General features: G+C 55.0%; 2 protein-coding genes across 3 annotated transcripts; both read right to left on the bottom strand.

The window, feature by feature from the left end:
• Positions 1-922: 922 nt before the first annotated feature.
• On the bottom strand, positions 923-14,697 carry LRRC32 (leucine rich repeat containing 32). 2 transcript variants are annotated; one of them, XM_043580163.1, is made up of 3 exons: positions 14,434-14,697; positions 9,533-9,623; positions 923-4,947 (listed from the first exon to the last, which is right to left on the bottom strand). In XM_043580163.1, the coding sequence occupies exons 2-3, from the start codon at positions 9,617-9,619 to the stop codon at positions 3,043-3,045; spliced, it is 1,992 nt and encodes a 663-aa protein (XP_043436098.1). In that variant the 5' UTR covers positions 9,620-9,623; positions 14,434-14,697; the 3' UTR covers positions 923-3,042. The 2 variants fall into 2 exon arrangements, with proteins under 2 accessions (XP_043436098.1, XP_043436097.1); XM_043580162.1 differs by lacking the exon at positions 14,434-14,697 and adding an exon at positions 13,722-13,829.
• Positions 14,698-42,014: 27,317 nt separating this feature from the next.
• LOC122484234 (guanylate cyclase D-like) lies at positions 42,015-63,974 on the bottom strand. The gene is made up of 14 exons (XM_043582228.1): positions 62,653-63,974; positions 59,701-59,996; positions 57,737-57,941; positions 54,165-54,249; positions 53,443-53,539; positions 53,231-53,359; positions 51,839-51,919; positions 50,389-50,565; positions 49,975-50,160; positions 49,753-49,810; positions 49,561-49,710; positions 45,933-46,081; positions 42,775-43,004; positions 42,015-42,349 (listed from the first exon to the last, which is right to left on the bottom strand). The coding sequence occupies exons 1-14, from the start codon at positions 63,593-63,595 to the stop codon at positions 42,082-42,084; spliced, it is 3,054 nt and encodes a 1,017-aa protein (XP_043438163.1). The 5' UTR covers positions 63,596-63,974; the 3' UTR covers positions 42,015-42,081.
• Positions 63,975-69,399: the final 5,425 nt, after the last annotated feature.

Here is a 69,399-nt window from a genome sequence, read left to right as displayed (position 1 = left end):
GGGTATCAGGGCCGGATGCTCAGGGCTGACTGGGGCTGGAGCTAGAGATGTGGGCATCAGAGCAACGGAGTGGCTACAATCATGAGGGTGATGGCATTCCTGAGGGAAGAGGGCCTGGAACAGAGTCCTGGCAATCACCACTCAGACAGCTGGATGGAGATGAGCACATAGCAGAGTCTGAAAAGGAGCGGTCTCAAAGGAAGGCAGACACCATGTGCGGGGGGCCTAGATACCAAGGCGAGTGTGCTGAGTGCCGGGCGTGAGGGACGGGGACTATGGGGTGAGGGACCCCCGCAGCTGAGGGGTCGAGGAGGGACAGTCTGGAAAGTGCACGGAGTTTGGCTAAGGATACCCTAGGTGACCTCAGTTCAAGGCAGTGCGGGGGCAGAGGGGCAACGGCACCTGGGGTGGGTGAGAAGGGAGGGGAGCGGGGGGCTACTTCACCAAGCAGTTGCCTATGAGGTAGGAGAAGGAAAGGGAAAGCAGTTTAAGGGTCTTTTCCTATCTTTCAGATAAGCCAGACTTGAACACAGCCGAGGCGTGAGAGGAATGTGCGAAGACAGAGGAGAGGCTGCACAGGGAGGAGGGTGGGCGGGAGAGACAGCAGGGCTCTGCGATGAGGCAGGGCCGTGAGCACAGAGAGAGGGTAAGAACAGGAGCTGCCGAAGGAGGAAGGGTCAGGCCGGGTCAGGGCTTGTTGAGTGCAAGGGTCAGAGGTGTGGCAGGGGAATGAGGGCGGAGGCCCCAAGGTCCCGGGCGGTGAGGACCCAGAGCCTCAGTCTCCCCTCAACAGCCCTCAGCCCATCTCTCCCTGGGTTAGCCATGAGGATCCAAAGCCCGCAGGGGAAGCAGAGGGGGCAGGGCTCAAGCGGATGCCATGAGGCCAATCACCCGCAGTGAGGAGGAGGCTGGCAGGCCACGCTGTTTCTCCCAAATTATTTTTTAATACATTCATGTGGGTTATACAAAGAGCTGGTCCCGAGGCCAGGGCTGTGGCCTGGCTCCTGGGAGGTGAGAGCAGCATTGCGTAGTGTTTTCGAAGATCAGGCACGAAGGGGCCCACGCCCCGCCCTCCAGGCCTGAGGAAGAGTGTTTATGTGCAGTGACCACTTGCGGTTGTGATCCCAACCAGGGCTGGGTCCACCCGGCTGTCCCACATACCACCCGGGCCCCAGGCTGGGGCCAGGATACCAGCTTCTAGCTCCGGCTCTGCCACTGACTCCCTGAGTCCTTGACCCTCTCTGGGCCTCAGTTTTCTTGTCTATAAAATGGGGCCAAGAGAGGGGTGTTTTCATTGTCTCACTCAAGCACCATCGTGAGCCAGACCACGGGCCAAGCATGGGTAAGATGGTGAGGACAGTAACACAGGGTCTTGGGTTGACCCCAGGGCTCCCTGGAAAGCCCGTGATTCCATGGGTGTGAAGAATAGGGAGTTACACCCAGATGAGTATTTCTACTCATTTGTCTAAGAGGAAAAAGTCCCTGCCTGATGAGCACCCGAAAGAGTTTGGAGCCAGCATTCTCTTGTGATATGACAGCTGAGAGAGAAGGGAATCACTCAGGTCCAAGCCCTAAACCCCCCTCACACCCCCGGGGAGGTCTGAACCCACTTTTTTTCACAGGCTTTGCCACCGACTTGTGAAGCTCTCAGCAAATTCCATTCTCTTCCCCAGCCTCAGTTTCCCTATCTGTGCAACGGGGAGGTTGGACTCAATAGTCTCAAACTCAGGACTTCGCTCAGTGGAGGAAGAGGGAACACAAGAGCAAAACAGAAAAAGGTGAATACACACCAGTCTGCAAAGGAGGGAGTAAGGGAAACTGAGGCAGAGGAGGAGGGGAGGGCCTGTGCCTACCTGCCTAGGAGAGAGGCGGGAGAGGAGTGGGTGGGTATATGTGGCACAGGATGCCCCCAGGGCCTGTTCCCTCGATGTGGGTCCATTTCCTGTCCACCTAACGGCCTACAGCCCCCACAGTGGCAAAGGTCAGGCCCTGGAGACAGGAGGATTTGAGTCTGAATCTCAGCTATGTCGTTTCTTAGCTGGAGGACCCTGAAGGGAGAGTTTTGGAGTTTTGGTGAAATGGGATAAAAGACCAACCTCAGACGGTTGTCGTAAAGAGGCAGACGTGTCACCGCTGCCGAGCCTGGTGCAAAACAGAACCAGATACCTAAGCTTCTAACTCCTGGCTCACCAGCCGGCGTAGGGCTGGGACTGAACAGCATGCCTGCATATGCCTGCAGAGGAGCTGGGGGGCTGGAGCCGTGTTTGGGCTAGTGTGGGCACCACGAGGGTGCCAGGTGGGGAAAGAGCCTGTTTGGAGTGGGAAACGGGATGGTCTACCACCCGGCCGGAACCCAGGGCAACCGCCTCTTAACCAGGAGCCGCTGCAGCCCGCCTAGTAGCCGGATCCATGTGGCTCCACTTCTCTTCCGGTCACAAGCTCTTCATGTTCCAGAGAGGCTGAAAGTCATTATCAGAAGATGTGACAAACAGTCTGCTTGGAACCGGCTCAGACAAGTCTTCTGGGTCTCGCCCCTCCTTTGCTCTGGCCCTGCTGAGGCAGGGCTCGCCTCGGAGCCCCAGGACTCAGCCAGCTGGGGCTGGAGAGCTTTGGGGCCCTGGATCTCCACACTCCGTGTGGTCACTGCCTGGCTTGGCGACCACCTCCCCACCAGGGCCGGGAGATGCCTGAGGGCAGGGATGTGTCTCAGTCACCGGGCGTCCCCAGTCCCCAGAGCAGGATGTGGTGCAAAACAGATGCCGGGCGAAGATTCGTTGACTGGATAGGTCGACCTTATTTTCTGTCGCTCCTGAAACTGCTTGACTTCCGGCTTCCACAGCTGGACCACATGTGTGGCCTGGGAAGTGGGTCACCTGCCAGTATAGCGGGATCCAGGGAAAGGAGCCCTGGGCTGGGATTTAGAGAGCAGAGTTCTCAGACCCTGTGTGACCTTGGGTCAGTCCCCGCCCTTGTCCGTGCCTCTGGCTCCCCAGCTGACCCGGCGGGGCTCCCGGCCGGGCCATTCTACAGTCTCTGGCCTCCCTAGGCTTTGTACTGCTGGTTGAACTTCTGCCGGCGGACACAGCAACAGGTGGCCAGTGTGGTGAGGAGGACGGCAGAGACCAGTGCGAAGGTCAGGATGATGATGAGGTTGACATTCTTGAGCCCCCCCTTCTCACAGTCCTCAGGACGCACGTGGCTCAGGGATACCTCCTCCCGGGAGCCGAAGCGGCAGGTCAGGTCCTGGGTGGCATCCACGTCCACACGGCCCTGGTGCAGCTGGGCTGCCAGCCAGCCGTTGCCGCAGCAGCTCAGTGGATTCCCCTGCAGGTAGAGGCGCCGGAGGCTGGTCTCGAGGCCGCCCATGGCACTGCCCGGCAAGAGGCTGAAGCTGTTGTTCCTCAGGTCCAGTACCTCCAGTGACACAGCCTGCGTCCAGGCAGGCAGGCGGCTCAGGCGGTTCTCGGCAAGATTGAGTCGCTTCAGGCAGCTGAAGCACGGCAGGTCTACTTGCAGGATGGCCAGCCCGTTGCCCTGCAGGGCCAGGACCTCCAAGGAGGCCTCCAGGCCCGCCAAGGCCCCCGTGGCCACATCCAGCCCTGGGTTCGCGGAGAGGTCCAGCTCAGTAAGCGGCGTGTGGAGGAAGGCACCCGGCCGCAGCACCTCCATCTCGTTGTCCGCCAGGTTCAGGATGCGGAGGGAAGAGATGTCTGAGAAGGCCACACAGCCCGAGGGGCCAGGCTCACCTGGCCCCCCGCAAGGCCTGATCTGGTTCCCCTGCAGGTTAAGCTTCTGCAGGCTGGCCAGGCTGGCAAAAGTGTAGGGGGGCAGGTCCTGCAGGGCATTGTCCTGTAGGAGCAGTGTCCGCAGAGACCCCAGGGCCCTGGGGCCCAGCCCCAGCGTCTCCAGCGCATTGTGGCTGACGTCCAGGTGCACGAGGCAAGGCAGGAAGCCCGGACGCCGCACCTCAAAGGCTCGCAAGCAGTTTCGGCTGAGATTTAGGAAGCGAAGGGAGGTCAGGGGCTCAAGAAAGCCCTCAGGGACCAGCTCAATCTCATTGTAGCTCAAATCCAGATTCAAGAGCTGGGAGAGGGGGTGGGTGCTGGAGTTCCGGCTGGGGTTCGAGAAGGGCAAGGCTGACCAACCCTCGGAAGGTGCATGGATGCCCTCACCGCCCTGGGGTGGCTCTGCGGGGAGCCGGATGAGGTTGTTGGACACGTTCAGGTAGATGAGTCTCGGGAGCGCGGCCAGGTCAGGGAAGTGGAGCAGTCTGTTCTCCCGCAGGTCTAGCCAGGCGAGCTGATACTCAGCCTGGGGCTCTGGGGCCGTCTGGAAGGCCTCAATACTGTTGCAGCTCAGGTCAAGCACCCTCAGCTGCTGGAGGCTGAAGTCAGAGATGCAGGTGAGAGAATTCCTGGAGAGATTGAGGTGGGCCAGGTGCGGCAGGGCCTCGAAAGCGCCGTCCTCAATGTCCATGAGCACGTTGCTGTGGAGGTCCAGCCGCTCAAGCACGGGTGTGCCCCAGAAGGTATGGCGGGCGAGGCGGGTCAGGCTGTTCTCTGCCAGCGAGAGGGTGCGCAGGGCAGGTGCCTCCCCCAGCAGCCGCTCCACCAGGCCACTGTACAGACTGTTCCCAGACAGGTCCAGAGATGTCACGTGCGGCAGGGGGCCCAGGCCAGGGGCGCTCAGCACGGTGCCCACTGCCAGGCGGTTATGGGCCAGGTTGAGGTGCTCCAGGTGGGGCAGGGCCTGGAAGACACCTGTCTGGAGGAAGCTGATCTCATTGGTGCTCAGGTCCAGGTGCCGAAGCTCTGTGTAGAAGCCCAGGGGCGAGGCCAGGATTCTCTGCAGCTGGTTTCCAGATAGGTCGAGGGCCTCGATGTCCAGCGGGAGCATTGAGGGGACCTGGAACAGGCCAAGACCCTGGCACAAGACCTCCTTGTCTACCTGGGGTGGGTCGGGGAGAGCAGGGAGAGCAGTGGGCATTAGTGGGTGCAGTGGGGGGGTGGAACCAGACACAGCATCTGGAAAGGATGACTCAGCCCCCTCTCCTACCCACCCCCACCCCAGCCAGACCTAGCGAGGGCTCCACATTCCTCCACCCCAGCCTAATCCTCCCATGTCTGGATGATCTCCATCTTGCCCCCTGCTCCCATTTCTGGCACTCAGTCCTGTGCTGGGCATCAGGGAGGGACTTAAGGAAGTTTGATGGATGCACACAAATAACAGACAGATATGAGGACAAATGAACTAACAAAACACCCTACATTGATTATTATCCCATTTTACAGGAAACTGAACCATATTTCACCTAGAGTGATCCCAAGCCAGTGGACAACAGGGCCAAGCTGATAGCCGGGACTCCTGGTTCATATCCTGGGTTCCTTCTTTGGGCCCAGAGAGTTAAATTTACCCGGCTGCTATTAGGCTAGAAACCATGTGGGGAGAAATGTTTCCAAAATGCAATTTGTACTCCTCTCACTAGTTCTCATTTTGGCCTCCTACCCTCAGACCTCATTCCAGGGGGCAGAGCTCCGGGTCCTAGTGCCTGCCTTCCTCGCTGCCTATCCCCAGAGGAGACCTCCTTTCTGCTGCTGCTACCTGCCCCACCTCCATCCGTGGCCTTGCTTCCCAAGACCCGATCCAGACTGGCCTCTGGAGATGGGAATAGGGGTAGGACGCAGGGGGAAAGATGGCCGGGGTCCCAACCCACATTCTTTGGTGACAAGAATATGATTTTGCTGTGTGAGCCTTACCAAATCACATCATCGCTCTGGTTTCTTATCTAGAAAGTTAACAGCCTTCCTCAGCACCAACTCAGCATTTTACATTTTATTTAGCACATTCAGGCCCCTCGTCTCACTGGAGCCTCGCAGCAGCAAGCCCGTCAGATATGATCACCCCTATTTACAGAAACCCAAGCTCAGAGAGGGTAGAGAGGCTCCAGGATCGCTCAGCCAATGAGGAGCAGAGCTGGGATTGGAGCCCGGGTCTCCTCACGATCAAAGGCCCAACTTTCGTCTTTCTAGTGCATGTGCCTTCTGGAGCCTGAATACTTTCTGTGCAGATACAGTCTCCCCTTCTCATCCCTTCAAGGACCCCAGGAATGCAGCCTTTCCCAGGAAATGGTCTGACTTCCACAACCACCCAGTTCAGGCCTATTCCCGCCCCGGGGTTCTCTGTATCCATTGACCCCTTCTGACCCCTCCACCAAATGCCTGGCAACTGCTAAACAAACAAACAAACAAACAAACAAACAAACTCTGTGCCACCCTCTGCCTAATCCCCTCCAGGGCAAAGTCCAGGACCCTCAGTGGGGTTCAAAACTGTTTGTAGCCCTTGCCAACCTGTCCCCTCTCCCCCCAACCCACTCCTGCCCAGCCCACATGCAGTAACATCTGAGCAGTGCCCTTCATACCCTCCCACACCTACCTCTGGGCCTTCTCCTTGCTGTTCCCTGCACTGGTTAGCCCCACCCCCACCCAGATCTGCAGAGTGAGCCCAACGTACTGAGCTGGGCAGGTTGGGTCTCCTCTGGGCTCTCCCCGACCCAAAGAGCCCCCGTTGCTCCCTCTCTCAGAGCTTTGGCCCCAGATTGTGACTGTCTGTGTGGGACCTGCTGCGCAGGGAGCTCAGAGCTAACAGGGACTGGTGTGATTGATGGGGATGCCTTGGACCTGGCCCACAAAAGGGGCTCAATCAGTTTTTTTTAATGAATGAGTCACAGACATCTCTGGCTTAGTAAAGGTCTGAGGGATTGAATCAATCACCTTTCTGCAAGGAAAGAAAAAAGAGAGTCGATGTATTCAAACTGGACTCAAAGCCCATTAGAGTAAAAAGACTCTGGCCCACCCACTTCTCAGATGGGGAGACGGAACCTGAAGATGGCAGTGACCTATGCAAGGTCACAGTGAGTTAGTGGCTGAGCCCACACAGCAGGAACAGCAGGCTGGGAGCCCCCTGCCTGGCCCAGCTCTCAGCTTCCTCCCCAGAACCCCAAGGTGAGTGTGGTGGTGGGGGGGGGTCCTCATCAGGCATCTGTGTGACTCTTCCCCGTTCCAGGCAGCCCAGTGACCACTCCTACCACCTCCAGCGAAGCAGCTTCCTGGAGGCCTCAGAGACCCACAGATACACCCGCGGTTGGGCGCCCCCACGAACCAGAAACCCAGCCCTGTCACCTTGCCAGCCCTTCCCGTCTCTTGCCCCTTCCTCCCTCACACCCTCTCTGCCAGCTCGGGCCACTAGGCACGGCCTCACCTCCATCCTCAGCTCCCTGGACCATCCTGACTTAAGGAAGAAACAGCAAAAGGAACACAATGACCGCGGCTGTCACGGAGCGCCAGCTCTGTGGCAGGCCCCATGGCGAAGTGCGCAGACCCCTTGCCTCATTTATTTACCCTGCTGTACCCCCTAAGGAAACTGAGGCTCAGGGCAGGGGGGTGAGCTTCCCCCAGCTCTGACGGTCAGAGGCTCCAGGGTACCAGTGTGAGTTCCTTTTCCTGTCAGTGCCAGCTGAGTTCTGATCACTGGGCCCTCAGCTGGCCCAGCACCCACATTGACTACTCCAGCACAGTAAATGGTACCATTTGCCGAGCATCTGCTGTATGGGGGGCACTGTACTGGGACCCATGTTATCCCACACCCCATCTCGCCTCTGGATACTCAAAGGCTCCCAAGACACCAGCCCCTGAGAGCTGAGCCAAGACACAAAGCTGGCCAAGCCCAGGGCCTAAGACTTGCTTTCCACCCTGGTGCCCACGAAGGCTGGCAGGGCGGCTCTGGGCTGCCAGTCCAGGAGGGAGCGTGAAGGCCAGGGTGGTTCTCAGAACTCTGTTTCTAAGGGTGTCCGCTGCGCCTTCGGCTCTGAGCCTCCAGCATGGCTGACATGGCCAAGTTCAGAGCTGTCCTTGACAATCTGCTACCCGCTGTCTCTGGGATGCCAGCATGCCACTGCCCTGCTTTTTTTTTTTTTTTTTAGGAGGGAAGAGGACTTTCCACCCAACTGCATTTTGCCACTTGCGCATAGAAGGGAAATGAGGTAGAAAGAAGCACCCGGCAGGGGACAGCACCAGCTCGGGAGACCTGGGTTCAAGTCCTAGCTCTGTTGCTTCCTGTCTGTATGACCCTGGTGGGTCACATCTCTTCTCTCAGCCTCGGTGTCCTCAGCTAAAAAGAGTTCTTTGTAGGATAAAATGAGAGAAAGCCCTCAGCATGGTGCAGGCACCTCGCGAGCCCTTAGTATGTGGCAACTTCTTTTCACTATTTTGAAAGTCATCGTCACTCCCATATTGATCTTCCATGGTAGTTCAGAAAGTGCTTTCTGAATGCACTTTTACCCAGAATGCAAAGCTCACTCAGCTTCCCTCTGCCTGTTGGGTGGTCCAGCCCCTTCACTAGGACCCCGCCAACCCAGGGAAGGGCTGCCGGCCCTTCCAGCCCCCGAGGCAGCTGCCCCACCTGTATCATGAGCTTCCGGCCCCAGGTCCAGGTGGGGCTGCTGGAGGGCCTGTGCCTTCTCCAGCCTGACTCTGGCCTTCACCTCGGTGACTTATAAGTGGACCTAGGTGGTCCCTTTTCCCTGTATCCTGCGGGGTCCCAGTGACTTCAGGGCTAGTCTGCCTGGGTCGGGGCAAGAAAAAGGACCCAGAGTGAATCAAACCTTATCTCTGCCCTCAAGAAATTCTTGGTCTGGCAGGGGAACCAGGCTTGGACCCACTCACCCACTACCCCACGTGCTCAGTAGGAGGGTCCAGAAAGAGGAAGCAAACAGAACCAGAGCAGCCTGGGAGTGGTCAGGGGAGACTTTCTGGAGGAGGTAGCATTTGGCCTTGGCAGTACTGAGTGAGAGGCATCCCATCAGGGAAGCAGCAGACAGGCCCAAGTCAAGGGCCCCAGTTAGGAAAGGAGATTTTCTGCATGAGGGACCCAGCTGGCTCACCCCCAATTCCCCACACATACACATACTCTGCATCACCCAGATGGGTCCACTGCCCTGCAGAGGCAGCTTGGGGAAGAAAGTCCAATATCAGCCCCCTGGTCCTAGTTGAATGACCTTAGACAAGTAACCTAACCTCTCTAAACAGCTGTTTCCAATTCTATACAATGGGAATAATGGTACTTACCCAACAGGATTAATAGTGCAGAAGGTATTTAAACATTCTAGTAGGTACTTATTAAATATAAGATTTAAATGCATTAAATGCATTCCCTGGGGCACCTGGCTGGCTTAGTCGGCTAAGCATCCGACTTTGGCTCAGGTCACGATCTCCCTGAGTTCAAGCCCTGCCTGGGGCTCTGTGCTGACAGCTCAGAGCCTGGAGCCTGCTTCGGATTCTGTGTCTCCTTCTCTCTCTGTCCCTCCCCCACTTGTTCTCTCCCTCTCTCTCTCTCTGAAGTAATAAATGAATAAGCTTTATAAAAAAATTTAAAAAATAAATGCATTTCCTTTCCTAACTCCTCTGACTTCTGGCTTGTGGGGCTGGGACGGCAGGACACCCTAGGGGCCCTACCCTGCCTAGGTGGGGCTTCTTACCATCTTACAGGGCACCTTGTCTCGGTGTTGGGAGGTGGCCAGGCCCAGGGTCAGCACGGCCAGGAGCAGCAGGATCTGGTGGCTCATGGCTCTGTGTAGGGTGGGAAGGAAAGGGGAACACTGTTAAGATCACTGGCTCCTTTCCACTGCCCCCATCCTGTCTGTGCCTGCCTTCAGGGAACCCCAGATCACAGTGGAGGTGGGTGAGAACTGGGTCCAAAGGCTACCACAAAGGACCCCTAGTGCCAGGCCATTGCCCCAGGCAGCAAGAGTTTTTAAGGAGTGGGTGACTTGGTCAGATTTGGGTTTCAAAAGGCCCTACTTGCTAGAAGACTGCCTGGAGGAGGTGAGCAGGAGACAGAGGGACTCTAAGGGCTGCCCTGGGCCAAGCTCAGGGCTGGGGTGAGGTGAGGTGGGGAGCTAGGCCTCTGACTGCATTTCCACCCAGGTCATAAGCAGGTCCCCCATCCGAGTTCCTTAGACCCCAAACGGAATTCCTCAATTCCCCCCACCCCCGGACTTTTATTTTGCCCTTTTTCTTTTGATTTTCTGATTCTGGAGTCGCTGCCATTGTTTGAAGGCTGGGCCTGGAGCCCTGACAGGAAACCCCGCCAGGAGGCCTCTGCCCTGCCCCCAGCACTGTCGCTGTGGACTTCCCCAGGAGCGGTCTCCAGGCCCTTTACTTTCACTGAAGCTACTGCCTACTGCCAGTGCAGGGAGACTCTTAGGCCTGCTGGTGTCCTCTCCGTGTAGAGCTGAGGTGGCACTGAGGGGGGCCACAGAGGCCCTGAGCAGGGTTGCATCCCATCGCCGCTAGCAGCTCACCTGCTGAGGAGCTGGGCCAAGTGCTAGAAGTACACAGATCAAGCCACTGATTTCATTCATTCATTCATTCATTCATTCATTCACACCTAAACTGAATGCCTCCTCAAGTCTGGCTCTGTGCTGGGAACTGAGGCCACATATAAATGCACAGAAGTGGTCATAATGCATACAGAGTGTTAACAAGGAAGGGCACGTAAAGCCCTTCAAGAGCACTGGACTCAGTCACCCGTAACTGACTGCTTTCTCTTTCCCCTCCACTTGCCTCTTGTGTGACCTTGCACAAGTCACTTCACCTCTCTGAGCCTCAGTTTCCTCTTTTTTTTTTTTAATGTTTGTGTTTTGTTTTGTTTTTTGAGAGAGAGAGAGAGAGAGAGAGAGAGAGAGAGAGAATGCATGCACATGCACAAACGGGGGAGGGGCAGAGAGAGAGGGGGCAGGAGATCCAAAGCAGGCCCCGTGCTGACAAGAGTAAGCCCAACAGAGACCTCGGACTCATGAGCCGTGAGATCATGACCTGAGCCGAAGTCGGACACTCAACCGACTGAGCCACCCAGACGCCCCTCAGTTTCCTCTTTTGAGGTTAATGCCAACTTTGCCAAGTTTTGTTAACGATCAAATGAGATGCATTCTATGAAAGTGCCCTTACAGAGCCCTTTATCATCAACCAGGAACTCTTCTCGATACTTTACGTGTATTAACTCACTTAATCCTCACAGCAGTTCACGCACTTGGTTCTATGATTACCACTCCCATTTTGCAGGTGGGGAAACTGAGGCTCGGAGAGGTTAAGTAACATGCCCAAGGTCACACAGCTAACCAGTGGCTGGCACAGGCAATCTGTGCCCTAAACGTCTACACTAGAAGGTCACCCACGGGTGCTTAATAAACGAGCACTGAATCGCCACTCTGAAGGGTGCTTTAGAAGAGGAGGCATCTATGGGACCTTTGAGGGCTGGGTTTTTGTTGGAATCCACCAATGTCCTTGTGATAAAGTTTAGATTAAGATGGCTAGTTCTGAGGCCCCTTCTTGCCCAAACATTCAGGGGCATCTTTTAAACGCCATTGCCTGGGTTCCCCTCAGGGCCATCCTCCCCCCCCGCCCCCCACAGCTGCTCTCCTCTCACCTGCTTTCACAGGAAATTTGGTTCTGCTGTCTAAAAAGCAGAACATCACCCCCCCCCCCTTTGAAAGCTAGTATAGTCAGAATTGAGTGGAAACCTCTCAGGGGGGCCTTCAAGGCCCTTGGGGAGTGTGCCTGCACGGTTAGTTCTTCCCTCCAGTTTCATCTAGCACTGTCCCCTTTCCCACTCTGGGTTCTGGAAGCCTCCTATTGCCTTCAGTTCTCTGAGTGCCTTTTCACTGCCCCAAATCTTCACTTCCTCCCCTCTCTTGTGCTGAATGTCTCCTTATCCTTTGGATCTCAGCTTCGATACCACTTCCTCCAGGAAGCCTTCTCTGATTCCCCAAGTCTGGGTGGGCAATGTATAGCCCCTCCTCCAGGTTCCCACAGACCCTGAGCTTCCAGTGAGCACAGCACTGAGCACTCCGTGGCTTGTGCCTCCAACCCCTTTCCCACGGTCAGTGCCCCAGGGCACAGAGGACTCACTCTCCCCTGGGATCCATTTCACACCAGCAGGCAGGCCAGGGAGGCACTGAGAATTGACACAAGGCGACGCTGGCGAGAGCAGCGTTCTCCTAGACTCTCCCTTCATCTCCCTGCCGTACCTTCCCCCCCATCAGCGGGTGCTGTCTGTTCTGCCTGATAAACAGACCCTGGGGCGGTCTGCTGTCTCCCTCCTCCATCACTGCCCCACAATGAGGCACCACCACAACCCTGGGCCTTGAAGCAACACCATACTTCCACCCTGACCCCTTTCAGGCTGCCCTCCGCGCACAGCCAGAGTGCGGTCTCCAAATCATATATGAGATCATGAATCTCACAGCTTGAGAACCTCCAATAACATCCAGGCTTTACACAAGCTCTTCTCTGCCCGCATCTCCCATTCGCCCTGCCCTTACCAAATTCCACCATTCCTCAAACATAGCAAGTGCATTCCTGCCTCAGGGCCTTTGCCCTTGCTGCTCCCTCCACCTGGAATCCTAGTCCCCAGATTCTCACACATTTTATTGTTTCCTTGCATTGATCATTTTCTGCTCCTTTATTTCTGATTCTGTGAGAACAGGGGTCTCTTAAGTGGTGCTCACCAAAGATCTATTGAACGAATGGCAAAGCGAGGGGTAGAGGCTCTACTGCAGGGGCCTCCGAGGTCAGGACAAGGTCAGGACCTCTGGGTCCTGAACCTGAAGGCATTGTTGCCCAAAGGGGCCCTCACCACCCCTCCTCTGCCTGCCAAATTTCACCCTACCCCTGAGGCGGGCATCTGTGCATCCTTCCGCAGTGCCCAGGACTCGATGTGTGGCATTGGAGGGCTATTCACCCTCGAGGGAGCACTGCAGTCACTCAGACCCAGGCTTACTTCCAGACTCTACTGCTTACCGACCCTGCTCCCTGGGCAAGTCCCTTAACCTTTCAGTGCCTAAGCATCCCATCAGTCCAGCAAGCAGCCTGGTTCCTGTTCTGCCACTGGCTTCCCCCAAGCACGGTGATGATCAAGCTGAGAATGGCTGTCAAAATACCCTGGACACGTCTTTCCCAGCTGGGGCAAAGACCCACAAGGCTGAACGACCCAGGTGAGGCATGTTGAGGAGGGAGGCCTCTGGCCTGCAGACCAGTAGCCTAGGCAAGAGAAGGCAGGAGACATTTTAGAACTCTGACTGGGAGGAGAAATGCCAGAGGATAACCGTGTGTGTGTGTGTGTGTGTGTGTGTGTGTGTGTGTGTGTGTGTGTGTGTGTGATAGAGACAGAGAGAGAAAAAGAGAGAGAGAGAGAGATAGCGGGGGCAATGTCTGCTATTATAATAAGCCCATCTCTACTATTTCAGGACGTTAGACACTCTTCTGAGCATTTGACGTATATTATCTCTTTGAAATCACAACCCAATAAGGCGGTTACCATAATTTCCACTTTACAGATGAGAAAACTGAGGCTCAGAAAGGTGAAGCGACTTAGCCCACAGTTACTCAGCTTATTAGCATTTTGGGGGTTAGCCCAGGTCTCCATGACCCAAATGCTGTGTTTTCTCCAGGTGCTGAGCTGCCTGCTGGTCCTCACTTTGCCCAGGAGGAAAACGAGGCTCAAAGAGGTGACTTACCCAAAGTCACACAGTAAATAGCAGAGACTGATTCAGAATCTGGTCTGTCTGCCTTCAGAGCAAATGTTTCCACTACACCAGGCCAAGTGCTCCCTCCCTAACCCCTTCCGACGACCCCCCCCCCCTACCACACACAAACAAACAGGCTCACAGGACTGGGCTCTGGGGTGCTCCTCTCCCTCCTCTCAGCCCCAGTCTCCAGCAGAGTGGGGTCCTGGGAGAGCTGCTGTGGACGTTCATAGCAAGCAGTGAATCACTAAGGGCAAGCCCCATTCTGGAGACATGTGCATCCCACGGGGGAATTAGACCTTAACCCAAAGGAATGTAGCTGTGATGGTGGAATTTCAGGCAGCCCGGGGTGGGGGTGGGGGTCCCTCACATCTTACCACTCATGAAGAAGGCCGGCTTCAGAGCCCCCTGGGAGAGGTGCCCCCCCCCACCCCCCGCCCCTACCAATCCCCACCCAGAGATGGGCAAGGAAGCTCTTTGGTGCGGTGGGATGGGAAGCCCCGGGGCGGCCTGAGTCAGAGGGTGGTGGGAGACTTGGATTCAAATCCCGATCTGCCCTAGCCTAGCTGTGAGTTCCGGGGCAAGTAAGTGCCGGCCTTTCCGCCCCTGTTTTCCCATCTGTCAAATAGGAACGCCGGGCTCTCCCTTCGCGGGAAAGATCAGCTGAGACAGGAGCCGTGGGGCGGAGGGAGGGTCAAGCTTGGCTCCACGCGCGAAGTGGGCGGCGGCGGGAGAGGACTGCTGGGGGGCGCGGGAGGCGTCCCGACGGACTCGCCGCACCCCGCGCTCGCCGGGGGCGCGGGACCGCGGGCTCCCCGAGGGGCCGGCAGCCTCGCCCGCGGGGCGGCTCCTACCTGGCTCAGCGCGGCCGCCGCTCCTCTCCCGCGCAGCCCCGGCACATTTTGCGCAAATCTGCCCCCCACGGCCCCACCCCGCGCCAGACCCCGGGGTCACGGCCCGCGGAGGCCCACGGCTGCTCCACTGCCCCACGGGAACCCGACCCGCGAGGGGGCGGCTCGGGCTCCAATTTAAATACCTCTCCTGCCGACCCGCCCCACCACGCCCCCCCTCGGCCAAGCTGCGGGGTCCTAGCGCCCGGCCGGCGCGCCCCCGCGTGACTCGGTTTCTCCGGAACGCGCGAGAGGGTGAAGCATCTTTCCGCTGGAACCCGGGCTGGGAAGGGGCGGGGTGGCAGGGGGCGGGATGAAAGGGCCGGAGGCGGGGGGGGGGGGGGGGGGGAGGAGGGTCGCTAAGGAAGCGCTGGGCGGGCGAGGCCGCCCCGGACCGCCGCACGTGCAGCTCGTGGCCCCGCGGGGTCCGGAGGGGCGGGAGGGGGCCCTCTAGGAGCCGCAGGTCCGCAGAGGAAATCCGGCCTGGCCCCGATTTCCCCGCTGCCGGCGCCGCCGCACTTAGGGGGGACAAACAGGAGAGGTGACGGCGGGGCTGAACGCGGAAGGAAATGACCCTTCACTGGCCCTGGGGCGGCCGCAGAGGGGGTTCCCCACACCGCGGCCATCCCCTCTGACGAGTCCAGGCAGGTCACTTCCCCTCTCTGATTGTGCTCTCGTATCCAGACTCGCCTTCCTCCATCATCTCCCGGACCCTTAAGCCGTCCTGTGAAATGGTACCATCCGAGCCTCCGGTTTTCAGATGGAGAAAGCGAGGCTAGGGATGGGACAGCGAATATATAAATAGAAAGCAGTTGTCTGGGACTAGTAAGGTCCCCATTTATATTTGGGGAAACTGCGTCTCGTGAAGGTTAAATGGCACATCCAAAGTCACATAGCCTAACAGAGCAGGGATTGGAACGCAATCTGTCCGTAAAGCTAATTCCAGGTGCCTCTGGGTCCCCTTTTCCAGGCACCATCTTGCTCAGGTTGGTTTAAAGTGCTGTGCGCACGAGGAGCATGGTGGAATCGTCGTCTTTTACATTACAGGTTGAGGCACACCTTCCCCAAAGCCAACCCCTCTCCTAGATGCCTCGGCCCTACCTAATCATGGGTACTCTGTCCTGCAGGGTGTGGACCCAAAGATGGGGGAGAAGGGTCATGGCTGTCTCCTGGGCCTCAGTCCCAAGGATAGAATGTTTCTCTTCCCAGCCCTGAAAGTGACATGGGCTGCTCCATTTTACAGATGGTAAGCGACCGCCCAAAGCCTTGTGTTAAATTAGGGCAAAGCTGGGCTTAGAAACTGGGTTCCCTGAAGCCCTAGATGGCTGCCATCTTTACTTCTTCCCATCTGGCTTACTGTGGGGACAGGTGTGGGCAGATGGGGATGGTCCAGAGAGAGGACCAACTGTGATAGCAGGTGGCCCAGGGCCTAACCTAATCTGGGAGGAGATCAGGGAAATCTTCCCTAAGGAGGGGCCTGAGCTGGAGTGAAGGCATGGGTAGGAAAGGGTGCAGGAGCAGGGAAGGGTGTCGAAGCCTCCCCCTTCCCTGTCAGCCGCTGGAGGCCTCTGAGCTATGCTCTTGGAGGTCCCAGCTGGTCATCCCAACCCTCTCTCTTGATTCTAATGCTCTTCTGGTCAAACAGAACCTCAGTTTCCCTGTCCGTAAAGTGAGGCAGATAGTAGCCACTTCTTGGGGTTAGTGCCAGAACGAAGCTTAGCGAACCCCGCCTGGGGCCTGGCCCCAGTGGGTGTTAGGGTAACTCCTTGCTGGCTTTATTGGTGATACCTTTGCTGTACCCTGAGGGCTTCCTTTACCAGATCCTTGTCCAAGGGGCCGAATGTCCAGAAACTGCTTCGCAGCATCCTTGCAGCATGGGCAGAGCATGGCCAGGCAGGATTCAGGCATTTCCCGGGTTCCCCCACGTGACCTGCTCCTGCCACACCCAGGCCCAGGCCGGCTGAGCGCCAGCTCGTCTTTCCCTGGGCTGCTGCCAAGCAGAAACCACTGGGCTGGCACAGAGCTTTGGCCGGGGTTGGGTTAGGGCGGGGCCGGAGCTATGACGGGCTGGGGACAGCGGCCTGCCTCCCACACACCCCCAAAGGCTGTGGTTGTGGTTAGTTAGTTCATGGGGTTCCACCTCACCCAGTGCCCGGATGGGGCTCCCCGAGAGTCGGAGACAGATGGGCAACCAAGTGTGACCACCTGCTGCAGGTGCCTCTTGGGACCAGGGGCTAAAGCCAAGAACCCTACATGCTCAGTGCCCCTCCCTTCATCTCTTCACTTCTGCAGCAGTCATGGTGCTGTGTGACTTTCGGCAGGTTGCTTGATCTTTCTGACCTCGGTCTGTGTATCTGCAAGTGAGACTGATAATATCACCTGACCTCCTGGCTTGCTGTAAAGAGTCAAATGCAACAATGTATGTAAAGTACCTGGTCGGAGGCCTGCGGCCCACGGTACTTTCTCAATAAATATGACCTCCCTTCCCTGGCGGGCCCCAGAAAGCTGATGAATAAAAATGTCCAAGCTCCACTCTCGCATCACCAGATGCGAGGCAGATGAGGACAGGGGATGAATGAGTCCAGAGGCCTCGAAGGCCAAGTCCAGGAGTCTGAGCTTATCTGAAGGAGGGGGAGAGGTTGGAACTGAGCAGGGTCAGAGTTGCCTAGCAGCCATGTGGAGGGTAGCTGTCTTTAAAAGTCCACCAAGGCCGGCTCTCCATCCCGTGTTGGCTAGTTCCAGCCCGCACACCTCCGGGAATAGGGAGTTGTCCTGGTCAGTCCATCAGTGGGCAGCTCAGTCTTGACGGTGTTGGTATTTTTGTGAAAATGCCTCCGTTGCCTCATGCGTCTGTCAGTGAAGATAGGAGACGCATGTTTTCCTGTGTCCTCGGGACCACCATTCTGAGATGAGAAAACCCTTTCGGGCACCAAGTCAGGCTCAAGTCTCCCTGGGAGGGCTCCACCTCAGGCCAAGATGACACTCAGGGTCTCAAGTAGGAGCGAGTGGCCCAGGAAGGCAATGAGGTGCACATCCTGTGTGACCTTGGGCAAGTCGCTAAACCTCTGGGCCTGGCTGTCCTCATCTAACTGTAAAACTGGAGTGGAAAGGACCATGGCACCTTGGGCCCTCAATTTGGTTTCCACTGTTCTTTGCTAAATATCCACTGTGGACCAGTCTTTCATCTCCTGTGCCAAATCAGGATAAAGCCACAGAGAAGACTTTCATTTAGGTGTCTTTATTTTCAATTACTGACTAGGAAAACAGGTTCAGAGGGGTTAAGCAACTGGCCCAAGTCACACAGCTTTGGAGTCAGGAATTGAACCCAGGTCTCTGTCCTCCCAGGCCGGGTCTCAGTGCAAAGATATGGTTTGCCCCTGCCCCTTGCCTTGCACCCCTGTGGGCCCCTGGGAGTCAGGAAGTCCCTTATCAGTCCCTACTGGGGCCCTGCCTTCTGGGGCAGAACCCTGGGTTCCCCAGCTCTTTTGCGGCCCACCCTCTTTTGCTCCCTAGGGAAACTGGGCCCAGACCATACCAGCTAGGGCCACCTCTTGGAGGGACAGTAGGAGAGGAAAGCAAATGTTGCTGGGTATCAGCTGTAAGGAGTTTGTGAGTGAAAGCCAGTGTTGGGTGCTTGGGAGATAAATACATAAAGGACGAGTGGTATGTCCCTTGCTCGGATGTGTTAAATGGAAATAAGGAAGGCTTGCAAGGCCTGGCCCAGTGCCAGGCACTGTATTCAAATTACCTCCTCCTCACGGCCATCTGATGAAGCGGGGAATATTGTTGCCCCCGTTTTGCAAAAGAGAGACCGAGGTTCAGGAGGAGGACGGGACGGGGCACAGCAACCATTTCCATCTGAGCCCTCAGACTCCAAGGCCCTCACGCATGGCCAGAGACTCACCTGGCTAATTCTCTGCTCCCTGTAGGGACACGAGCACTGGGAGTGACCAAGGCAGGGGAGGGTGAGGCCCTGTGTACCCCTCGGCCGCCACCCAGAGTCTGGTCCTCGAGAACTGACTGTGGGGAGTTTGGAGGCTCCGGGAGGCCCCAAGGGAGAGGGGGATGGTAGATGCGAAAATTCGAGACGGGGCCAGGCAGGCAGGCAGGATCAGAAGCGGCTCCACAGTTTGACTGTGCCGTGCTGTGCCACGGACCATGAAACCACAGTTCTCTGCAGTACCCGGGCTGCTGGGAACTGAGGGTTTGTCCCTTCCAGCCACACAACTTTTTCCCCCATTTTAACCACTTGAAGGTTCAACCCAATGTCACTGTCCCTGAGGATCCAGGGTTATCAGTAGGGGCTTTAGACGAGCCAGGGGAGGGGCTTTACTTTACTCCCAAGCACGGGAGTCAAGTAGAGTCCAGGCTGCCTTGGGGACAGCCCGTCGCGGAGAGCTGGACAACCTGGGCCAAGTCTTTTCCCCCTGGTAGTCTCAGTTTCTCATCTGTGTGCGGGGGACTCATTCTGCCAGCTTCAAGGCAGCGTTGAGATGACACTACGAAAAGCTGAGTGGAGCAGGGGTTGGATCGGTATGATTACTGATATTGTCTTCCTCATGTGAAAGGCTGTGACTCTGTGGTTGACCTGAACAGGAAGGGACCTGTTTGTTGGCAGGTGGAGCGCGTAGTGATAGGAGACAGAGACTGGGAGGGGCTGACAGTGACTGGGAGGGTCCCGGTGCTGTAGGCTCAGTGGACCCAGGGCGGAGGGCCAGACTCCTCAGGCAAGGCCAAGGCGCCGGGCCCATGAGGGGAAGGGGCGTGGCCCAGGCAGGGCAACCCATGGTGGGTGTACCCTGCGTCCAGGGGCTCCCCAAGTTGAGGTTCCCCACGGTGCTGAGCTCCTGGCGGGCTCTTGGCTCCTGTCTTCCTCCTGGGTGAGGGCGGAGAGGGTGGGTGGGTCAAAGCCCCAAGGTCTGGCAGAGCTTCTGGAAACCGGCTCACGAGTACCCAGGTGATCCCCACAGACCAAGGCCACCCCCGGAAGTTTCAGAGAATGCTGCTTGCCTCCCCTACTTCCGCTCCAAGAAAGACAGCAGATTCCAGGCCCCGAGAGCGTGCTGAGGGGGTGGCTCTCCTCCCCCCCTACTTTTTTTGACCTGCCCCACGTGAGGTACTCCTGGGTTCACACCACAGAGGCCTCGCCCAGCTCCTCTCAAACTGTGGAGACTATCAGAATCCCTGAGGGTTCGTTAAAACAGACTGCCAGGCCCTACCCCGGAGACTCTGGTTCGGGAGGTCCGAGGTGGGGCCCAGAAGCTGCATCTCATGCAAACCCCCAGTGGCGCCGGTGCGGCCCGGCCACAGGCCACCCTCGGAGAAGCGCCATGCCTGTGGGGGTGAGGGGCAGCCTTCATCCTCCATGAGATGGAGGTGACCACAGCCCCTCCTCACGAGCTGCCCAAATGAGGGAGTGAAATGGGAAGCTCTGGTTAACAGGAGTATGAGTCTTTCTGACCATGAGTAAAATTCTGAGACCAGTGTGAGTCCTCTGTGTACTTAGAGTTGGGAAGGGGACGGGCTGGCCCAGGAGCTTGCTTTCTTTCTTTTTTTTCTTTAAAAAAAAAAAATTTTTTTTAACATTTATTTATTTTTGCGACAGAGACAGAGCATGAACGGGGGAGGGTCAGAGAGAGAGGGAGACATAGAATCTGCAACAGGCTCCAGGCTCTGAACTGTCAGCCCAGAGCCCGATGTGGGGTTCGAACTCACGGACCGCGAGATCATGACCTGAGCCAAAGTTGGCCGCTTAACCAACTTAACTGAGCCACCCAGGCGCCCCTCTTTTTCCTTTTTTTAATTTTAGGGTGGGGAGGGGCAGAGGGCAAGAGAGAGAGAGAGAGAGAGAGCTCATGGGGTGGGGGAAGGGCAGAAGGAGAGAGAGAGAGAGAGAGAAAGAGAAAATCTTAAGCAGGTTCCACACTCAGCACAGAGCCTGATGCGGGGATCGATCCCATGACCCTGGGATCATGACCTGAGCCAAAATTAAGAGTCAGATTCTCAACTGACTGAGCCCCCCAGGTGCCCCCCAGGCGGTTTCTAATGCAGCTTTCCTGTTGTGACCCATTCACTGCTATAACACCCAATGAGATAAATATTTTATTATTATTATTATTGCTATTATTATCTCCACTTTATACAGATGACATACAAGGAAACTCAGAGAGGTTTAAGTGATTAACTCAAGCTTGCACAGCCAGTACAAATCAGTCCAGACAGCAGGGTTCCAGCGCCCGTATTGTCACTTGATGGAACGTTAATTAGCCAAAAGAGTAAACGATCTAAAACTTTAAATTTACATGATGCCCCTTGTGCGTGGCATTGTATTTTCTCCCCTCTTGGGTGGGATGAGGAGTGGCCTGAGGAGGGCAAAGCTGAGGGAGAGAAGCAGCCTAGATTTCAGAGAGGGACCCACCTGGGTTCCCATCCTCACTGTGCTGCCCATTGCTGTGTGACTTTGGGCCGGTGGCCTCACCTCTCTGAACCCATTCTGTCTCTGTAAAGTAGAGCAGTGATGGAAGGCTAGGGCTGTTTGAAGAGCTCCTTTGTGTCAGTGCCTGCCTGCCTTCCTGCCTGTGGCATTCATCCATTCAGTGGTACTGCTTGTGATTTCTGGCTGTTTATTGTTTGCTTTTTTTTTTTTTTTTTTTTTTTGGATAGCACCTCTATCTTCCCATTTGGGGAAGGAATGGAGAGGTCTGTGAAGCTTCCCCTGGCTGTGCTTAGAGAACGTGGGGAGGGGACCTGTCTAAAAGGTAGCTGTGGCTGCCCCAGGGACAATGAGAGTGAACAGCCTTCCCATTCTGCAAAGGGACAGGTGGGGCCTCCAGGGAAGGGCTCGGGGGCAGAGGCCTGGGCACACCCAGCTCCTATTGTAACCATCTTTGGCACAGGCCACTGTGACCCCTTCTTGTCCTACTCCCGTTGTCTTCCTCATGACCAGAGGGCCTTCCTAGAACACTTTAAGTACTGGTCTTTGGGGGAAATCTGAGGCTTGAGGGGGACAGTATTAGCTCACGTCACAGAGTCAGGACATGTGATGTTGGGCTGTCTCACTTCCCCCCATGACATCCCTTCACACACACACGCTCTCCCCCCACAGACACAGTGCACCTGCAAAAGCACACCCCAGGCCCCTTTAACACACACACACACACACACACACACACACTCCCTTCATATATCCCCTCAAAGACCGTACAGGGCACACAGGGCCACGACTCATGAACACAAGCATCAACCTTACACAAACGTGTCGCCCAGGTACACACTGGCTACAAACATTGCAAACGTTCCACAGAGACGCCCTCGCAAGTTGCATAATCACAACTCACAGACACACACATTCAACTCTCCTGTTAACACTATGCACGCAGCATACATCACAAGCATACACGTGAAGCATACGTGATGTGCACGTGATATATATCCCATGCAAGTGCCAGTCACAGACACAACAGACACATTGTCCACAAACACACTTTGTATCCCCTATACACAGCAAAGACTTAAAATAGCCGGGCTCCCGCGCCCAGGGCACATACCCAGACACATGGGCACATGCTTGTAGGCAATGGGCTGTGGTCTCACATTGCTTGTAACTCCGATGTTCTCCAAAGCAGGTCATACAGGAGTCGAGTGGCTGATTTGCTGGGGTGTCAAAGGGAAGAGGGGAAAGGACTGTTTGACAGACTCCTGTGGCCTCCCAGGGAGCCTGTGATTCATCCCGATGGGGTACTGTGAGCTCAGGACGCCAGGAGCTTCGAGGCTGGGCTGGGGCTGCAGGATGCAGAGGGCTGGATCCCATCTCCTAAGGAGTGGATGCTGGCCCTGACCCCAAAGCCAGCCCCTCTCTCTAGGTCTGGAAGCTGGGGAATGGGTATTCAGCCTTCCAGACTGCTGTTCTCTGGCCTCTTCTGGGCTGTGACTTCTGCCTGCTTGCCTTCCCTCTCCTCTGTGTGCTGGGGGCAGCAGACCTGGGTTTGAGGCCTGATCCAGACCCCTGAAACCAACCTCACCTCGGCCTGCATCAGGGCCCGCCTGGCCTCCCGGGGGCCGGGCTGTGCTTCCTGCTGGCAGAGGCCATCTTTCAGGAGAACAACGCAGCCCCTCTCCCTGCAGGCTCTGCCGTCAGCGTGAACACTCTCCTATTTAACAGACTCCTTCCAGGCCAACCCGTGTCCCCTCCAGCTACTGCCCCGTCCTCTTGTCTCCTAGCCGGGCCTGCCAGGGCTGCTGCCTACCCTTGCTGTGTCCATTTCCCACCTCCGCCACAGGCCTCCCTTCTCCCTCCACTTGTCTCCGGCCTCATCGTTCCAACCAGCTCATCCCCAGCTTCCACATCTAGAACTGCTACAGACGGAAACTCTTCTGTCCCCAGCTCCCTCGGTCGCTTGGTCACTTGGCTGCCCACTCCCTCCTTCCTGAATCACCCTCTTCCCTTAGCACCTTGTGACGCCCTCTCCTGGCTCTCCTGCCGCCTCGCCGGTATCTCCTCCTGGATCCTTCTCTGGCCCCTCCTCGTCTTCCTCCTTCTCTACCTGATCTTTAAATGTGGAAGCTCCCGGGTCTCCCTGGCTTGTTTCTCTCCTTGCCTTCCCTCCAGGAGACCTTCCTGCCCCAGGGTCCCCCTTTCCTGTTCATCCATCCAGCCATTCATCTTCCACGTGGCGGCCAGATGGAGTCTCTCCAAAACACAGATTTGACCAGGTCACTCCCCGCTTAAAACCCTTTGATGGCCCTGGGGGGTCCAACCACAAGTCACATTTCCCATTTTCCTGTCTCTTTCACTGCTCACAGGGACCAGATTCCATATCATGCACCGGCACACATCCTCCACCAGCTCCTTTCCTGCTCTCTCCCAACTGTGCTCAGTTATCTCTGCCACACTCCCGCTCTCCCTGCCCCCGCTCTCTCCCACTCTTCCCCACCCCCATCTCTTCCCTCTGTCTCTGTCCCTCTCTCCATTTAGAGTTGCCAGACGACCACCCTCCCTTGGGCTGCCTGCCTTGAAGACATCCTTCCCAGTGTCTGGAAGGTTCTTCGAAGGCTTCTGGATGGCCACAGTTCAGGGGCATCCTTGCTATTTCGTTCTCCCACTGCCCCACTTACACTGCAGACACAGACCTTGACCCCTGTCTATAGCACACTCTGATGTCTGCCCATTCAGCTCCTCCATCCGCCGTCCGGACACATGGCTGTTGGCCTTGGCCTCACCCGGGGCCCAGCCTCACCTGCCTGTTCCTCTGGACCTCGCCCCAGAACTCACCCCATTTCCTTTGGCTGCTCCCACCCTGCAGCTGGGGACTGAGGCCGTCACCGTATCCACGTCAGCTCTTTCTGTGTAGTATGGAGCTCTGGGGGGACAAGGCAGGCAGGATGGCACACGTGGTGGGGGCTTTGGAGTCAAGGTCTAGGAGTCTCAGTAGCTTCATCGAAAGATATGGGGAGAGTAACATCTACCTTGCATGATCATAGTGAGGGTTAAAGGGCAGGTATCCTACCCATATCAGTTCCTTCTTTTCAGTGGAGTAAAGACCCTCCTATGGGCTGCCCACAGCCCAGTACATGTACATACTGCCCAGTGCCCGGGAAGGCCTGATTCAGCCTGATTCAGCCTTTAAAAGGCTCCTGGGCCTTTGATCAGTCTTATAAATTGCTCTTTGGGTAGCTACCAATGAAGCAGGAAGCAGAGGCCGGGTGCTGGTTGGCTCGGGACGACAGTGGGTTCTGGAAGCAAGGCGGAAATGTCTGTCAGCGAGCAGACTGGCAGGAGAACCAAGAGGCTGGTGTGGGGGGGTTCACGAAGCCCTGCTGTATGATGTGCAGTGATGTTGCTTGCTTCTTGACTCCCAGGAATTCTCCAGCAAACTCCCCATTTCTTATGATGCACGGGGAATTTGCACTGGTTTTAGGGCTATATCATATTAGTGCAGGCTCAAGGTGGACACGCAGGGAGAACAAAGACTGCCCCCCGCCCCAGCCTAGCTTTCCCCAGGCCATGCACTCAGTGACAATCCCGGAAGTGGGCCAAGTGGATATTGTGATCTTCCTCAAGCAAGGATTTAGGACTTGGGCACAATGGTCGCACAGTCTCCAGGCCACTGAGTCCAGGTCTTGGGTGATTAAAAGTACTAATAAGAATGCCTCACAATAAACATCCTCTAGTTTGAAACTGGAGGGTCTGAGCACTTTGAGAGGACAATGTGGGGCTGGGCATGGGGGTGGGAAGGTGCTGGGCATCAGAGGAGACGGTGGGGAGGGTCCACTGGCAGGAGCCCCCTGGCGAAGAGCCCTGGCCTTCAGCAGTGGGGAGCACGCTATGTAGGAAGGTGGCATGGCGAGCCCTGTGCTGCAGGTAGGCTGAGGATGTCACGGGCCAATGGGAAATGGAGGCAGGAGAGTGGCCCGGAGGTTGATGCCATCACTGAGTATGCCGACGGTGGGGCTTGGGTAAAGGCAGAGCCCAGTGTGGTGGGTGGGACAGGCTTGGGGAGAGGGTCACGGGAAGGACGGGGAAGAGAGGGTGATCATTCCTGGTTCTGACCAGGTGACTGGGCAGAGCACAGTCACGATGGTCTGTGGCTCACTGGGGAGATGCGCAGCAGGCAGCCAGATGCTGGGCCTGGAGCCCAGGAGGAGGTGTAAGTCAGCAACGGACGAGAAGGCCAGCAAGTGCCTCATTCTGTCCGTGCGTGGGGACCACTACACCTGCCGCTCAGGAGAGGGTCTGGAAGGCCAGGCGAGCATCACCCAGGTGTTATTTAATAGGAGTTTCAATGGCTGAGACTGGACAGAACTCTGACAGAAGCCAACTTGGGCCAGGCCTCTCGGATGGGGACGGGACCCGGATCTGCTGTCCTCTGCTGTCCTTCACTCATCAGAGGGGAGTCCCCCAGCAAGATTCCTCTGTGGGGTGGACCCCCACCTATGGCTCTGTGTGGCCCCATCCTCCCTTCCGGCAGCAGCCCCTGGAGCCTGCTGGCTGGGGAAGGCCCCGGAATCTTGGGGTTGCCAGAGGGCTCCCGGTTCTCTCTGGAACAGCTTGCCTGCCCCCTAGTGGACTTCTGAAGAGTCTCAGGTACTCACGGAAACTGGAAAGGGGCCTTGAAGATTCAGTCCACCCTCTCCACGTCCTGATGGGGAGACCGAACCTCCCAGCAGGGATGGCTAGTGCAAGTCCAGGGACGGAGCTGGGACAAGAGGTGGCACGGCTGGCACTTGGGAAAGAACCCCAGGCTTTGGCATCCCACAGCCTCAGGGGAGCTCAGCAGCAGTGGGGGTGATGACGCCTCCCCTCCCACCGCCCGCCCCCGCCTAGGGCCACAAGGACAGCTGTCTGAGACAACACACACACAACATGCTCAGTAATATGTGGCTCCTTCCTCCTGCTCTACGTTACTTCTCCTCCCCCTGTAAGAGTGTAGGCTCAGCTCTAACAGCCTTTGAATAAATCAAACCTCGATCTTCGTGCAGGTAGATTTCCTTAAAGTGGGGTTCACCTGCCACCACAGTGGCCTCCTCTACCTCCCCTGCCCTGTTATATTTGTTCTCCTTCTGGGGTCACAGAAAGAGGGTTTAGACCCAGTCCTGCCCCCAGTCTGCAGGGACAGAGCTGGACAAGGTGGCTGGGGGGGCCGAGGGGCAGAGGAGTTGCCCCTCCTGCAGTATGCAGGGGTGAGGGGATGGTTTCCAGGAAGGCTTCCTGGAGGAGGCAGCAAGGGAACAGAGGTGTGGAGGGTGAGGAGGAGCTGGCCAGAAGGAGTAGGAAGCAGAGGGACTAGGGAAGATCATTCAGGCTAGTGTAGGGGTGGAGGTAAGAGCATCTGTAGCAGTAGGAGGGGTGGTGGTGAGGAGAGACAGGGCAGACAGGAGAGCCACGGACTGACACACTGCCCCCTCTGGGAGCTTTTCAGGGACGATCGCTATTTCCCTGGGCTTTTGTAGCACCGTGTAATCACCTCAGATCAGAAGACACATAGAGGCTAGCGTGGACAAGTTGCTTCACCCCTCTGAGCCTCTGTTTCCTCATCTAGAAAGTGGGCACATAACTCCTGTCTTGGTGAGTGTTGTGGCTGAGACAACGTACATGGAAGCTCCGGGCACAGGGCCTGGCCCACAGCAGGGAGCAGTGAGTGTGGAATAAATCAGCGCTAACATCTCCCAGCACCGAAGAAACTGGCCCAGGCCCGGGCACAGGCACGATGTAGGAGCCAGGCGGGCACTGGCCTTCTGCCTCGGTGACCTTGTCTCCAGCTGCTGAGGGGAGGGTGGGGAGAGGTGAGGACCACAGTGTGGGGGGCCTCTATTCATCTGCAGTGTGTCAGCTTTGGAGACAGTGTTCCCTCCCGGGGCCCCAGGCCTGCCTTGCAGGGTCTGAGCAGGGGCCTCGGGGAGCAGAGCTGCCTCAGCCCTTCTCAGCATGGGCAGCTCAAGGGTGGGCAGCGGGACAAGGGCTACTCTCCCCACATCACCATTCTGGGCGGTCCAAGAGCAAGGAGACCCAGGGCCGGATCCAGGCACAGTCTGACATATACCCCACACATGTACAAGGCATGCACTTGGACACACCCCCCAAATGTGGGCGCACGTCATGTGCACAGACACAAATATGTGGAGATCTGCCGCTGCTCCCAGACTTTGGTGACCAGCCACACACACTCGGACACGTAACATACACAGCTAAAGCAGGGTACGTGCAGACACCCCAAGGCCCACGTAGACACGATGCACACACACAGACCCATATGTGCGTATACATGCGCACTGACAACATGCACAGGGACATCCATAGACAAGCACACACATGCGGACGCAGACGCACGCACAGGAACGGGGTCAGTCGCCCACCCAGAGCCCTTTTAACTCCAACATCCACATAATGCACATGAAGCCATGCGGGGCTGTTCACACACATGTGCACGCTTTCACAGCTGTTGTCCCCTCTGACCCAACAGCATCTCTATAAGGCAGGCACGGCAGGGGCCTGGTCTCCGCTGTGCAGTGAGCAGCTAAGGGTACAGAGAGACCCCCTGCCCGGGTCATGGTAGGAAACCAGAATCCTGAATTCTGGTCTCCTGGGTCTGCCCTGCACACCAGGCCTCCACGGACCCACACGTGTGCTCATGGAAACTGTGTTCGCAAAGCCTCAGACCCGGAGGGACCTCGCGGTCACCTAAAGATGGGAGAAAATTCATAGGCTGAACGTGAGCCACAGAGTTCAGTAGGGGACCCACTGAACTTCTGTCCCGCCACCAACACGGCTGCGTGCAGGTGCAGACGCGGTCGTGCACAAAGCCGTGGGCTTGTCCCACAGCTGGTGCGTGCAGGTCCTCCTTCCTGAACACCGCTGCAGCCTCGTTTGGCTGAACGCACTGTCCCCAGGAGCTCAGGGTGACTGGCCAGGTTCTGCATTTCAGGAAGCTGAGGTGTAAAAAGGTTAGGCCCAAAGCCATGTAGGTCGGGAGTTCAGGAGTGGCATCTCCCAAAGCTGAGTCTAGCACTTTCCACACAGCAGCTAATGGCCCCATTCGCACCTCATCCATGGGCCTCTCACATCTCCTCTCTTGCTCCTCTGTGTGCATGGGAGTGCTCGTGCGTGCGCGAGCACACACACACACACACACACACACAGAGGCAGCCTCTGTGAGCACAGCCCCCACCAGAGTATTTTTCCAATGACCCCCAGTTCCGTGTAGTGCCAGCTCTGCCTCCCGAGGGGTCTTTTGAAGAAGGACAAGTTTGTTTAGGGCTGAACCTGCTCCCTGGCCCCTGGCCCTCTCCCCTCAGTCAGGGAAATGAATTCCACCTGCACCAGTCCGCCTGCTCTGAAATCAGCCTCAGGGGTTTGGTGAGCAACTCTTTGATGTTAGAAGCCGCTTTAATGAGTTGGTTGGGGGTTTGTTTGCTTTTTTTCCTGTAAGACAGAAGTCTCATTTTCCTAAGAACTAAGGAATTATCACTCCGCTCCCCTTCTTTCCCCTGAGATTCTGGGGGCCCAAGACCTAGACTCCCAACGCAGTGCTCTCAGATACCCAAAGGGTTAGGCAGGCTAGGGCAGGAGAGGAAGGGAAGGGGGCGGCATACTTACAGCGTTTGCTGTGGTCGAGCCCTGTCTTGGGAACAAGTCTTACGCGGGCCTCGTCGACACCCATTTTAGGGATGGCAAAAGTCTCCGTCCTCGGAGACGACAGACCGCCCGGCTGAGTCTGGGGCCCTCCTCTGCCTGGCTCCAGCTCTTGGTCCCCGTCTTTCCCTGTGGCAGCTGTGCCACTTGGGGCACATGACCTCCTCCCGCTGGGCCCAGGCACTTGGGCTATACAGTGGGAACAGTGTTCTCCATGTGAGGAATAATAAGCCCTATGATAACAAGATCTCAGAGTCCCAACGATTTGTCAAGAACAAAGCACGGCGTGAAAGGGAGGGAATAACTCTATTTTTATTGTTTTTGTATCAAGAGGCAAGTTTGCCCGTAGGATTCATACTGGAATGCATCAGTTAATATCGCTCTAGGGCACTTCTTAACGAGCACTCTGTTGGCTTTCAGGTTGCTGGGCAAGAGCATTCTCTGCGGGGACCGGAGTAGAAGGAGGTTTTGGGGGTACGTAGGCACAAGAGTTTATGGGCTGGGACAGGCCCCTGCCCCACTGTTTTCCTCCTCAGGGCCCAGCGAAGGCCTGACCCGAGCTCCCGGGCCTGGCCATACCCTGGCGCGCTTTGGCAAAGGCCACCTTGATTTCTTGGTTTATGAGGTCCTGCCAGGGATCCCTAGGGGGAAAGAAGAAACAAGAAGAATAAAACTACCATCCAGAACAACAGTGGTGGGCGTTGAGAGCCCCCAGCTGCTTACGGGGAGCCGCTTCTGCTTCTGCGCCTTCCCCTGATCCCGGCAGCAGCCCCGCCACGGGCGTACCCCGGACCAGGCTCAGGGAGGTGAAGAGTTGTAGAGACTCATTTGCATGTGGGGCTCCGTGTCCAGCCTCCCAGGAGACGGGGAGCCAGCCCCAGGTCTGTCCCCTGCTCCAGATGTGAGCTTGGGAAGCCAGAATGCCGAGGGCCGAGGGGCTCTGTGGATCTTGAGGTACGAGGCAAATCTGGGTTAGGGACACTGGGCCCCCACCATGCACACTCTTTCGTTTTCTCATTTGCTTCCCATACGTGCCTGGAGAACGGTAGGTTAGGGTTATGACCTTTGCACGGAGAAGAGAACAAGGCTCTCAGTGACAGCCAGGGCCTCACATCAACCTGGCAGGGGACACTTTTGAGCCTGGTTGGCAGACGTAGAGGGAAGAGAAGCGACCATTCTGTGGAGCGTCTCTGTGACACGTGATAGGAGGCACTTCCGTGGGCACTGCTGCTGTGGCCATACCAACACATGGAAGGGGGCTTTGTCCCCTTCCCCTCATCTTCACTGGCTCCCAAATACACCAAGGTAAAAGGTATCCCAAACACCCCCAAATACACAAAGGTAAATGGCTTCTGTAGTTACGGCAAATACGGAGAGTAAGGATAAAAGCATCTTTAGAAAGCTTGGCTTTAGGGGCGCCTGGGTGGCGCAGTCGGTTAAGCGTCCGACTTCAGCCAGGTCACGATCTCGCGGTCCGGGAGTTCGAGCCCCGCGTCAGGCTCTGGGCTGATGGCTTGGAGCCTGTTTCCGATTCTGTGTCTCCCTCTCTCTCTGCCCCTCCCCTGTTCATGCTCTGTCTCTCTCTGTCCCAAAAATAAATAAATAAATAAACAAAACAAAAAAAAAACCTTGGCTTTAAAAAAAAAAATCAAGTTACAGTATGTTGCTGAAGTAAGAATTTGGAAACTGCCTTTCCCCCCTTTATTAAAGTTATTTATGTATTTATTTTTAGAGAGACAGAGAGAAGGAGAGAATCCCGTGTCTGTATATCTGTTGGTCTGTCTGTGATCTCATCTCCAGCCACGCAGAGGGGCACGTGGTGGCATTTCCACGTGTGCATGTACCAGAGGCCCACGACAGGTGTGTGCCCACTTGTGTGCGTGGGCCCCATGTGTCCGCATGCTGGGTCTGATTCGGGGGGCCTAGGTGGGTGGCGATTCTCCCCTGCCTGCCCGAAGGCCTCGGAGGCTCCCAAGTCAGGTGGAGTTCATGGGGACTAATCTCAGCTCTCTTCCCTCCCTGAGCCAAGAAGATGAAAACGTTTCTGGCGCTTTCTAAAGTTTCCATCAGGGAGTGGGAAAGTCATCAGCTGAGTGAGCTCAGGATGACACATGTTCGCCAGACCTGCCATTCCACTCCCAGGATGGGGTGGGCCAGGGCCCAGATGGAAGCCGGCGGGAGCTTGAGAGCTCACCTTCCCCGGGTCCCGGCACTGGGAGACCCGTGGGTACATCAGACGGCCAGATCTCTTGGGGCTTGTGTGAGCAGGGGAACGTTCCATAAATGAATCAAAAAAACAAGAGTCAGGAAGCAGCAAGTGCTATGGGGAGGCAGTGCCGGGAGATGGGAAGGAGGTGACAGCAGGGCTTTCTTCAGCATGTGTGATCAGAGCCGCCTCGTGAAGGAGTGGCATCAATGCTGAGGCCTGCAGGATGGGAAGGGACCACGCCAGGGCATTTCGTTACAGGGGATAGCAAGAGCAAAGGCCCTGAGGTTAGAGAGCAGCTCAGTGTGTTTTGCGGCAATGGCAAGGAGGCCCTGAGGAGCGGGTGGTGTGCGGTGGAAGGTGGCCAGGGAGCCAAGGCCAGGGGCAGGGGCGGGCCCAAAGGAGTGGGCCTCCAGGGTAGCATGAAAGAGTTCCGGCCTGAGCCTCAGAGCAGTAGAAAGACCTAGAGGGTCTGTTCAGTAAACAGGGGGCTTTCCTATTGATCATGTTGGTGTTCGTCTTAGGAGCTCCCTCTGGCTGCCAGGTGGGGGGCGGAGGGGCACAGCGGATGGGGGGCGGCCCCTGCCCGGGCCGGGAGAGAGGTGCCAAAGCCAAGCCCCCAGGTGGAGCTGTGACGAGGCAGGGCTGCTGGGAAGCGTCCTCCACCTTTCTGACTGAGGATGGCGAGGCCACCCACCACGAGAGAGCCCCGGAGGAAGGCCAGGCTGCCAGGTGAAGTTCCAGAAGGATCTTGCGGAGGGACAGCAAGAGTTGTACAACCCAGAGCTCGGAGGGGAGGCGGGGCCAAGGCCCATGATGGATGTCATCAGCATCTGGATGGGAAGGGAACCCCTGCATTTCAGAGTCCGGGGCTGGCCAGCTGGCGGGGAGCCTGCGAAGGGTCAGTTGGAGAGGAAGGAGCACAGCTGGGGAGCCAGGGAGGCCTGGGGCATATTTCCGGGAAGAGGGAAATATTTCTGGCAAAGGGGAAATGCTGTCGAGCCGTCAAGTTGGGAACTAAAACTGCCCACGGATCTAGTGACATGGATGGAGGTCACTGGTGACCACAGAGTCTTCTGGGCGCGTGGGAGTGGAAGTCAGACTGCGGGGGCTGGGCAGGGAGTGGTGGGTGAGGAAGTGAAGTCAGCGTCAGCAGACGGGCCTTCTGAGAAGTACCGCTCCCCACGGGGGCGGGAATGGGGGGCACCTGGAAGGCTGTGAGGCAGAGGAGGCTTGCTCTTTGAGGGGCAAGAGAGGTGGGCTGGAGCATCATGGATGAGAAAAGGCCACAAAGGGCCACGGCTGTCCTCCTGGGGATGGGTGAGCCAGGGAGCTATGGCACATGGGAAGGCCCCAGGCCATACCCTGTTCCTGTCCCCACACTGCTGCCCCAGCACACTGTCTGCACAGAAACTGGGCTGCATGGAGACATTTATGTGAGCATAAGCTGGTTCTGCACCCAGGAGCTGGGGTGTCCTTGGAAAAAGGGTGCACCTGTGTGTCCTGTACGCTGGCCAGTACCCCAGTGTGTGCCTACCCACCCCCTCCCCTGTCCTACAATGCTGGACCCCGCTCTGTGTATGTCCCGCGCATTTCTTGTCTTTGAGAGATGGAAGGGGGGCAGCCTTGGGTGGGGGGCCATCCCGGAGGAGGTGAGAGGAGCCAGTTGGAAGTTCTGGTGATGGAAAACCCTGGGCGGGAAGCTCCAACATGCTGGTGCTGCTTAGTGGGGCTCAGCTTCCACACCTGTGGTCCCCAGGACCTTTCCAGTTCTAGGAAACTGTCATTTTCAGCCACCGGTAACACCCGTGCGCCCTGCCCTCGGCCCCCTGTGGACCCTTCTACTGCTTGAATGGAAGGGAGTGAGAAGAGCACATTGCAGTGGAGCCCTATTGCTTTCCTCGCCACCCCACCCCCATTGCCCTCTGGGAAGGACGCACGGTCGTGGAGGACAGGGGACAAAGGGAAGGGCCAAACTGCCAGGCAGGCACAAGCTCTCTGAGGATCTTACTCACTTGGCCCCTAAAGTGTGAGTGTCCTTTCATATAGATTCCTCATCTGCAGAAACAGTCCGAATTGACATCAAACGCCCAGTAACTCTTTACCAAGGCTCCAAATGGGGAGACGGTCACGCGCCCAGCACCGAGGGAAAGGCCGACCCAACCATCGCACGCCCGCATGTTGCGATCCCGATGCCGTCACTGCGAATGTGTGTTTATAAAGGGCTCTGAACCCTACGGACAGCACAGACCAGAATGAGAAATTATCCAGGCACCGTGACCTCATACACAACAAACGCCATCAGCGACAGGCTAGCAGCAGCGGTCTCTCGGGACTGGAAAGAGGTAACTATGTAATCGTGAAAGAATTCTGTATTTTCCAAGTTTTCCGCATTGGGCAGGTAATAATACGCTTATGATCAGAAAAATAACAAATATCAAATTTCAAACAAAAGACGCAGCGCTCTGCGGGCAATTCCTCTTACTCACCCAGGTTTGATGTTCAGCGGGGTGGGGAGGGGCCTGGGGAAGCCTGCCTTCCCCACCAGCCAGTAGGTCTCCTCTTTGCCCTTCCCCTGGAGGAGAGAGGAAAGGGGACTGAGCACGCCTCAGGCAGGGAGTGAGGCCGGAGGAAAGGGCGCAGATCCAGACAGCTCTGGAGAAGCGACTTCTCCATCCCGGCCCTTCTTCTTATGAGGAGTCAAAGAGGGAGTGGCTCCCGGGAAGAAATATATTTTTTTTAGAATTTGGGGAGTGATTAAGACACGTAAAGGCGATCGGCTCTATCCTTGACTCCAGGCGGGCATTTCCTTCTCTATCAGATGAGTGAGAATCTGTCCCGCTGCCCCCAAACACTGGATTTTCCATCAATGCCAGGAAAGAGAGTCCCCTCACCTTTAGCTCAGTCTGGCCTCTGATGTCAACTGTGTAGCCTTCATCCAGGCTGAGCAGCGTCTGGACCGTGCTTCTGTTGACATGAATCCTGTATGCTAGCCAGAGAGGTAGTAATCTAGTCACCACCAGGTGGCAGCATACCTAGTGTTTCGTAGTATCAAGACCCTTAGCCCCCAGTTCCAGCCAGTAATGCACCCAGTTCTGATTCATACGGCACCCTTCACCTAACCTTCCTGTCCCTCTGGTAGACCAGAGGCCTCACAGAAAATCGGATTCCATAGATTGAGTGTTAAGAGGGACTCACGATGAAGTCAGAATGTCTAGGAAGGTAATTTTTAGTGATAGGGAAGTCAATGAAGACGGAGTCAGAGGGACAAGCTGTTATTTTCTTTCAAGAGCAGGACTCCCCGGTAGGGCCACTGCATCTAGTCACGCAGGACGTGTCGAAACGACGTTAGGGAGCAGACAACTCATGCAGCTAGAAGCACACGTCCCAGGACTTCAGATTTGACAGCTGCTCTAACCAAGCCATCAGTGTGGCCTCTGATGCCAGCAAGGGCCTAAAGTGACATTGAAAAATCGAGAGGGGTCTCCTCATTGGAAAGATGTGGAAACCCAGGCCTAGAGGAAGAGTATTTTCAAGGACAAGCCGGTGGCAGAAGGGGCTAGCACCCAGGTTTCCTGCCTCCCAAGTCATTGTTTCCTCTCGGCTAATTCTCTCACGAGATCATCCCAAAAGCCCCATGGAAAGTTACAAGAACCAGCGACCTACGTGATCTCCTTACAGTTGTTTCATTGACAACTAAGGTACACTGCCACCAGGTGGTGATTTGGTTACTAAGCACTCTTTCAAACAGCCAGGCTGCAGGGGTCACTGAGAGTCTTTACCCAGGCAAGATAGAAATATAACACTCACGCAGTCCTGTGGACTCCATCCGGGATGCGGTGTTCACAGTGTCACCAAAGAGGCAGTACCGAGGCATGGTGAGACCAACGACCCCTGCCACACAGGGCCCTGAAACTCAAATGTGTCCGGTGAGCGCCAGGAGGTCCTGGACCCAAGGGAAGTTCCCACGACAGTTTGCCCTTGCCCACCCCCTCTGCTGTCAACACATCCTGGGCTCCAGCTGGGGGGGTGAAGATGAAGCTATATGGAGTCTCCAGTTATACCCAGAGAAGAGAAGATATTGGTGCCCGTCTCTGTGCCAGGGGTGGGGGTGGGCACACAGATAAATCAGAGCCAGCGTTTGCTCTTGGGGAACTCCCAGCCTGGTGGGGGAGACGTGTAAACTGTGATCGATGTTGTCAAATGGAGGCACCAGAGCTGTGCTGGCCCCAGAAGGGAGTCTGACCCAGCCCAGAGGACTTCCTGGAGGAGGCAGTGCATGAGCTATGTCTTGAAGGATGAGAGAATGAGGGGACAGGGCATGGCAGGTGCCAAGGCACAGAGGCAGAGAGCCCACAGGTCTGAGGGAAGCGGCAAGCAGCTGAGTCTGCATAGGATGGCAAGTAGGAAGTGGTGAGAGATGATGTCGGAGGGCATAACAAGGGCCTGGGAGGCTGGGGCGGGGGTGGGAAGGGGGTGCGGGGACAGGAATTTGGACTTTATCCTGCAGGTGAAACCATGGAGGAAGGGGTGGGGACCTGAGAAGGATGCCCCAAGGTCTCTCCTAGACCCATCCCAGCAAACGTTTAGTTGTTTGCAGAACCACAGAAGGTCTCTGTCCTGCCTCTCCTATCAGACTATCAGCTCATCAATATGAACTCAAAATAGCTTTGACAGATGCTGAGACAAAATGTGTGTGTGTATGAAACTGAGCATCACAGATTCTTTAACTTATAACATCTTAGAACCTTCAAATAATAGAAGAAAAAAAGGAATGTAAAATTTTCTATCCTAGAGTTTTAGGATCTCAGAATTCTAGAAGCACACCATTGGGGTTGCCCCAGCCAATGCCCCTGGAATGATTGGGAGGTTGACACGGCCCGTCGCCCCCACAGCCCCCGGTTTGTACCTGAGTGCAGACCAGCCCGGATGTAAATGGGTACATCGGGCGCGTGCCTCATCCGGAAGCCTCTCACAGAGCTGAGGATGTCTAGGGCCATGTTGGCGATCTCGGCCGCATGCCGGCTCCCGTTGCGCCGGGGCAGCCCTGAGGCCACCATGTAGGCATCCCCGATGGTCTCCACCTAGAAGTCACAGCCTTCACGCTCCAGTGCAAGAACACGCCCTCCTTGGACCGTCCCAGCTCACACAAGGCCCTTCTGGGGAGCCCTGACCCACCCCTCAAGTCTCTGGCCCACAGCGTCGTCTCTACCAGGCCTCCCGTCCCAGGTGCTCTAGCGGCACTTAGATCTGCACGCTTCCCATCGCCTTGGTCTGAACTGCAGTTGACCGTGGCTATCTGGGCTTCTCTGGTCCCGGGCCAGGAGCCCGTTGGCATCGGACCTGGGCGCCCCGTCTGCACAGGGCCACAGCGGCAGATCAGGACTTCATCTGGAGAGGAATACATGTATATTGGATGCATATACACCCCAGGGGGTTGGAAGATAAGTATACCTAGTATGCCTTCCAAGGTGTACTAGGAAAAAAAATGTAGGTGTTGGAATCCTACAGATGCGGGTTCAATCCCTGGCTCTGCCATTTACCTTGGGCAGACCACTTCACTTGTGCGAGCCTGTTTCCTCTTAGGTGGAATGCATATGAAAGATAAAGTGTTGAAAGAACTAGGCTCTGGGTACCAGAGGGGAGGTGGGCAGGGGGATGGGTGAAACAGGCGATGGGGGTGAAGGAGGGCACTTGTGATGAGCACCGGCTGATGTATGGAAGTGCCGAATCACTAACTTCTACACCCGGAACTGATATTACACTGTATGTTACCCCCAAAAAATTTTTTAAAAGAACTAGGCTCATCACAGATGCTCAGTGGGTGGAGACTTCCATCACCATCGCCATCATCAGCATCCTTTCCTTGGCTGATGGTTGTGGGGATGAAAGAATCCCACAGTCTCAGAAGGGCTTTGAAGGCCACCCACCTGCCTCTTCAGCGGCTGGCCTGGCCTGCTTACACCTCTTGATGCGAAGGCCCCCCTTCTAGAGGTGGCTGCTTTTCCCTCTAGGCAACTCTGACTTTCAAAAGTTGAGTGGAATAGAAACCTGCCTTCCACCCGCTGCTCTCAGCTCTAGCTCCTGAACTCTAGCCACGAAGCGTTCCCAGGCAGCTTCTTTCTTCCGAACGCCCTGTTCCAGCTACTGGGGATACAGATGTGCACCGTGGCCCTCCTCCCTGCCACAGGCCAGGCCAGCCAAGGTGAAGATGGTGACTCTACCCTCCAAGTCTTCCCCTCTCCAGGATGAAGAGCCCAGCTCCTGCACTGCCTCTCCCAAAGCCAGCAAATGCTGGCACCTCCCGGACCTGGGGAGCAGGTCCTGGCCGGCTCTCAACATCTGCTCTCCCTTGGCACCTGGTGTGCAAATAATCATAATCATAATCATAATCATAATCATAATCAATACTTCCCCTGACCATAGGGGGCACTGCAACTCAATAAATCTCTTACACAACATTTGCTGTAGACTGTGCCTTACTACCCATGTTCCCCAAACCTCTCCCTCACCCTCCCAGGCGACCTCTACCCCACCGCCAGGAAGTGATCTGCCCTAATCATGCCACATTCTGTTTAGATACTTAAATTTGCTCCCTGTGGCCTGGCAGTCAGGGACTCCTGTGATCTGCAGAATTTCCTGACGAAATGCTAATGGTCACTCCTCGTTCCCCATGCTTCCACCAATGGGAACCTTTCTGCTGTCCGCAGAGACACTCAGTGCTTGCTCGATGGCCTGGTCCCCCTGCCCGAAATGCTCTCTCTCAGTCCCTGTTTGTCGAGATCCAAGCCCTCCATCAGCCCAGCTCACACTTTGTGGAGTCCCTAAAATCTTCCTGGTCACCAGATGTTTCCCTCCTCTGGGCCGTGAGCCCCGTCTGCCTCCCCATCACCTGCGGTTGTCCACCCTGCACTTGGGGGCTGGCGGTGAACGTGGCAGGGGTCGGGCACATGGCTACACCCCACGGTGTACATTTTCACAAAGGAGAAAGACCTCCCACCCCATGCGCCAGGAGGGAAAAATATGAGCGAGCCCTGGCTTTCCCTCTGCCCACCCACCTCTTCCCACAGGAGGAAGAACCCATTATCTGATTGGCAAGACTGAAAGGACGAAGCGCTTACATACTGGTATAGCAGTTATCACATGCCAGACGTCGTTCCGAGTCCTTTACAAACATCAATTCGTTAGACCTTCACAAGAATTCTGTGAGCTAGGCACCATGACCGTTGCCATTCTGCAGGTGGACATCGGGCCGGAGGATTGATTGAGCCACTTGCCCATGTCACACAGTGCAGATGTGACCTTGATCAGTCCAGCCCCAGAGCCCGTAGGCTGTGCTGCCTCTTGATACGCATGGCTTGTGCCCCTTCTCTCTCTCTTTTGGGGACAGTGCCTGCTGTGTGGGGTTTTCCTCAGCGACTGCCCTGCACGTGGTCAGCACCTGTGCGTAGGTCAGTCTGGCCTCCCAGAGGCAGCCCCGGAGAACTACAGCTCGCTGGCCTGACTTTGAGTCAGCGGCCGAGCGTACAGCTGAAATTCAGGGACGGTACATCTGCTTTGGAGACCCAGCGTTGCCTCAGTCGGGCGACTCCAGGTCTGGACTGGGGAGGAGAGACACATGGTGGTGTCTCTAAGCTGTTAGACTGCCCTCCACCTGCCTGTAGTGTCATTAATAATCACCCCTACAACTCCAGTGACAGCAAGACGATAGGCACAGGCCCCACTCTCTAGGAGCTCAGACCCATGAAGATGATCACTCAGACTCCTATCATAGTTGGCACTCAGCAGCACGCAAGGGTATACGCAGGTGTGGCTCTTCTGTGGATGGGAGAACACAGCCAGAGAAGCGAGGGCAAACGTTTCCATACTGGCAAAACACAGATGTGAACTCCAACTCCACCACTGACTTGCCGTGTGACCTTGGGCTAGTCACTTACCCCTCTGAACCTGTGTTGCATCTGAAGGGATAATGGTCCGTTCCTCTGAGGGCCATTGCGAGGGTTGAATGAAATACCCTGTGATAGTCCCTTGGCTGGGCGAGTCCTCTGTAGATGCCTCACTAACGCTGGGGCCCACCCCAGACCTCTGCCCCATCTGTGCTTTCAGGGCGAGGCCTCGGCACCTGCTCGTGGTGGTGGTCGTCATGGCCTTGGTGAACGAATGATCCGTAGCCCTTCCTCTCACGCTGCTCGCTCTGTAAAACGATCCTAAGCCATAATAGGCAATTTCACCTCTTTTTACAAATGGGTGTTTGGAGCTCGGAGAGGTAAAGTGATTTGCCCAGGGTCGCTTGGCAGTATGGCTAAGGCCGGTCTCTCCCGCTGGGGCTGAGGGGCTAGGGTAAGTCCCCTCCACCCCTGTAGCCCACACGGGCTCTGCTGGAGCTATGTGCATGAAGTGCTCATTCAGTGTGTGCTGGGAGGGAATCACAAACCCCTGCAGAACCAGGAAATGATGGCCTGGCTGCCTCCCAACCCAGACTGGATTAAAGAGCAGTAACCAGATCCTGCTGGGGACGAAGGGGAAACCGAGGCGGATGGCGTGAGTGATGAGAGACGCGCTCACACATCGTCAGGAACAGGCCGCCTGTTTCCCCACATCTGGAGGGGTGCGCGGGCCTTGTTTTATTCCATTTCATCCTGCCAGAAAGATGCAGACCTCTTGGCCAGAGTTCAGAGCAGATCAGAAAGTATGATTCAGAGCGGGGAGGGGCACATGTGTGAGAAAAGATTAACAGGAGAGGAAGAGGCAAGGCCAGGGGTGACTCAGGGCACATCAAAGCTGCGGGGTTCAGCAAGATGAGATGAGGAATCTTTTCCTGGGGCCCACAGGGCCAGGGCGGCTCTGGAAGCAAGAGGGAAACTCAGCCAGCGTGAGAGACAACATCTCAGAACCAGGAGCTGAGGCAGGAGTATAGGCTCCAGAATGGGGAGCAGGAGGGAAGCTGTGTCCTTGGCATGTCGGTGGCTCAGGTCTCTGAGGCTCAGTGTGCGGCAGGGTGGTATAGTGGACAGAGCCAGGCCGTGGCGGGAGACGTTGCGGGTTCTAGTCCTGGCTCTGCCACCTACAGGCTGGGTGACCTTGGGCAAGTCACTTTCCCCTCTGGGCCTCAGCGAGCTCTTCACTCAGTCAATATGTATTTCCGGAAAACCTACCATGTGTTGGATTTGCCAGGCACTGGGGACAGAGGGGGTTAGGTTAGAACCATACGGTGTGGCTGTGCTTTCCAGGGGGAGTTATGAGAGCACCACACAGGAGCTCCTAACCATGTCTGGGAGGGGAAGGAGGCTAACTTGAGGCCAGAAGGATGAGTTAGGAGGGGGCCAGGTGACGTGGAGGGAGACCAGTGTCCCAAGAGGAGGCAACCGCATGTGCAAAGGCCTAGTAGCCCCGTCAGCAAAGCATGTGTGAGGAATACGGGGTCTGCAGAGATGCAGCGGCCAGAGATACAGGTAAAGAGGTAGGTGGGGCCAGCTCCTGGAGGGTCTTGTGGGCCACTATGAACCTTTGGTTTATCCTGAGGATGTTCATCTCTTAGGGCTGGTGAGCCCCAGAGAAGGGAGGTCTTGGGATCAGAATGCCCAAGTTCAAATCTCAGCTTCACATGCCACTGGAAATATGTAATTAGATGAGCCCATTAGTCACCTGTTTCCTCATATATACAGTAGGGGTACCATTACCTACCTTACAGACTGCAATGATGATTAAGTGGATTAGTACATATAAAGCACTTAGACTACTGTCCAGTATACAGTAAGCACTCAATAAGTACTGGCAATTATTGTTGTTGGGACACTGTACATAATGCTATCAGCAGACTGCCTGGCACCTCAAAGAGGTGCCTCTGTCCAGGCATCCTGTCCACTCTGGCTTCTGCCACAGGGCCTGGCCTTCCCCTGTCCCTGCCTCCCTGGAGGGCTATGGCTGGAAGGGGACTGGTGGGTCACAAAAGGAGGTTAAGGCCAGTGGAGTCTGAGTGTGGTAGTTTCTGGGGAGCTCCCCCCCCCCACCTCCTCCACTGTGTCGGAAGTGACCCAAGACCTCTAGCAACTGGACCAGAACGAGGGGCAGGACTGGGGTGGGGTCCCCACAGCAGGTACAGAGGTACAATTTGCTTACACAGCACTTTTTCAAGGGGGTTAGGAACTACCCATCATCTGCCAACCCCCAAGGTTGAGGTCACCATTCCTCATGTTTTATACATAAGGAAACAGAAGTCCAGAGAGGGAAACCATTTGCCCAAAGCTACACAGAAGCTGGTGGCCAAGCTGGGACTGAAACCCAAGGTCGAGAGATGCACAGGGACTAGATCGTGGAAGGTCTTGACAGCTCTGCTCCTGCTCCCCTCTCCAGTGTCCCTCAGCCGCCACCCACTCCACCACCAGCCCACTTCACGTCCAGCCATTACAACCCGTTCAGCACTCTTCATACTCACCAGGCCCATCCCCTCAAGGCTCAGGCTTTGGCACATTATTTCCCCATGGCTTGCCTGGAGGAACCACACCCAGACTGGACAGCGCTAGGAAGATAGCACCTCCTCCAGGAAGACTTTCTTGCTTTTTACTCCACACGTCTAACCCTAGCTGGATTGGGGGCCCTTTCAGCTTCCTTTGCCTGCCCTGACCATCGCTTTCATTGTGGGCTGTCTTCATCTTTTACCTATAGCAGTGAGCTCTCCCTGAGGACAGGCACAGGAGATGACTCATCTGTTGGCCCTTGCCCAGCACGGGTGGAGTTAATTTCCCCACCTCTTGAATCTGGGTCGGCCCCTTTCTAAGTAAACTTTAATACCCAACATGGGGCTCAAACTCAAGAGCCCAAGAACAAGAGTTGCATGCTCTTCCAACTGAGCCAGCCAGGCACCCATGGGTTGGCTTTTTGACTTGCTTTGACCAATAGAATATGTCAGAAATAGCCATGTGCCCAATCCCAGCTTAGACCTCAAGAGGCTTCTGTCTTCTTTCCCAGAACCCTGCCATACCACGTGAATGATACCAGCCAACCTACTTGGGGTTAACAGACCACGTGGGCCAGAGCTGTCCCAGTCAAGGTTCCAGACACATGAGACGGCCCAGCCAAGATCGGCAGAACTTCCTAGCTCCCTTGCAACTGACCACAGATGCATGAGTGGTCCAGCTGAGTCCAGAGAACTTTCCAACTTCCCAACTTCCCTATAGGTTTGTGAGCAATAATAAAGGCTTATCATTTTACATTACTGGGTTTTGGTGTTATTTGTTACACGGCAATAGCTAACTGATAAAGCCACACAGGTAAATGACTAGAAGTGAATGTATGACACAAACACAGCAGTGCAGGAAGGAGAGCTGGAATGCCAGCCTTCTGGTGTTCTCACCTTATACACATCATGGCTGCCCAGAACAGCATCAAACAGTGTGTAGAGGTCGTTGAGCAAGCCTACCACCTCAATGGGCTCGCTCAGGGCTGAGATGATGGTGAAACCCACAATGTCACTGAAGTATATGGTAACCTGGTCAAAGTACTCTGGCTCCACAGTTGCCCCCATTTTCAGAGCTCCAGCCACAGACCTGAAGAATGGGAAGGACCAGAGTCACAAGGTAGGAGGACCCCCTTCCCATAGTTTGGAGGGAGGGATTTCGGGGGGAAAATTCTTGGGTTAAGCACTGGGGAATCTGGATCAGGCCTGCTTGTATCCTGGCTGCCCTCCAGCACATACCTGTCCCTCTCTGGACATCACTTCCTCTGAAGTCAGATGGGGGACACTGTGCCCTCTCCTTGCCCCCGAGGAAGTGACGTAGCAGAGTTAATAGAAGGGCCCAACATAGTGCCTAACACAAATAGGGGTTCTGTGAAAATATGTTAGATAAATAAACAATGACTAAATTAAATGGATTCATGGAACCCAGACTTACTAAGCGCCTACTATGTCCCAGGTCCCATGCTCAGAGCCACTGAGGCTAGAGACATAATCAAGTCCTAAGGGGCCACTCACGGAGGGAGCATCTGAGAGAGTAGCCTCTCTGTCTTCTGCCTCTCCAGCTCCAGTTCCTCAGTCCGCTCCTGGATCAGGTCCTCCAGGTTCTGGGAATACTTCTCCAGCATCCACAGCATAGAGTCAGCAACACTGGTCTTCTTGCCTTGATTGAGGCTTTTGAACTGAAAATGGAACAAAAGTCCCAACTCATCCATGAAGGTCAGCACACTTGCTCTTGGGTTGGCAATCTGGGCCACGAGAATGAAGCAGACATAGTCCCTGCCTGGAGGAGCTCCACTGGTGAGGAGCAGATATGTAATAGACAAGGGACGGCAGCTGGAGGGAAGCACAGGGGAAGCACAGACAGCTGGAAGGAAAAGTGAGTTAGTTCTATATGAGGCGGGCCAGCAGGGAGAGGACTTTACAAAAGAGCCAGCCCATGGCCAGCATTACCATTAACAAACACTAACGCTACTGCTCTGGTTCTTACAACAACACTGTGGAGTGGACATTTGTTGTTCTTCTCAAAGGTGGATGGATGGATGGACAGATGGACAGACGATGGATGGATGGATGGATGGGTAGATGGATACATAGATGATAGACAATAGACGGATGGATGGATGGATGGATGGATGATAGATAGACAGATGGGTGGATATGATGGATAGGAGGATGAATGGGTGGGTGAATAGACAGGTAGATAGAAAAGATACATGTAGATTAGTTATGTATGTAATCATTTCTACCTCTATTTCTCTCCTTGTTCAAAAAAATGTTTTACAAAATAAGATAATAAATAAGTAAGGCCACTGGGACCAAAGGAGGGAAAATGCCTGCTATTTTGGTCTAGCAAAATGCATGTTAGAATTTGGTCACAATTTTGAATATAAGCTTCCTAGCAACAAAGCAAAGAGGGAAATATAGATTATATGATCCGCAGAGTCCATGAGACAGCGGAGCATTAAATTGGTTGCTCCAAAGAAACAAAACTGCTGGCTGCTGAGCAGAGAGAAATGCCTGTCTTAGGTCTTCATATGAGGACATTCATATGTGGTCATAAATCACATCTTCAATGAGAAACTTACAGGAAATACGGCAGTGCGTTCCCTAAGGAGATTTACTAGAACCTTCCCCAGTCTGGTTTGTACCTTCCCAAAGTGCAGTCAGTGGGAGAAGCAAATTAATGACGGTCAAAGTGAGGGAGTCCAGCCCTGTCTAAACCCAGAAGCTTAGTGTGTGGGCAGGTGCACGTGTGTAGGTGCACATATCCAACCTCCATGAATACCACTTAGCTCAACCCAACATCTGTAAGGTGGGGAGTGGCTGCAGCCCCTCACGTGCACCTATTTTATACCGCCCATTAAAAGCAGAGGCGCAAGCTTAAAGGGCAGTTGGGGTGGGCATGGCAGCTGCTGACCCTGAGGCACCAAGAACCTGATGCTGACCAGAAGCTCACCTCTGCAAGGAAGGCCCTCGTTATACAAATGAGAAAACAAAGGATCTGAGAGGTGAGATAACTTGCCAAGGACTTCATAATGGTGGAACTGAGTTTCAAACTGAGATCTTTCACGTATTAATTTTATCATTGGCCAACCCACTGAATTAGTTTAAAAACTGGAATGCGCTTTCCATTGTTTCCCCTGGTTGCCCAGGAACGCAATCATAGGATCTGCAAATAGCAATTAATTTCTTCTTCCTTTCCAGTATTCATTTTCCTGTCTAATTGCATTAGCCGATACTCCCAGAACAATGTTAAATGAACGTAAACCCAAGCCTTTTGATTTCCAGGTCCATGTTCTTTCTCTAATGCCTCACTCACTCTCTCTTTCTCAGAGAACCACCTTTTTTCTTAGTTATCTCACCCGATGGTCACTCAAGTGTGGCGAGTCAGACCACAGTTAGTCTTGCCAGGCAACTTTTAAGGAGGTTGAAGCTCAGCAGAGCAATCAACGTGCGCCAGGTCAAGGAGGTCAACTGCAATGTACGTGTGAACGAAGGCATTCTGGCCTTTAGCCTCCCCACGGGCGTGGTCCAGTCCCTGCCTTTGCGCCGAGTGCATCACATGCCCACCTCTGCCTTCTCCACCCCAGAGCCTTGGGCAGGATCTTTCCCCACAGTCGCCCATCGCTGGCCACGGCAATCTCTGATCCCTGGATGGATTCCAGGCTCGTGTTTTAAGAATCGCTGGTCCTAGCTCTGCAACCCACCCCCACGGTGGCCACTGAGAGCTCATTTACTCTGAGATCCAGATTTCTCATCTGTGCAATGGCGACGCCACGCCTGATACCTGAGCTGAGGTGAGGAAAGGAGGTGGGAAGTCAGGGGATGTGGGAAGGATTCTCAGGGGACACCTCTGTGCTCCTTTTGTGTGTCTTCCTCGCTCCCGCTCCCTCATCACCTGTCTGGACGCCCCTCTTGCTCGCTGAGCCTCTCCTTGGCAACGTTTGCTGCGGCTGGGGAGTAGAGGGCAGAAAGGGAGGCACAAAGATGTCACCTCAGGCTTGATGGGTTAGTCTTGTGGGAGCCATTAGCCAGCTCAGTCAGGCCCACACTCTCCACCACCGCCCTGCAAACTCGTACAGACTTGCCTCACCCCTCCTTTTATAGATCCCAAGGCAGGCCTGGGGGTGGGGGTGCACCCGAGCTCCTCACTAATTCCACTCACGGACAAGGGGAACCAGCATTGATTGTCTCCACAGCCACAAACGACCTCTTTGCTCTGGGGCCAGGAGGCCGAGATTTCCAGCACCAGCTCTGCAGACAGACAAACCTGAGTTTGGATTCCAGCCCCACCTTTCACTTCCTCAGTTACCTTGGGCGAGTCCCTCACCAATCTGTGCCTCAGTTTCTCTCCCGTAAAGCCAAGATAATAATAGTGCTTTTTGGGAGGGCTAGCCTAAGGATTAAATGAAGTAAGCACAACATAGCACGGGCCTCGGCACTTAGGAAGGCACTCAACACACATCCCTGGAACCCAGGGATCTGAGAAAGTTTTCCTCAGAGGGTGGACCTCGGCCATCCCCCCTTTCCCCCGCAGGAGTGATGGTGCTGGCCTGTTGCCCCTTTGCTACATAAGGTTTCTAGGCCCCATAGGTAGTACCTGGCTGTCACTGGGCAAAGTGAAGTGAACCGATCTGCTAGTTCTTGGGAGCACTGGCCTGGGGTGCACTGACCTGGGTGTAGATCTGGTCTAGACTGGGTCTGTCCTCTGGAGCCTCCTCCCAGCACTGCTCCATCAGCTGGATACACTCGGGCGGCCCATGGTCAGGGGACACCAGGGGCCGGCACAGGGGAGGGGGCGACGCCACCTTCCTGATGATTTCTGCAATAAACACCATGTGGACGATAGGTCGGACGGGCCCAGGAGGACTCGTGGCAAGGGGTTGGCCTGGGGTCCTGAGAAGGAGGGCAGGGTAGGCCCGTGGGGGTGTAGGGATCAGGTCCTGAGGGTACTTCTCGCCTCCCCTGGGCATGCTGGCCAGTGGACCCAGGATTGCCCAGGGTGTGGCCTGGGAAGGGGTCTCACGCTAGGAGCTGAAAAGTGGGTTTTGACTTCTGGATCTGCCCCCCGCCCCCCACCTCTCTAGGAGATGGTGGACAAGACAGTGACCTTTCTGAGCTTCAGTCTTCCCACCTGTGAAATGAGCTTAATAAACTGCCTTCTTGAGAGGAGTGCAGAGGGAAGAGATGATAGATGTTAGGCACCTGGCCCCTAGCAAGCACCCCCCCACCAACCCACAAACCCAGCCTCTGCCGCTTGCCAGCGATGCCCCACCGATGTGCTTGAAACCTTGACGCTGTGGCTCTTGCCTCCAGTCCTGCCACCTGGAGACTTTCCGGTGCCAACTCCCCATGTGTGAAACAAGAGTGTATGCTTTCATTATCATCATCATTATCATTATTTTCCCAAGACAGCCCCTGCCATGATCTTCCTGTCCCCACTCCCTGTGATAAAGACCATCAGACTAAGTCGAGGTCCGATAGATCGGCGTTCTAGTTCTGGCTCTTGCTATTTGCCATCACTCTGTGCCTCAGCCTCCTCATCGGACAACTGGCCGGGAGAAGCTCCCCCTCAGGAAGTTGTTGGGGGCACTGGGGAAGCTGAGGGATTCACAAGGGCATTGGGAGGAAGTGGGGCTGAGTACCAAGCTCAGATTTTCAGCGGATCAGGAGGGGACTTCTATATCACCCTCTTACGTTCTAAGTCATATCACCTCTCTGAGCCTCAGTTTCCTCCCATATAACAAGTACAGTTATAAATAGTACAGACCTCCTAGGGCTACAGGTTACTCCCTCAGGAGGGCTGGGATCCTCCTCTCTTGACCGAGGAGGCGGGGGACCCTTGGTGCCACCGAGGAGAAGTTTCCTTCTGGATTTCAGTTCCCTCCACATTCTTTGTTGGCCCCCTTGTTGGGGGGTAGTGCATGAGTCCCTGTCTAATTTTACATGTAGGGAAACTGAGGCTCCTGGGAGTGAAGGAGTTCGCCCACAGCTGCAGGGCTGGTAAAAAGCAAACTGTAGAACTGAGCCCGATCTCCTCCAGGCCTACATGATTTTCTTTACCCAGAGGCTTCCAGCCTGCAGGCATCAGACCCTGAGGGCCTCTGAGTAAAGGGCCTGGAAAGCTGTGTGTGCTTACAAAGGAGGGTGTGCAGATGGAATCAATAACACATCACACACACACACACACACACATACACACACGTACGACTCTTTTTCAAAAGTATTCAGATGGGGTTGTGATGAATAAAATACAAATCCATTTCAAAGCGCTGCTGACTTCAGAGCCGATTCTGTCTTTGGGGATTGTCTCAGTCAGCGGATATTAAAAATCACATAGCATGTGAGGCTCCAAACGTTTTTGACATTAAAACGGAGTCCTCATATGTGAATGTGCTGAAAACGGCTGTCCCAGGCCAGGCCAGCCACGGTCTCACGTTCCCTCCCCCTGCCCGGCCCGCTGTCCACACCCAACGCATCACGGTGACAGACCGGCCATGTCAGCGGTTGAGGGAGGAGGCCACACACCCAGCTCTATGGGAGTATGCTCCATGGATGACTCCAGGAGATTTTAGGGCAAGGACACTGAGCTTGTCCAAGTCCCAGACCCATTGCTTCCCCACTGAGAAGCCCCTTCCCTCTCCGGGCCTCACTCAGCTATCTCTAACGAGTACACCTACCACCTCCCGGGGTTGTCCAGTGGAATAAAGCATATGACAGAGAGAGCTCTGGAAGCTGCAATTCCACCCCCCACCCCCACTGCACACACACACACACACACACACACACACACACACACAGGATCTTGAAAAGATGTTACTTCTAAGATCAAGGAGCGTTTGCATCCAAGTTGGGCATTCAGGAGAGAATGTGGGATCCCCCATTAGCACCTCCGTAAAACCTCCCGGGAGAATATTTATTGGGTGCCCACCATGTGTCAGGCACTTGGTCTAAAGAAGTTCACTGACTCCTCACAACCACTCTAGGAGGCAGGCAACATAGTCCCCATTTTATAGACAAGGAAACTGAGGCTCAGAGCCTGACAGGGATTTCCTCAAAGTTATGAAGTGAATTGGCGTGGAGCTGGGCTTAGGTTGGTGTCCCCCGGTACCTGGGCTCTTAGTGTTTTACTCCCCGAGACCAGGGACAGCGTGCCCTGGGACGTAGCAGGCCCTGGACTGACAGCCTGATCCAATGGCGGCCATCAGGTTCCAGGCATGATCCCTGCACCTAAAGCCTCATGGAGCCCAGGCCTGAGGGCCATACACTTGTGGACCCCATCTGGCTGGTCTTCCCTCACCCAGCGGGCAGATGTGGGGGGTCGGGCCACTGAGGATGTTGAACAAATGGCCTGACAAAGATCCCCCTCCTTCCCACTCCTCCACCTCATAAATTTGGAGCTTGGAATGCTCATTACTCACTGAGCAGTGCTTTAGTGGAGAAAGGAAGCAAGCCAGGCCTCCCATGAGTTAATGATTTTCCTTTGGGGGTGGGAGGGAGTAGTGGGTTCAGCTCCATCACTGCCCTGGCCTGTGGGCTGAGATGCCGGGGTGTCTGTGAGGACAGGTCCCTGGGACTGGACACAGACAGGAGGGGGACAGCTAGAAGAAGGGTCTGGGAAACCCTGATGAGAAACACAGAAAGGGAGGAAAGGTTTCTGAAGTTGGTCCTCCGCACTGGGGTCAGAAAAGAAAACATCTAAGACTGAGTGATGATGGGGAAGGTGTGAGTGACCATCCCGCACACCTAAAGTATAAGGACAGAGATGTTCTTGAAGGAATCCTGTCTGGGCAGAGAAGCAAGTCCCTAAATACGGAGCAGCCTGGCCACATCAGACGAGGGCCAGATGTCTGGCCCATTTTTATTTCATCCCCATTCTAAAGATGAGAAAACTAAGGCTCAGAGAGGGTAAGCGACCTGTGTAAGGTCATGTAGTAAGTTAAGTGATCCAGCTGGGGAAAACTGGGGTCTATATGGACACAAAGTCTATGCAGATCAAGGCGGGGTGGTTAGGGCATGAGCATCCACAGACATGGCAGTGACCTTAGAAGAGGCAGAGGGGGTTGAGGTTTTCACCCAGAAATCAATATCTTTAGCCCTGGAGCTGGTCAGCTGCCATTTTGGTGGAGCTGCTGAAGGCTGCCTGGCTTGAGCCAAAGAAACTTAATTCTCGTGGTCAAACCAGGCAAGTGTGTCTGTAAGGTTATTTCCACCAGGATTTCCTGGTGGCCACAGAGCTCCCCAACTACACGGGGACTCCAGCCAGCGAACGGCCAAGGAAGGAGGACAAGGGGACTGTACCTTCTGCGGAGAGCCCTGAGGAGCAGTAGGGTGGGCCTCGAGTCAGCACCTCCTGCAGGATGATGCCGATGCTGAAGATGTCTGCTTTGAGGGTGCCCCGTCCCGGCGCCCCGGGCCCCCGCAACAGCTCTGGAGCCGTCCACAACAGCTCTGCAGTCACAAGGCAAGGCCACACTGTCCTCACCCACTGACCACCAAACTGGGCCAAGATGGGCAGGCACTTCACATATGTGGTGTCATCGCCCTCTACCTACAGCCCCCAGGAGGACATAGGTGCTTCTGTTCTCCCCCATTCATAGGTAGGGGGCCTGAGGCAGCTCAAGGTCACAGCACAGGAAGTGCTAAAAGATTGGACATCTCCCCTGTCCCCCTGCCTCACAAGCATTCAATTTAAATAGAGGCCTCAAAACCCACTGGCAGCGCCTGCCCATCCCTGAGCTGACCTTCTGGGGCTGGCCGGGGGCGGGGAGCCCGCTGAACGTCCAGGAGCTCTGCATAACCGTGGTCAGTGACCTTGAGAACAAAGCGCCCATCCACCACACAGTTTCGGGACTTGAGGCGTCCGTGAGGGAAATGTCGATGGTGCAGATACCGCATGCCCTGGAAAGGACGTAATGGTAGCCCATTATGTGAGGAATCAAAGGGACCCCTAGTCCTCTCAGCATCTCACAGACCCCAGAAACACTTCCTGCCTCCTCTCACCTTCTCTCATACTGTTCAGATTTTTCTTAGACAAAGTAGGAGACCAGGTCTTGGAAATCTGAGCGTCTCTTTTCTCCCTGCCCTCCCCATGGCCCCCATAGCTCTAGGCCCAGGGACGGTTCTCACACGGATCAAATCCAGCAGCAGAGAGGCCTTGAAAGTCCAGTCCAGCCGCAGAGCTTCATTCCGCAGCAGGTCCTCCAGGCTGCCCCGGGAACAGTGCTCCAGCACTAGAGCACTGACCCCAGGGGCCACAAAGAAGCCCAGGCAGGCAGCAACGTTCTCATGCCGCATCTCCCGCATCTGTTGGGGGATTGGGCATCTTACCAGCCCCCAGGGGCACATTGAAGGCTGAACCAGGTACAATCCACATCTGGGTCTCCAGTATTTAGCACCCAGTACAGGAAAGAGCACAGAGAGGCACCAGAAATGTTGGGTGGATGGATGGATGATGGATGGATGGAGATGGATGGATATGTGCATGGATGGGTAGATGGATGATGGATGGTTGGGTGAATGGATGGATGGATGGATAGATGGATGAATGGATGATGGTTGGATGCATGGATAGATGGATGGATGATGAATGGATAGATGGATATGTGGATGGATGGGTGGATGGATGGATGATGGATGGATGAATGGATGGATGAGTGGGTGAACAAGTGAATGGAAGCGTCACGGGAGAATAAGTGAATAAGCTGTAGCGAACTCCACAGTGTAGGGATCTAGGCCTGTTTCCCAACCTAAGTGGAACCATGGACCTGAAAACTGTAAAGTTTCTCCCCTAAAACTCAGAGACTGATAAGGAGAGGAAGAAGAGCAGAAGGGACCAGGCGCAACCAGAAAATAGCCTCTGTCATGGCTGCCCAGCAGGTCAGAGAGCTTGAACCCAAGCAGTGATGCTAGCATTTATCAAAGGCACACTTCTGGCCAGAGACAATTCTAGGTTATTTCATATGTTCTCTCCAATCTTCCTAATTCCCCAGAGGGTAGATTTCATTAGCTCCATTTTACAGGAAAGCTAAGCGTTTCATGGAGGCAGAATTCTACCTGGGACCTTCCTGATTCCAATCCTGTGCTCCGTGCTCCAGCCACAGTGCTTCTCAGGATACTGACAACCTCGGGGGTGAAGGGGCTTATGTGGTTAGTGATGACAAGTGACCGGAAGCTCCTTGAGGGAAGGAACCATGTCCCTCTTCTCCACAGCTGTACCCCCAAACCCAGAACATGGCCTGGCTCATAGGTGGTGCTCAAAACACAGTGACTAAATGGGTGGATAGGTGGAGGGATGGTGGGTACAGGATGAGGTCCTTCGAGGGTGTTGCTGATACTGATGGAAGGGACTGTGCCCCTGGGGGTCGTGGTGATGGTCACGTTGAGGTGGTGACGTGACTTGAGGAATGCTCGTGAGTGAAGATGAGTGTGTAACTGTGGTTGAGGTGTCAGCCATCGGGCAGCAATTGTGATGATAGAAAGGACTCCTTTCTGAGGCTAGAAGCTTCTACGTTGAGCGGGGACCACTCCATACCAGCAGGGGTCCCCTGCCAGCGTCCCCTCCCCTCCTTGGCCCTACCTTTCTCAGGAGGCTGAGGCAGCTGGGCCGAAGCTCAGGGGCTGTGCCTGCTTCAAACCTCTTCAGCCACACCCACTCCCCCTGTTGGAGGAAGAACGAGAAAGTTCTCGCTGCTGCTGGTCTCCCGCTGTGCGACCTTGGGTTAATCCCTCTGTGCCTCTCAGCCCCATCCCCATAAATGTATCTTTTCTGTGTGCTGCAAGCCAGGCAGGGCCTGGCCGGCAGAAACCGAAGTTAGACTTTCACTTTGGTGGGGCAAAGCCAGGGGCTTTGGCTGACAGACCCGAGTTCAGTCCCAACCCCGCCACTGTCTAGCTCCGTCTGTGAGCTTGAACAAGTGACTTTGGTTCTCTCAGCCTCTTGTTCCAGTTCTGTAAAGGGAAGATGATACCCCCACTCGCCCTGTGAGAGCTAACACTTGTTGCATATAAAGCATGTCAACATGCTCCCAGTGTCAAGGTCAATTTTACTCTGCAGGCCTCAGGCACCCACAACACCCCAAAGCCTGTGAAGTGACGGGGGCTCTGTGACCCAGAGACTGTAGGAGAGGGGACGGCGGGAGAGAAGGAAGCCTCGGGCTGGGGCTCGGTCCTCGCCCTGGCCTGGCCCAGAGCTAGCTGCAATCTTAGCCCTCTCTCCCCTGTCACGGATGGATTTTTGCCTTGTCAGCCTCACCCACAGCCTGTCAGCAAACTTAGAGAAGCAGACAGAACATGCTTTGTACAGCATTAAAGCCTCCTTTCAGCATAGAAGAAGAAAAGATGGGATTCCCCTGGGGAGGAAGTGGAAAAGAAGGATCATAAGCCTCCTGTCGCTTCCTATACAATTAGCCTGGCTCATCAGCTGTGAGTCACAGAATTTGAGAATCGGAACATCAGTGAATTGTCGAGTTGGAGAACACAGCACCTGAAAAGCCACAGTGTCCTCAACAACTTTAGAATCCTGCCGGTCTAATCTCTGACTTTGTGGCCTCCCTATCGGCTGACGGTCTGGGGCTGTGTGCTTCCCTCACCTCTGGGCCTCAGGGACCTGGGATCTCACTGTCCCTTGCCGAAACAGGCAGGAGGGTGACCTAGACTGGCCCCCGTGCTGAGAGAAACCCTGGGTGGACCCACGCTGGGAGAGCCCGGGCCCAAGTAGCCAGCAACTTGTTGTCCCAAGGTCAGATCACAAACCATGCTGAGCTGGGAATTGAGAGTCCTTCTCCACTCCTACTATGCCACTGATTTGCTGTGGGACCCAGGAAAGTCACTGGCCCTCTTCAAGCCTCGGTTTCCCATTCTGTAACAGGAGTAGGGCATACAGAAGCCCAAGAGGCTGTGGGCTCCCTCAGCTTCTCCCAAACTCACTGCAGCTTCTCAGGCCCAAACCTGTGGTGGCAGAGGCCCTCACCTGGTACAGGGCCACATTGGTGGGCTCCTGGGGGGCCGGCAGGCTCTTTGCTGACCCCTGGGCCACCGACCTCAGGCTCCCGCCATCTGCCACACTTCTTGATTCACTCACGTTGTCCACGTGCAGCCTCTGGAGGGGGCAGGTGCGGTCAAGAGCCTGGACCAGGCCTCAGTCAGCGGCTTGCCCAGCCAGCCCAGGGCCTGTCCCCCTACCCGTCTGCTTGGCGGCCGATGGATGAAGGTGAGCTCCTGGGCTGTCAGCAGGATCCGGTGGGGGCCCCGTAGCAGCTGTAGCTGTTGGATGCCCAATCTGGAGGCAAGAGAAAGTGCAGGGCAGAGGGAGGGCACACGTATCACTCCCACCTCGATCTGGCCTATTGGGCCTGCGCTGACCCAGAGCCCTCTCCCTCTTTCTCTCCCTTCTCCCCAGCAGTCCCAGCACCGAGGGGTCACTGCTGAGCACTGCCCCCTACCCAGGCCCTTGGCCTGGCTCAGGCCTGATAAGCCTACTGGTCCCTAGCCTGGGAGTTCCCAAACTGCCCGGAGGCTTCCTGAGGTGAGGGCCGGGGGCAGGCTCAGGGAACACAGAGGATTTCAGACCCAGGAAGAATTGCTTTCAAAACTGAAGGGCCCTGGGAGTTGTCCTGGTCAAGCCATCATTGTGCATGTTCATAGCCTGAAGCTCAGGGATGGACAGTCTTACGTAAGGTCCCAGGCTTCTTCCCCGACTTTCAAGTGGACCTTTTCTCAAGGCCCCCCAGCCTCAGCAGGGCCCTGACTGAGGCTCTAAGGTGGACAGGAGTGCTGGACTGTCCTGAGGTCCTGGGATGGGAAAGCCTCCTGCAGATTTCCAGGACTGTGCACACACAAGAGAGGCCCTGTGGGTGGGGGGCACAGAGGGGCAGAAAGAGGCTCGGGTGCAGACAGAGTCTCACCTGATGAGGCAAGTGAGGGTCCCGCCAGCCAGCAACAGGACACATGCCAGGACAAAAGCGAGGAAGCTCCCCGGGAGCTGTGCATCTGCGGGCGGAGCAGGATGGACGTGAGTCCTAACAGTAACAACCACACAAGGAGGGCAGCCCCCTTCACCCAGCTCCTGCACCTCCTCCTGGGCCTTCCTCTGGGAAATGGAAACACAAACCCCAATCCAGACCGACCCCAGGGATGAGGCTCAGAATGACACTCACGTAGGAAAGTCCTATCTGTGGACTGGTCATCACACGCAGGTATTGAGTCCCAGTGTTTCAGCCTGGGTTCTTGGGCTCCCTGTCCCCGGATCCCCATGGTCCCTGCTCAGATCTCATTACAGTCCTGGTCAGACTATGGTCTTTTGTCTGATGGCATATCAAGTCCCTTCCCAATAGACAGAGTGGCTGGATAGCAGCGCTTGTGTCTTATTCATCTCACTGTCCCTGGCACCTAAAACAGAGCCTGGACACGGCAGGTGCCGAATAAAAATGTTATATCCCTGTCGATTATTGTCCTGCTTCTTGCATATCCCCTCTGATGGGCCCCTCGCTATCTGTTTGGACAGCCAGTTTCATTGTCCTTCACTCTGACCATTAAGAGAGCCTTCCTGACACCAAATCCAAATCTCCAGCCCTCATGTCAGGCGTTGGATGTAAAGAGGCTATTAAAGTTCACTGGCAAGGTTGGGAGGGCACCCCTACTTTGCTTGGGCCACCCTAGCATCAGCTTAGGCTGGCAAGGACGCTGAATGCCCAGCCCCAATCTGGAGAGAGGACATTGACCTCTGCTGCCACAGAAATGGGGCCATCCCTTCTGCCTTCCATGCCTCCTCTCCCTTCTTCCTTCCGCTGGAGGATGAGCTCTGCTGTCTGCCCCCTGCTGAAGCCCTCCAGTCTGAGTCCATCATAATAATAGCAGCAAATACCTTGCAATCCCTATTATACTATTGCACATTGTATTGCATTGAGCACCTATTCTGGCGATGTTATGTATTTCAATTCACTTATTCTGCACAATGACCCCTGGAAGTAGGTATGGTCATGGTCACAATTTTGTAGAGGAGGAAACAGAGAGAAGTAACTGTCTGTGAGTGGCAGAGCCTGGGTTCAAACCCTGGCACTTGCGCTCTGGCATCTGGGCTCCTAACCACCGCATCATCCTGCCTCTCGCCCAGGCTCCGAAAGGGTAAGCTTTGAGTCTTAATCTGGAGGAGACAAGGGAGCAAACGCACAGGGTGCGACAGAAAGCACAGTGTGCCCCAGGCCTAGGGGGCAGCGAGTGCCAAGGTTCTGAAGCAGGAGCGGCCTGCAATCCAGGGAAGGACAGAGCAGAGCAGGAGGAAGACAGACCAAGATGCTGAGCGGGACGGGGTGCTGTGAAGTCAGAGGCCAGGACTCTGGCTTGGCTCCGGGTGAGGCCAAGCCTCTACAGGTCCTGGTGGGGGAGTGATTATGTTTCCAAAGGATCCTCCAACCTGCCAGGTTGCATGAGGACGAGGGGGAGGCAAGGCAGTGACCCTGTGAGAGATGACGAGGGCCTGGCCCAGGATGGAGGCAGTGACTGGTGAACAGCTCTGCTTCCGGGCAAATTCTAAAGATGGCGCCCCCAGGGTGTGCTGACCAACTGGATGGGGGGTGTGAGGAGACAGAGCGTTCCTGTGCCTGTGGGAGGTTGGGGGTTCCATGACTTGCAACGGAGAACATCATGGGAGGCAGATTGGGGGACAGATCAGGAGTGTTGTTAATAGGTTAGAACTCTATAGAACAGAAAAGGTGACTGAGAAGGTGACGAGTGAGGGGGCCCTGGAGAGGGATGGAGCAGCAGGGAGGACGGGAGTTCGGCTCCCTTGGCTGAGCAAGGCCGAGACTAGCAGCTGGCTCTGGGCCTCAGCACATGGAGGCTACTGGGGGCCTTGATAGGACTGCTCGAGTCAGTGAGGAGGACTCCAGAGAAGAGGGGAAGGGACATTTAATCCAGTTAGCACCCACACCCTTCCGACGGATCTTGTTGCCAAAGGGAGTCAAGGAATAAAGCTTAGGCTGAAAGGAGACGTGAATGAATGGCTCTCTAAGGCTGACATTCCAAGACACAAACAATCAGAGGAAACAAAGAACATGGCACATTCTCTTGCTGACAAGACCCTGAGGCCCAGGGAGGAGAGAAGCCAGCCCTGGACAGGACAAGTCCAGCCGGTCCCAGCGCTCCTAGGTGCCACTTGAGGAGTGCTTCTCACTGAGAGCACGTGACCGCGTAGCCCCTTCCCATCTCCTTGGAAGTACAAGCCCTGCTCCTGAGGTCTGCCCCACCCCCACCTCACGCAAGGACAAGCAGTTGAAGGTGTCAGGTCTTTGTTCCTATTTCTACATGAGAAATGGAGACCCAGAGAGGGTATGCAACTTGCCCAAGGTCACACACCTAGTCAGGGGCAGCACTGAACTGCAGCCCTAAGTACATTTGCCCCAAAGCCCCCGCTGTCTGGTCTCTCAATCCATGGTGGTGATCAGTTGTATCGGTGATAATCATGACAACACAGGCCAGAGCGTGAACTGTCACTTTTAGATCCCCGAGAGAAGATACATCCTGAGGCCGCTGCTCAGGCTCCCACAACCCCCTAGTGTCCCCTCTCAGAGCCCCCTCTCAGAGCACCTGCCCTTACCCCGTCCCCCTTTACCCAGGGAGCTCCATCCCATGTGCCGGCCGTGACCACGAGTCTTATCTGCCATTGTATCCCCAGTTCTCAGCACTGAGCATGGGACACAGTGGATGCTCAGTAAATGTTTGCTGATTGATTTGTTGAATGAATTAATTATAAACCTGTTAGATGGTGAAATCTGTGAGCCAGGGCTGACAGAGAAGGATCTCTTCTGAGCTCCATCAGCCCCTGGCTGCCCCCTTCATGGCTCTGATCACACTGTCTTGTATTGTTTTCAGCTGTCCCTGTCTCTGTCACCAGGCAGAAGCCCCTGGAAAGCAGGCCCTGGGGTTGGTCTTCGAGTACATCAGCTCAATGAGGGCAGGGACATCATTTCATTCACTCCTATATCCCTGGGGCTGAGCATAGTGCCTGACACGTGGGAGGTCCTCCAGCAATATTTGTGGAAAAAGGGGCAGAGAAACAATTGGGTGAAGGCTTCTTCTCATGAGCTACCTTCTAGTCTGGGGAACAGATGGCACTGATTCTTCCCAGCACGGGACACACACCCTTATGAACATGAAGCAATTCACTTGGGGGCTGTGGGGATCGTGGTGGCCGGGGTGGAGGGGCAGCCCTGATTGGTAAGACAGGTAAGATTTAACCAGGCAAGGTGGGGAGCTCTCCAGGAAGAGGAAAACGCATTGGGTGATTGGATGGATGGATAGATGAATGGATGGAGGGATGATGAATTACCTCTCATGCATAGCATATTGGGGTCAAACCAGCAGCTGGAGTCACGTGCTGGAGGGGCCCCTCCTGGAAAGTGTATGCCCCTGTCCAGGGGCTGCACTTGCCACGTGCCTGTGTCCAGAATGTGGGTGGGGACCAGCTGGCTTCCCTGACCATCTGTGTCCAAGATGACGTACTGAGCCAATCTCCTGCCCTTCTCATCCGTCCGGATCCTCTGGCTAAAGCCAGCCACATTCAGAGCCCCTGTATGGTCTCCCAAGTGGGCCCCCGAGAGTCCTGCCCCATGGCTCTCAGAGCGGTTCAGGGCATGGGCCAGCAGGACAACAGCATCATAGATGGTCCCAAAGAGCGGGGACACCTGTGGAAGAGAAGGTCCCTCAACCCCATAACCCCGTGGCACAGGCTCCCAGACATCTCTGAGCCCTGCCAGCAGCAGTTGTATGGATTATCACCCCCACCCCGCCCCCAACACAGCCCTCTCTGTGGTCCCACCATGACCTCAGTCCCCACTCAGTGGAATCACAGTCTCCGTGGCCACCACCAACTCTCACAAGCATGTCAAACCTGCCTGATGTGTCCAAAACAGAACTCCTGGTTCTTCAAGGTTCCGTCTGGTTCTTCCACACTAACCCCACTCCTCCTGAACCTTAGGAAATGGAGCTACCACCTGCCCGGCTTCTCGAATCTAGGTTTGATTCCTGACACCTCTCTTTCTCTCTTCCAGTTCGTCGTTGAATCTTTTTGGTTTTATTTCAGAATCTATTCCCAACTCAATTGACCCCTCACCCCTCTACTCCTGCCATCTGGATCTGAGCCCCTCACTGCTCACCTGGCCTGCAGAGGAGCCCCCTAAATGTCTCCTTGCTTCACCTGGGTCTCTTCAGGCCCTTCAGGCAGCCCAAACGATATTTTGTAAGAACATGAATCAAATTATTTCTTACTTAAAACCTGCTGATAGTTTCCCATTCACTTATGATCATGAGCTGAGACTCCTTTTGCCCTGGCATAAAATGCCTCACATGGTCTGGCCCCAAGCTTATCTTGGACCCCTGTCCCCACCTGTCATGACAGTCCAGCCTCTCCACGCCCTCTGCCTGTTCCTCTAGCCTCCGAAGTTCACTCTGCCTCTCGCCCCTTGCCCCTGACCTTTCCTCTACCTGGTCACTCTTCACCCAGACCTGCACCTGGCTGCCTCCTTCCTGTTCCGGATGCAGCTCACGTGCCATCTCCCCGCAGTGGGTTTCCCTGCCTATCTTAGTTCCTGTCACCCACTACTTTACCCCAGCTGCTCTCTGTCACTTTATCCTGTTTAGTTTTCTTGGCGACATCGCCACGATTTGGATTTGGCCATATGGTTGCTTGGGTGTTACCTGTCTTGCCCTAACATAATGGAAGCTCCCTGAAGGCCAGGTCTGTCTTACCCATCACTGTGTCCCTGACCCTGACGCCTGGCCCCATGGCACGTGAGAGGGACTCAAGTCACATTTGTCAGACAAATGACCTGTTGCAAGGCCCTTCATCTGCATCTGCATTCCTGTCATCGCATGCAGACACTATTGTCTTCTTGTCACCAAGAAACAGACGTCCTAACAGGGACCCGAGCAGCCGAGTCCTCTCCGCCCAAACTGAGCTGGCAGCCACACCCCCACCGCTAACACTCCTCAGATTCACAGCAGCGACTCCAGAAAACCTTCCCATTCCCCCACGCCCCGGCATCTCTCCTACTGATCTGCACACTTTGTTAGACAGACGCAGAGGAAGGGGAGGGAGAGAGTCTGCATGAGGAAGAAGAGCTGGGCCAGAGATGAGAATCACAGGCACTAAGCTGGAGATAGAAAAATAGGAGGCAAAAAGTCACAGGAGAAGGTGAATTGACAAAGCAGGCCAAGAGTAACACACGAGAGAGAGAGAGAGAGAGAGAGAGAGAGAGAGATGGAGACAGTGTACCGAGGGAGAGGCAGAGACACTGTCAAATAAGGGACAGGTCACGTGCCCACCAGGAGGCGGGACTGGTCGGCCAGGTGGGTAGCGGGCCCAGGGCCGGGAAGGCCTAGAATGCACGCACACCTGCCCACGACCCAGGGCTCCGGGCCCTGCGCGGGCCTGTATCGACCTACCTGTTCTGGCTCCAGGTGGGCAGCCACCTCTCCAATGGCCCTGGCAGCTTCCAAGGCCTCGTCCACAGGGCCGGACTCCAGGCTGACGGTGAGCACTGCGTCATAGACCTCCTGCAGGGGCCCGCGGTCGCCAAGGGCCGCGTAGGAGCGGTTGCGGTAGGGCAAGGCAAAGAGCAGGGTATCGTAGGGCAGGAAGACCAGCCTCCCATCTGCCAGGCCCTGGGCCCACGCTCGGCTCAGCAGGGCCGTCTGCTCCAGGCCCCCCAGGAGCGCCGAATGCATGCAGAGCACCACCACTGGGGGTAGGAGAGGCGTGCTTACCTTTGCAGGCCTCCCCTGAAGCCCAGAGTCTGTGGCCCTGGAGAGCTGCTCGTAACTCTCAGGTCCACGCCCCTACCATGAATAGATTCCTCTTTGCCTTAGCGAAAGAAATAGGCCCCTGGCGATAAGCAGCCAATTCCATCCCCAGGCACCCAGGACAGAAGAGAGCCCTTGCCCAAGATAAGGGTCCTTCCTCTCTTCTCCACTTGGGTCCCTGACCAGGGGGACCGCCTCAGTCAACAAAGGGCTACCACTTACTCTGGCTGTGGTCTAGGTTCCCTACTGCAATCCCTTTCTCTAGGAAATCCGGGAAAACAGAGCCACCAGGGAAAGCTGAGAGTCCCCTTGCTGGGGCCCGAGGACCCCGGTCATGTGGAAGTCAGAGCCTGGAGCCCTGATCTCTGCTGAGCCTGGAGGGCCATGCTATATGGGCCACGGGCCACAAGCCAGCTGCTCCCTGCCCCAGTATAATTGGGGGCGGGGGGGCGGCTCAGAGACTCACTCACTACAACTGGGGGTAAATAGGACCCGAGCTTCCTTTTTCCCATCTCTTCCACCCAGGGGTTATTCTGGACGCTAACCAAAAGACCCATTTGTTTTGTAAGTGGGGGGTGCCATTCTGTATTTTCCCTGCTTTCCCTGCACAAGGGAAAGCCGATCCCCACAGCCTGGGAGGAAGCCGTGGACTGGGAAAAACCCACACTGATGGCAAGCCGCGCTCGCTGTGTGCTGGGCACTGTTCTACGCCCCTTATCTGCAGTAGTCCTGGTCCTCACAACCCTGTGATGGAGGGGGGTCATTAGCCTCATGTCACCGATGAGGAAACTCTAGCACAGAGAGGTTTAGTGAGTTGCCTGAGGGCACACAGCTGGCAGGAGGTGGGGTCAGGAGTGAGACTCTGGCAATCTGACTGCAGAGAATATGCCCTGAACCACTCTGCCCCCCTGGCTCCTGAAAGCCACCAATGTGGTTGGAACTCAATATCCAGCAAAAGGGTTGGAGAGTCTGATGACGCGTCCCCCACCCACTGCCACCATGCTCCAGTCATGCAGAACTGAGCCGATCCTTCTAATCCCATTAACATGTTACCTCCATTCCTCTGCCCTAGCTGGTTCCTCTGCCAGGAACCCCTTCCTCCTCATCGCTGCCTGCAATCACCTTCTCATGCTCAGGCCCTGCCCTGGTATCACCTCCTCCATGAAGCCCTCCCCACCCCTAAGCAAGGCAGCTCCTACCAGACCGGAGCTCCTCACTGCCGGGACCTGGGTGCTTCCTCCCCACCCCCTCCCCAGAGCCCAGCCAGGGTCAGGCACAGAGCAGTGCCCAGTGACTCTTGGCTGAAGGAAGTGTTTACAAAGCACTCAGCCACAAATATCTGCTCCTTGTGACCCTGTGAGGTGGGTTTCAACTATCCCCATTTCACCTGCTGGAGAACTGGGGCTCAGGGAAGTGGGCTACTGGTCCTAATGGGCAGCAGGCTAACCTGGGCCAGGTCTCACTCCCTACTTGGTGCTGACCAGCAGCCACACCAGCTTGGAGGTCCGCCCACCCCGCCCTCCCCCAGGGGGGCACTGGCTTCAGTTTCCTCAAATGAGAAACATGGTGGTTGCGAGTTTCACAGAACAACACTTTCCCCTGCTACCTGCAATGCATTCTCGCCTTCACCACTTTTATTCCATTCTATTTTATCTATCTGTTTCATTCTTCTCTTTCTCTCCTGTTTTCTTTCTTTCTTTCTTTCTTTCTTTCTTTCTTTCTTTCTTTCTTTCCTTCTTTTGTAATGTTAGTCTTGATTCACTAAACTGGTTTGTTGATCACAACCCATAGTTTGAAATCATCCCAGTCTAGATTAACTTTAAGGTCCCTCCGGGGGCGCCTGAGCGGCTCCGTGGGTTGAGTGTCCAACTCTTGATTTCAGCTCAGGTCATGATCCCAGGGTTGTGGGATTGATCCTGTGCTGAGTGTGGAGCCTGCTTAAGATTCTCTCTCTCTCTCTCTCTCTCTCTCTCTCTCTCTGGTCTTCTCCCAAGCTTGTGCTCTCTTAAAAAACAAACAAACAAAAAAAAACAATCCCTTCTGTTTTCCAGGTGCTATCTCTCCTCTACAGTCTACCCACCATGCCTCACCTTAGCTAACTACTTCCTTCAAGACAGGCAAATGTCACCTCCTCCAAGAAGCCTCCTCTGATCCCCAGGGCCCCAGCCTTGTACATCCTCTCATTCTCCAGGCCTCTGTTCCCTCTGATGGCCTTGAGCTCTCTGTCGTAGCCACCTGTCTCTTATTATATAGCTGTCTCTCCATTACCTAGTCAGCCCCTGGAGACCCACCACCACCTGATCTGTCCGGTTCACCTGTGTGTCCCAGCACTCAGCACAGCAGGGCTCCATAAATGCAAGAAGCAATTAATCGTGGGGAAAAAAAGTGATTCTGACTCTAACTCCCTTCCCGGGCTCAAGTACCCCTATGCTCTCGTTTCCTTCAATACACCAGACATGAGGCAAGAAAGCCCTTTGACTCCCACTCCGCAACCAACACTTGAATCAGAGCTCAAAATCCGACTGCCCTGCCTGCCAGCTGTGCGACGTGGGCAAGTTACCTACCTTCACTGAGCTGTGAAGCACAGACCTCAACGGGACTGGCTCAGGGGGCTGCTGTGAGATGAAATGCAGGGCCGTTGTCCAGAGCTCAGCCCACTGTCTGATGCTGAGGAAACCCCACCAGCAGCCATATGAAGTGCATGCTGCCCACACGAGGAAGGCACCCGTGGACACTTACTTTTCAGGCCGTCCACGCGGCAGAGCTGCTCCAGGACCTCCGTGGCCCCCTGCTCCCCAGGTCCTAGAGAGGTCACCAGCCCCACAGGCAGCCCATGCGTCCTCAGGGTCACGGCCACCTGCCGGGCTGTGGCCACCCAGATGTCCTGGTGGGAGGACACGATGGCCACGCGAGCCCAGCCAAAGTGTCTCATGACAGACAGCAGCACGTGGGCAGCCGAAGGCAAGGTGGCCACCGGCTCACCTCCTCCTTCTGGAGCTCCGCAAGCCCAGGAGAAGAGGGTCTTGCCCCAGCCTTGGGCCAGCAGGGCTGCCGCTTGACAGTAACCGGGATTGACAGGGCCCACAAAGGCAGCCACGGTATTCTTGTGGGCCAGGAACGTGGCCAGAGCATGAGGGGTGTCACAGCCCGTGGCAAGGACCACGGAAGCCAGCCTCGAGCCCAGCACCAGTGAGGAGTCCTGGTTGGCTCGGTCCACAGCCAGCTGGGCTGCTACACTGGGGAGGGCCCTGGCAAAGATGGGGTCACAGTCCCAAGGACCCAGCACCCCCAAGGTGAAGGTCCCTGACCCGAGGGCCGGATCGGGGAGGAAGCCAGCCCACAGGATGGCACCCCAAAGCACCACAGACAGAAGAGGTGGGAAAAAGGCTGTCCTTGGATGACTGAGAGTGGACCCCCACAGGCCCTGGCAGGACAGGCACGTCTTCCCATGTGGCAGCATCCGATACCAACCTTCAGGGGACAATCCCTCCCGGAGTCCTGGGAAAAGGGGACAAAAACAAAGTTTGCTTTCTAGCATTTTCTGCCACTACTTTCTGTATGACTTTGAGGCACACAGTACCTTCCCCCAGAACCTCAGCCTCCTCATTGATAAAACGAGGGATTGGGACCCATCATGTCCGAAGACTCCCAGCTTTGGGGTCTAACATCCTCCCCAAGACTGACTCACAGCCTGGGCAGAAGCCCAGTCATTTGGCGTGGGCTCCAGAGTCCGAGCTGGCGAGACCTGGCTCGCTGCTTTCCATCCTCGTGGGCCTAGCCCAGTCTCTGAGGTTTCTGAGCCCCATTTCCCTCTTCTGTGAGAATGTGGAAAACAAAGCCTACTTTATGGAGTGGCCATGATGGTTGTGTGCCATAACGTGCAGCACTCAGCGCAGTCCCTGGTCCTTCCTTAGGTGTTCAATAAATCCTGCTTCTTTCAACCTACTATTACTGTTGTTTCCTGCACTCATCATCCTAGGTGGACCAGTGCTCAGGGCCGCTGTGAGCCTTCCCTGCCCCTTACCCTCAAGCCCAGCCCCATCCCCTGGCACTTGACTCCACTGGACTCCAGGGCCCTATGGCGCAAGCAAGGCCTGGGTATGGTGAGCGCAGGCACAGTCCCATCTCGGATCCCCTCAGGCCTGTTCTCTCTCCACTGTTCAGATGAGGAAACTAAGGGAGACTGCGAATGGGGTTGACAGAGAGACAGGATGAGGACAAGTCTCTCCAACTCATCCTCCACCCCACACAGGACCTCCTTGACCAGGACATTTGACTAGAGGACCCCCCACTCTGCCCTTCTGTCCCAGGACTTTGACATCCACCCTGCAGTCCTGCCACCCCGGCTCAGTCTCTGCCCACAGCCTTGACATGGTCCGTTCCCCATCCGGGGCACCCAGCCAAGTCCTCCCACCTCCTTCATGCAGCCGGCAGCCTTGCACTCTGGGGGCCACAGGAAGGCATAAGATCTCATCTTACCCTTAAGAAAATGCCAGGCTGGGGGGGTGCCTGGGTGGCTCAGTCGGTTGAGCATCCAACTTAGGCTCATGTTATGATCTCATGGTTTGTGGGTTCAAGCCCAGCATCAGGCTCTCTGCTATCACCCTGTTAGTGTGGAGCCCACTTTGGATCCTCTGTTTCTCTCTCTCTCTCTCTCTCTCTCTCTCTCAAAAAAAAAAAAATTAAAAAAGAAATAAAGAAAAAAAGAAAATGCCAGGCTGGTAAGAAAGTAGGTTCCAGCCAAGAGAAGAGTTGACCACAAGTGCAGGCAATAGGCAGAACCAATAGGGAGGTACTGTGAGCTCATGGAGGGCTTCCCAGAGGAGGCAAGCTGGAAGCAGCCTATACTTGGAAGTGCTTGTCAGGAGAGTTCTTGCCTGGGTGGCTCAGTCCGTTAAGTGTCTGACTTCGGCTCAGGTCATGATCTCACCGTTCGTGAGTTCGAGCCCTACGTCCAGCTCTGTGCTGACTGCTCAAAGCCTGGAGCCAGGGACCTGCTTTGGATTTTTGTCTCTCTTTCTCTGCCCTCCCCTGCTCTCACTTTATCTCTCTCTCTCTCAAAAATGAATAAAACATTTAACAATTTTTTTTTTCAAAAAGCAAGTCTATGTCAGGAGAGTAAGGGGGTGCCCTCTCAATGCCAACAGCCGTGGTCTGTGCAGGGAAGCACATTAGAAATTATGTCTGGTTCAGAAGAATAATAAGGTCCTTGGAATTACACAGAAGAATAAACCCTGATTTTATCCCTCATTTGTCCCTGACTCTGGGTGAGACGTTTAACTTCTCTGAGCCTCTGTTTTCTTGTCTGTAAAATGGAGATGATGATAGCTATCTGGCAGAGTTGTGGCAAGGGCTAAATGCATAACGTCTCTACGGTGAGGATATCACTGTGGCAAGCAGGTAAGGAAGTAGTAAGCGGTACTGGCCAAGCAGAAGTAAGTAGGTACAGTACTTACTATGTGGAATAGTTATCATCCCCAGCGCCATCGCAGTCACCATCATCACCATCTTGGGATCTTGGAAGAGCGGCAGGTGTACTGTGGTGTAGAAAGGGCTAGACAGGGAGGTGGAGGCCTGAGTTTCAGCCCCCGCTGCCCTTGAGGCCTCAGTCTCCCTATCTGTAACAGTAGCCAGTTTTTGCAGGGCGGGCCAAGCTGAGCCCTTCAGGCCTGTGATGCTACGATTCTCCCAGCTCAGGGCTCGGCGACTCGGGGGGGGCCCTCTCCTGCCAGCCTCTGAGGAGTGCTCTGTGCCCTCCCTCCGCTTCTGCCATGATATGCCAAGTGGTCTCTTCGCTTCCTCAGGGCTCAGGATGAACGCCTCTGAACAGCTGGGCTTGTTCTGGGCTCACAGAGAGCTGATCATTTCTGGTTGGAAACATAAGCGTACGTGCACCTCTCCCCCTCATTTGTGCTTTCCAAATCACCTGTGATCCACTGCTTTGCCTTGTCTTCCCAGAGGCCCCAAGAAGAGAACTTTTACCCTCTTTTTCAGAGAAGCACACCGACTCCGGGGGAGAACAGCAACGTGTCTGAGTTCTCACCAAAAGTTAGGGCTGAGTTGGGACTGGAGCTTGGCTTCCTACCTCCCAGCCAAAGACAAAAATCACCCTTTTATCAAACACCTAGACCACCACAGCTGAAGGATCCTTGGAGATGGAACATCTAAACCAACTCCCCTGTGTACAGATGGGGAAACTGAGGTACAGAAAGGCATATGGGCTTCCTTCAGTCCCACAAAGCAGCAGCAGGGTCCCCAGCCCCTGCAGTCTTGCTGGCCACACTCAGTGTCCCTGATGGCATACAGGGGCTTAAGGAAGACTCTGGAAAAGCTGCTTTTAGCTCCAGCTCTCCTGCTGACTTGTGGAACAGGGTCCACACCCCTTTCTCTGCCCTGGTTTTCCCATCTGTACAGGGAAGGCTTAGTTTAGCTGTGCAGGTCTCCAAAGATCCGTCAGCTCTGATGTTCTGTCAGTAAAAATCAGGAAATGGGTGGTGTTTGTCTCTGAAGCTGGCCACGTCCCCTCTCCCAGCCCTTCCCCCAGGAGCGTGTGAACAGTGCCGGCACTGTGGGTTAATTCAACCCCATCCGGGGGGAAACCGTTTGTATTTTTAGGCTCTAGGAGATGGATGCCGATGATTAGGCACAGGGTGCTTGGCTCATAGAGCCAGGCTCATGGAATTAGTCAACTCATAGTATCCTACCCCAAAAAGATGAAGATGCCTGTGGTTATGTTAACAGACAAACGAGCAAAATAAAAATGGTAATAGGAACCCAAGGAAGGAGAGTGGAGGATTTCTGTTAGAACTGGGACCTCTTCAGCTCCTGTAGCCAAAGGTCATCCTGCTGACCTCCCAACCCGATTTCTTGCCTTCGTTCAGGACAAGCTCCCCGATGACCCACCTGCCATGCTGTCTCATTGGGGCTGACTCACTGCCTCTTTGCAGGTCCTAAGGTTGCTGCACCAGTGTCCTCAGATGTCATGCCCTCCAAGAAGACTCTAGCCTGGAGATTCCTCATTCCCACCACAGCCCCTACAGTTAACACTCCTGCTGCCTGTCAGCTTCCTGGGACTCCTGCCCAGGGAGTGCTTCATATATGGCTCATTCCCTTCCTGTCCCCAACAGGGGCGTGAAGAAGCCACTTGGAAAATTCGATCTGTTCACTTGGAAAATTCGATCTGTTCAGATGGTAGGGCTCTGGGGAGCCAAGCAGGGAAAGGAAGGAGAGAAGGAAGGAGAAAGGAGCTGAGGGAGGGAGGATGTCTTCAGCACTCCGGACAGCTCCAGGCCAGGCTTGTTCTCCCTGGAGGAAGGATGGGCAAACACTAAAGAAACCAGCATTACTGAAAATCCAGTATTATTGTTATTCCAATTTTATCGATAAGGAAAGTACACTACCCAGAGAGGTTAGGTAATCTGACCAAGGGCACAGAGCTAGTAAGTGGCAGGGCCAACTATTTCTGCTCATCGCGCCACATTGATTCTTTGGGATTCTAATGGTGGTTTTTCTATCTTCCTTTTTGGGATGAAGCCTTTTGTGGAGATAGATACCACAGTCCCCTGGATATTCAGCTCTTCCTCCTCCGTCTGCTTTCTCCAACCTGGGTGAAATTAACCGTTACTAAGTACAGTAAGTACTTACTATGTGCTAGTAACTATATATCTCAACTAATTTAACCCTTGCAACAACCTTGCAAAGTGCGTGTTGTATTTTGCTTTCTTCACATCACTTTATTCATGCTAACATGAATAAAGGCACTGCCCACTTAAGACACATCAACAAACCAAAGAAGCAAAATTGCTTTCCCCTTCAAGAGCGAACTTTCTAGCATGGGTAGAGATTCAACCAAAAAGAAACATAATAAATAATTAGGTTTATTTTTTATTTTAGAAAGTGATAGGTGATATAAAAAAAGAAAGGTAAAGGGAGGTAATAATGTATTATAATTCAGTATAAGTATTTTCTATACTGCTGCACAATCTTCATGTTTATAATTTCAATGGTCAAGGAACACACCGGGTGGATGTGTCACAAGTTAGTAATTATCTTTTTTTGGATATTTTTATTTTGTTTTGTTTTGTTTTATGTTTATTTATTTTTGAGAGAGAGAGGCAGAGCATGGGCAAGGGAGGGGCAGAGAGAGAGAGGGAGACACAGAATCTGAAACAGGCTCCAGGCTCTGAACTGTCAGGACAGAGCCCGACGCAGGGCTCAAGCTCATGAACTGCCAGATCATGACCTGAGCTGAAGTCAGACGTTTAACCGATTGAGCCACCCAGGTGCCCCTTTTTGGGGGATATTTTTAGCCTTAATCTTGTCCTGGATGGATTTTAGGGCCTTTGTTTTTGTGCCAGACTTATGCCTGTTTGCTCTCTCAGCTCCATTCCCTGACCTTCCCAAACCTGACTGGGCTCCTAATTGGGAGACTAGGGAGGGACCTCTGTCCCAAGGAGGGCTGATCCTGAAAACTTCATTCCCAGCATCCCTTGCCACTGTTTTCTGGATGGATTTAGCCAATAGGAGACCCTGACAGGAGACTGGAGGCAAGGAGAAAAATAGAAGCCAGGAGACCCCCCCCCCCCCCCACCGCCCACATGTGGAAGGTGTCCCAATGATAGCTGTGTCTCCTCTCTGGTCCTAGCGTCGTCAAACACCCCTCCTGATGTGGCTCCAATGTCTGGGCTTAAGTACTACCACCTCCTTCTTCTTTTTGTCCCTCCCCGACCAGGGGTGGAAGAGACTTCCTGCTGTTGCCAATCTCTGAACTGCTTCGTATCCCAACACCTTTGTAATCACTCTCCCACTCCAACTTCCCACTACTGAAAGTACTGATGAGGACTCTGTTTTCCAGGGTGTATCCTGATCTATATACTATATATCTGAGTTGCTTGCAATTTCCCACCATTATGAATAATTCTTTAATAGATATCACGCTTTTGTCATCTTTAAAATTTTTTCTTTATGATAAACTCTCAGGAATAGCCATACTAGATCAAAGAATAACAACACCTTTAAGGTACGTTACATATTGCTTCATATTGTAATGTATTAATGCCAAGATATTCTTTAGATAATTGGAGACATTTGCATGTTGCCTGAGCATTAGCTGATACATGGTTATTCTTAAGATTTTTAGGTGAAATAATGGCAAGGTGGTTATGTAAAGAAATTTGTCATTTGTTTTCAACTCTGCATACTTGAATTATGTAGATTCAAGTAGAGGGAAATGACATGATGTCTGGGATCTATTTTGAAATTATTATACAAAAGGCGAGTGATGAATGAAATATGAAAAGATCTTAATTTTTGAATCTAGGCTATGGTTGTATTTGGGTTCAT

This window comes from Prionailurus bengalensis, chromosome D1 (assembly GCF_016509475.1).
Source record: "Prionailurus bengalensis isolate Pbe53 chromosome D1, Fcat_Pben_1.1_paternal_pri, whole genome shotgun sequence".
NCBI lineage: Eukaryota > Metazoa > Chordata > Mammalia > Carnivora > Felidae > Prionailurus > Prionailurus bengalensis.
This window is presented reverse-complemented; position numbering and strand designations above follow the sequence as displayed.

Bases quoted from the DNA above. Each gene is read 5' to 3' on its own strand.
- LRRC32 (XM_043580162.1), bottom strand. From the start codon at position 13,810: ATGAACGTCCACAGCAGCTCTCCCAGGACCCCACTCTGCTGGAGACTG. The intron at 9,624-13,721 runs GTGAGCCTGTTT...CACCCTACACAG, and splicing joins GCACCCCAGAGCCCAGTCCT to AGCCATGAGCCACCAGATCC. The intron at 4,948-9,532 runs GTAAGAAGCCCC...GACCCACCCCAG, and splicing joins ACAAGGTGCCCTGTAAGATG to GTAGACAAGGAGGTCTTGTG.
- LOC122484234 (XM_043582228.1), bottom strand. From the start codon at position 63,595: ATGCTAGAAAGCAAACTTTGTTTTTGTCCCCTTTTCCCAGGACTCCGG. The intron at 53,540-54,164 runs GTGAGACTCTGT...TCTTGCCTCCAG, and splicing joins ACCCTCACTTGCCTCATCAG to ATTGGGCATCCAACAGCTAC. The intron at 53,360-53,442 runs GTAGGGGGACAG...TGCCCCCTCCAG, and splicing joins ATCGGCCGCCAAGCAGACGG to AGGCTGCACGTGGACAACGT.